Genomic DNA, 72089 nt, shown 5'->3' on the forward strand with positions numbered 1-72089 from the left:
ACTTATAATTGATGCTCAGTATCATATTTATCTTCACTGTTATTTTTTGCAAGGGCCCAGGGATTTCCTGATGGCCCAACATCCCACAGTTCAGTACCAGCACACTGTCAGAGGCTTAGGATCTGCTGATGATTTGTTTTTCTATGTTTCAGAAGAACTGTCATTATACTGTCTACGATCGGTGTAGGACATGCCAAATCCTGTGGTTGAGCCAGAACTTGAGCCAAATTCAAAAGAGCCTGAGGCTTGGGCATAGCCCAATGAGAAACCTGATTGAGATTGGTTGCTTTTGGAAGTGCAAAACATGATGTGCCCATCATGAGACACAGTTACACCCATAATGTCTCTTTTGAATGAGAGCAGTTCTGCCTGGGGCTTGATCACCTGAAGCATCTCCTTTCACTCAAAGAACTGCAGGTGACTTTCATAAGGTCCCAAACAGAGAGAGCTGCAGGTCAGTTGAAGTTCGCTCCTAAACGCTCTGGAGTCATCATGGTGTTATCCTCAGTCCAGCTCTGTAAGAACCTCTCCGAGTCTGGAATTTCCAAAACTGAGGTCGCCTTCACCTCCAGCTCTCTCCTCTCAGACAAATCCATGTCCTTAACTTCTCTCTTCATAAAAACAACTTTGTGCATGTCTATTAGGTGAAAACCACTTCTAACAAATATGCTAACAAGAATGCTACAAGGCTAATGCTAACAGAAGGCTACCTCAGTACTTCTTTTAAACACTCATGCCCCGTTTATGTGAGCTCTAAGGCATGCTATCAAACAATTCAGTCAGGAACACTTAAGTCACAAGAAAAAAACCACTAACCACAAGATAATTAATTGCAACTAATGGTAATACAGTTATGTTTGGTGGATATGGCCCTGATCTAGCAGCTCCCTGCTTACCCAGCAAACATGCTGAAGGTATAGCAGGGTCGCCATGCAAATCCCCCATGCGAGCGGACAGAGCAGAGCCAGAGCAGCAACACTCAGGGGTGTTGACACTTAAGAGCCACCGTGGCACGACTGCATAGACTATACCAGGTGGAGGATGGGGAGGTGGAGGTAAAGCTTTACCGAGCAGCAGAGTGTGCAGCAGTTATGAAGCAGACATCAGTGTAGGAGGAGGAGGCCATGTAAATAGGCCCCCTTGTTATGAGAATGGATTATGATTGGTGTGCGTGGCGATCAGCTGGTAGATGAATAGCAACGCGTGACGTCCGTGCCCTGCCTGAACTAACGCGATGCTTCATGTATGCAAACAAATTCAAACCCACTAACATTCAAGCATGCTACCAAGCTAACGCAAACACAAGGCTACCCCAGTTTAGGGTTGCACGCTATACCGGTACCAACGGTGTACCGCGGTGCCAAAACGTCACGATGCCAACTATACCATATGCTTTACAACGCTACAACCGTGGAATACGCTACTACTGCGGAATGCATTACCAGCGGGACAATGTTTTACCTCTGTTCCCAAATTCACTGGTTTCTGAAGTCACAATATTATATTGACGTTAGCGCACCCTCTTGTGGAAGCAACTAGTAGCGCTGTGACGTGTGAATGTGTGTGTGTGTGTGTGTGTGTGTGTGTCTAATGCTAAAAGTTTGATCTGTAACTACTTCGGCTTTTTACCGAATGAGGAAGGTAAAGCTGTAGATGATGGGCAGCTGATGTGCAGGCGCTGCAATAATCGCATACAGGCAAAAGGAGGCAACACATTTGCTGAAGCATCTCCTATGTCGTCTAAATAAATAAAATTGCAAAGAGCTAATGAGGTTAGCTAGCAGTTTTCTTGGCATTAAAAATGAATGAATAAACTTCTTAAAGCGTGTGCTGTTGCTAGCTAACGTTAGCTAGCTAACAGAGTGCCTGTCATCAGCTAAGGAAATGCTTAACGTTAATAATGTTGTATGTCGGGTTACCGTCACGTTAGTCGCTGACCTTCACTGAGCTGCTGTCGGCTCCTCGTTATTGTTACGTTGCATTGAGTTACATTATGATGTGTTCAAGCTCTACAGTAAAAATTAGTATTGGGCGAAGGTAAATTATAATGTTATCATGATGTGTTCAAATGTAATCTTGTAACATTTTGTTTTTGGTGAGAAACTTGAATAAATACAGTTGTTTGAAGGAGAAATTTGTTGATGTTTTCACAGCAATATAAAATAATAGATATTAGAGAGGGAATTATGACCAGTTTAACTTCCCAACACTAGTTCTAAGCATCTTATAATACACAATTAAAACTGCTAATCCCAAGATTTTTTTTTAATCAAAGCAAATATTTAAATAAAAATACAATAATTTATTTCCTAATCATTTGAAATGTGTGTTTTTATGCAAATAACCACTACAGATGACAATAACAAAGTAAAAGGATAAGCTCCTGTAAGCTCCCACTAAGTCCCTAATAGCTGTGATTGTACAAAAAATAGATTTCTCCGTGGTATTGCGATATCGTGACACTTTGGCTGGTATAGTATCACAGGGTAAAATATTGGTATCGTGACAACCCTGCGTAAAATTATTTTAATTACTTGTAATTATTTGATCACATGCCAATGTAGAGGCAGAGAGTAGACTCAGGACTTGAATCGACCCTCAGGAGGCAGTCAGCTCAGGACCAGGACCAGCAGACTTTAGTCAAAATTGAGGCAAAGAGATGGACAGCAGATCAACAAACACACGTGGGCCTCTGTGGAAGAAAAAATTAACATACGTGTACTAACAGCTGAACTGGGGTCCACTCAGGGAATGTAAGGTTTCATGATGAATGGTCACTTCACTGTAACCCTTGTGCCATAACTTACTGTGCCCGAGGTCTTTGTTATCGGAGTGGCTTCTGGATGTCCCCGAGATGTCTGTGGAAGCCCTAACTTATCTGTTCTAATGTCAGCACATCCTGTACATCCTTGGAAGATACTGTACATAAAGGACTGGTCTTTCTATTCCTCTTTGAAGAAGTGTATGTATGTAGCCTCTGAGCTGTGTGCATCTCTTCCTCTCATGAGACTCCTTTTAATAAATATATACTCAAGTAAGACGAACCTCTGACTCCAGAACTTTTTCCTCAACAGCCTCCAAAGTGAAAGACTATCAGCAGTGACTGATGCTGACAACCTAGGATGGCCATAAATGATGGAGGTAAACAATTTTAAGTCTGTAGGCCTAAATATGTACATACAAGTAGGTGATTGTTTCGCCTATAGCTATATGGCTATATGTCCATTCCTACTTACACAAGAGATTAGTAAAATGTTGGTTTCTCTGGATAAGATTATTTATGTCATGTCAGTACAGTGAGAGCAGTAAGAATAGCTGACAATAATATGACCTTGTCATGACTTGGGCCTCTGAGAAACAGAAAAGAGTACAAAACATGCTCAACTTTTAATCTCTTCACTCAGTTGGATATGCATGTCAGAACATCAATAATATTGTGGCAGTAGGGTGTGGTTAAGGATTCACCTGTAAGCAGAGAGCCAAAGGTGGCTTAGCCGATCAACAGACGCATCTGCAACGAGTCAGGTTGATTAGCAGCCTAACTACATACACAGGCTGTGAACTGTGTGTTTTGTCCTGAAGTGAAACTGGGACCAGCGCCACACACACTGGTACACACACAGAGCCTGGAAAGGCTACGGACTGTGTTCCTGGTGAGGAGCTTCTGGGAAGAAGCCACACACAGCAGCTGATCTGTGTTCATTTTAATGTTGAGTTACTGAATAAATAGAAGGGTGTATGTGCCCCAAATCAGATCTGCTGTCCGTTCTTCCTTACCCTAATAGTAAAGTCTTGCTACAGCTACATTATACAGTAATACAGTAGATAAAGTTCAGTAATAAAATTCAGCAAAATTCAAATCCTAGGAACATTAACTACGGTCGACACGAGGTTCCTGCGACCTCCTGGTTAGTCTAGGGCCTTTCTCATGTCATCCTCTCACTCTCCCATCTTTCCTGTCTCTCTCCACTGTAAACCATCCAACAAAAGCAGGCATTTTTTCTATTTTGTTCTTCATGCCTCAGCGTGTCTAAAGACACACCACTGATGCCACACTGACTTTACCAGTCTGGCAACTTATGCCATAGACTACCCCTCTCTGCTGTGCTATAAATTTAGACCAGCAGACTGAGAACGCTGGATGACAAGCCCAAGGTACAGTATTGAAAAGTCTGACCAGCTCCCTGCTAAGACCAGCTACACATAACTAATTGGTTAACCAGTTTTGACCAGTGTATAACCAGCTATGGTTCCAAGCCAGTCCTAGCTAGATTATACAGTAGTTTTGATTTTCTTGGATCTACAATGGATTTACATTGACACTAATTCAAAAGCATCCTGGTTACCATCAAGAGGTGGTAGCTGGATCTTCCAGCAGGGAAACAATCAACAATAATTATTTTCTACTGTATTTTCTGTTTTTTCACAGATTGTGTCCAGCTCAGAAGAACAACACTCACAATGGCCTCAGCCTTGTCCCTCTCCCCCCATCCTCTGTCCATCCTTTCCCTGCTGTTCCTCATCAACTTGTGTCCTCAACGTGTCCTCTCTACCTGCCGGACGGGGACACCTAGGGAGTGCACCTCCGCCCCCTTCGTTCCGGGCCACAGCCTGTCAGGCAAGGGGTTTGACCTGGTCAAGATGCAGCGTGCAGTGGGCCTGGTACTGGACTCCCAGAAATTTCTCGGTCCCAACCACGACTGTAACGTGTGTGAAAACCCTCTGATGGGGAACAAACTCCAGAAGCTGCCGTTGACCATGAGCACCTGGAGTGCTGAGAGCAGCTGTGATCCCCTCTCCAGTTCTGTGCACACTTCTGTAGGCTCCTTGGTAGGAGGAGTGACGTCCCCTGTCGTAGGCAGTGCATGGGGAAAGGATCTGGGACTGTCAGGGTCCACCAGTCACCAGCTGGAGGGCAGCAAGTCAGCAGTGGCCAGTTATGCCTCAGCCAAGGCAGGATCAGACAAGACTCTCTTCACATTGCACCAGCTGAGCTGCTCACAGTACAGGTAAGATCATGCACAGTGAATGAAATGTTTAACACTTGAAAGGTACAGTAGATGGATGGGGGTGCAAGAGGGCCAACAAGCTGTAAATTGAAAGGAGTAAATACAAATATAACTGCTGTTTCCTTGGGTAATAATTTTAAAAAAAATCTAACAACTCGGCCTACTGGTTTGTACAGAAAATGAGTTGAATGTCATGGAGGGACATTTTCAATGCTGAGATATTTCAATTCTAAGATTCAAAACAGCATTCAGATAATGTTGGACTTTCTAGTGTTAATGGTATGGTGTGATGTATTGTATTTTCACCTGCTATTTTGACCTGCTTGTCCACATTGAATATTCTTTCCTGTTTCAAATGTGTCTTTTTAGGTGAGTCTTTAAAATCTAAAAAAGTCTAAAAAAAAATAGAGAATCAGACTATTTTGTGGCATGAGTATGTCTGACTTAAAGGCCAGGAGTCCAATCTTGTAAACTATAAACTGTACAGTATCTTTCTGCTTGGTCTAAACTTGCAGAGATTGTATCTGAAATACTTTACACAATTTTAGATTTTCAGTTTCTGTATTACCCCTCTCTCCCTTGTTTTTCCTCCCAGTTACAGTCTCTATGATCAGCCTCTCCTCCACCCTGACTTCAACCAGCAAATGCTCTCTCTTCCCAAAAGCCTCACCTCTGCCACGCTGCCTACCTACCGCCGCTTCATCAGCATCTATGGAACCCACTACATCAGTCAGGCAAAGCTGGGTGGTAGGCTGACCAGGATCACCTCAGTCCGCCAGTGTCTGGCCTCGTTGAACAAGGTCTCGGTGTATACAGTCAGAGACTGTGTAAATTCTGGGCTGTCTGTCGGTCTGGGTCTGCTGAGGCCCTCAGCGTTAAGCAGCACATGTAGGACTGTCCTCAGTAACCGAGACACAGTGACAGGTTACTCCCAGGGCTTCCTAGATTATGGGGTAATGGTCACCGGTGGCAACGGTTGGGAGGGCAAGATTTCAGTGACAACCAACGACTCTCAGGGCTTCCATCTCTGGCAGGACAGCCTCAGATCTAACCCAGATCTCATCTCATACTCCCTGCTACCTCTCCATTCTCTGATACCTGACCCCATCGTTAGCGCCAACCTACGCACAGCTATTAGTGAGTACATCACTCAGAATGGAATAACCAAACAGCCCAAGCAGCCATATTGTAACCGACCCAACCTGTCCAGCCAGTGTTGTCCTTTGCATGTTCGGCGAGGCCGCCTGGAGGTGACTCTGATCAGAGCCTGGGGACTTAGTGGAGACCCTGTAGGACCAACAGATGCTTATGTTAAGATTTGGTATGGCAGCAGCTATAGAAGAAGCGTCTTGATCGAGTCAGACAACCCGCACTGGAATCGTTACTATGATTTTGGCAACGTGGACACAAGTGAACGACTGACACTGGAAGTGTGGGACGAAGATGTTTGGTACGATGACAAACTGTTAGGTTGTTACACGTATCTGGACAATGGAAAGTATGACTGTACCTGTCGGCGGGAAACTAGTGGTTATACATTTTCATTCAAACTCACATGTGATAATCACCTGACCGGCAGTAAATGCCACCAGTACACGCCCTCACTCAGCTAGGAAAATTGAGTCCTGTTCAGTATTTGAAAATAGCAGAGGGTACAACTCTTCAAAGGGAATTTTATTTTTCTTGGATGCTGTTTCTTGTTTAGTGCATTATGTGGAGCTTTATGAGTATTTTATGGGGTAAAGACATGGTGATAAATGGTGATGATAACAATTATTATACAACAGGTAGTTCCGACCAAGCAATCTGATTGGTCAACTAGACATTTAGAACGTGATCAAATCAGCATGACAGCACACCTAGCCGTGCTCGTCACTAAATATTACTCCGTCATATTATCATACAATATATTTAAATATAACGCTACGCTAACTCTGTTCAGCCTTGATGTTACCAGACGCTCTGCATCCTCCATCAGCTGTGCCGGTGAATCGGTGACACGGCGCTACTAGCTTAAAAATACATGTGAAGTTCGCGGACATAGTAGCTAAATCTGTCCATGGAAAAATTATTTTTTTCAGCAGATATCTTAGTTACAACAAGTTTGAGCTAGCAAGGCAGTTTTGTGTTTATATGTGTGGTATTTATTCAGTTTGGGAAATCCCGCGATCGCTAGAAAGCATTAGCTCAAGTTGGCTGGCTGACTAGAAATCGTCTCTGTTGCTAGGTCGTTACTAAGGCTCCGCCTACTTGCTGGAGTAGTAAACTAGGTTCCATTACATAGGAGTCTACTGGCGTGACTGATTGTTTTCCAGTTATTAGTCAGACCCCATGTATTTCCAGGGAAACGGAGACAACACTAGCAAAATGTTTTTTATTTTGAGAGCGAATTGCCCCACAATATGAATACATTTTGTTTATATCTTTTATTTTGTTGGTAACTGTTGTTGGTAACTGTCAGTGATGCTTACGGACCTCGGCGCTGACCGCATCACTGTCGTGCCAATAATGACGGTAACGCACACCCTCTCGTGTAATATTGCTTAATTCTGTCAGCAGTTTAAATATCAAAACACTTAGGCTATGACACATCTTATCTGAGTAAAATACAGGCCAGTAAATGCACTTTATTCAAACATATTTGACAGCAGGATTAATTTTCCACAACGTAACACTGATTAGCAGACCAAAGACACTGACTGCTGAACTTATGGAGTTCTATAGACAGACATGGTAACAAACTGTGGACAACACCGGCCTCTAGTGGTTGATATACAATAACCCATGGATTTTGTGCAAATATACTGTGGTTAAAACTGCTCTATGCTCTTCAGCTGTGCTTACTAACAGAAATAAAAATAAAAATATGATAACTCTTTACAAATCTTGTGTAAGTATTTATTTTTCCTTTCAACGCGCTTATCATGTTGATGATCAGTCGGGTCAGTAAACCCCAGCCCATCATCAGCCCCAAAATGTATTCATTCATCACTCCACCATATGGAAACCTTATTATTGTTGGGTCTTGTGTTAATACTACTCATCTCCTCAACAGTAAGGGTGCAGGATACAGGGAAATAGAAATGTGTCTTCATTAATTTGCAATTGATATATCATATTCAAAGCAAGATCTATTTCAACATTTTAATAGCTTCAGTGTTCAGTTTTTGAGTAGTTTTACCCATCAGCTATGGTTTAGTTATCAGCCCTTGCCTCCCCTGCCTTATATTTTGCACTTTGATGAGTGACCTTTTATTGCTCTATTAACTCCCTGTCTGGCCTTATTGAAAAATTTAGGTTTATATTTTTATTTTCCTATTGTTTTTTTTTAACTACACAATTTGTTTTTCCTGTTTGAAAAACAAATTGCAGGACAAAACTTGTACTGCTGCTTCCTTATTGCTGCGGCATGGGTTTGTATCTTGTCCTTTTGCTGCATGTCATCCCCCTCTCTCTGCCCTCACTTTCCTGTCACTCTACTATTATCAATAAAGGCAAAAAAAGCCACAAAAATATAATAAAACTTGTATTTCACTGAACTGCAATATTTAGCCGATTTTCCAATTATTGCAGTGATGATAGACATAAACCTAAGAATTTATTATAGAGATTCTGAAGCATACCATTGCTTTAGATTTTTACAGCAGTTAGCTCTATTCAAAACCATATAGTTCTATTGTGAAAAGAGAGTAAACTGGTCACATTTAGTGCAGGTCACACTAATGTCAAAATGCAGTTGGAGTCTAAATTGTTCTTCATGCACGAACCTGTCTCAAGACACACCAAAAATGCCACACTAACCTAACCAGTCCGCTAATTTTAGCCACAATCTACTGATGTGCTATTGTGCAATGAGACTAGCACTGGATACAGGCTCAAGGTACTGTATATTTTCTGAAACAGCTGAAAAACCAACTTGTGGTCTGATCAGCTACTGAGATCAATTGGTTAACCAGCTTAGAACAATTTACATCAGGCCATGGTCCAGTGTTAGCTAGATATTACAGTAGTTTAGATTTTCTGGGATCTACAATTGTCATATAATTACACTAATTACAAAGCATCCTGGTCACCATCATGAGGTGGTAGCTGGAATTGAGTAAGAAATGAAATAAAACAACAACAGAGAATGCAGAGAATGCCTTCAGACAGAAGACAGAGATGCAGATGAGATCTGATCATTTCCCCTCAGTCTAATACATCTCAAGTACAACAACCAACCACAAGCACCACACATGATGGTTAGAATTTGATAGAATTTGATTGCATGACCAAGGATATTGTTGTAAGTACTTGATAACCCCCATACACACACATGCCTACTATCTGTGTGGGACATGCCAGAGTATAGAGAAGAGCAAAATTCTGGGTGACCACAAAATTCTAAAATGTCAAATTGGTCAGGGCCACGGGCTTGGGTAGAGCAATATGGCAAAGAGCCAAATGGGCTAACTGATTGAGGCTGGCTGCTTTTGGACGTACAAAACAAATCGCATCAATCATCAGTCACAGTTACACCTGTATCGTCTCTTTTCAGTGACAGCAGTTCTGCCCGGGGCTTGATCACCTGAAGCATCTCCTTCCACACAAAGAACTGCAGGTGACTTTCATAAGGTCCCAGACAGAGAGAGCTGCAGGTCACCTGAAGATCATCTGCTCTGGGCCTGAATAAACTCTCTCGAAGCTCTCGAATCATCATGGTGTTATCCTCAGTCCAGCTCTGTAAGAACCTCTCAGAGTCTGGAATTTCCAGAACTATGGTCACCTTCACCTCCAGCTCTCTCCTCTCAGACAAAGCTGTGTCCATAACATTTAACTTCTCACTCATCTTCTCCACAGCCTCTCTCTCTTTCTCCTGAAGTTCATTCTTTATGTCATCTTCTCTCTTTCTCATGAATTGGTGCATCTCCTCAAACTGGGTGCTGATCTGAGTCATCCACCCTGTCTTTTAAAGATATATGTCACTAAGCTTTTCATTCCACCTTTTGTTAATAGCAAGATGATTACATTAAAATAACACACTGATGTTTCCAGTCATAGTTCACTTCAACAAACTGGAAAAGAAGGATTATAATTGTTTGTCCTACAGCCCTACAGTCTACAGTATGAGACTGAGGAGACAGAAGTAGTGCAGAAGTGTAACATCACACTCTAGTGGAGACAGAGTGGAATTGCTGGCTGGCTAGTTGGTGGCAGGCTTTATTTCTGTTTGGAAATTTTACAACAAAACAGCGAGAAAGGTATGGTATACATGTGAAGAGGCTACTAATTTTGTACTTCACTAAATTTGTTGTTATGTTGTGATTGGTAGTGTTTTACATCACTGTTGCAAAGACGATTCACCACTTGTGCCCCCTCTGCAGACTGCAGAGTGAAGACAAATATGAACACAGAAGTGGTGAGGTGAATTTTTCCTAATGCTAATTGAATAATGGGACTGGAATAAACTTGTATAGGGAGGCGAGTTGTACAGCCTGATTCTGTACATAGGAGCAGATGATTGTCTCATCTATAGCTATATGTCCGCTCCTAGAGAGTAGTAAAATATTGGTGTTCTCTGGATGAGATAATTTATGCTGCATCAGTACTGTGTGTGTGCAGTGATGAGAATAGTAAGAATAGCTGACAACTATATGATCTAGTACTGACTAAAGCCTCTGAGAAACACAAAATAAAACAAAACATACTCAATTTTTAATCCCTTCACTCAACACACAACAGCTGGATATGCATGACACAACATAAATGCTACATTATACAGCAATACAGTGAATACATTAAAACCCTGCAAAATTCAAATCATAGGAGCGTCCTGGTGGCTCAGTTGACTAAGTTACACACCAGGCACCTGTGACGCCCTGGTTGTGAATCCAGTCTAGGACCTTCGCCTCATGTCATCCCCTCTCTCTCCCATCTGTCCTGTCTCTCTCCACTGTAAACCATCCAATAAAACTAGAAATGTCCATCAAATAATGAAAACAAAATAACAACAAAATCATAGTCATCAAAACATTCACACTTTCTAGATTATGAGGGGGAATTCTCAGATTACAATGCAGTTCACGTTCTCACTGAATTTCGGTAATTCTCTCCCATCTGTCTCATGGGGATTTAAAAAAAGTGAATTACCATTTCAACAAAATGCAGTTTAAGTCTAAATTGTTCTTCATGCCTCATCGTGTCTCAAGACACACCAAAGGTATCACACTAATTTAACCAGTCTGGCAACCTCAACCACAATCTACCTCACTCTGCTGTGATATGAGACTAGGAACACTGGATGACTGGAAGTACTTGATAAACATACATGCTTTTGGTGATTGTGATATATGTTTTATAAAATATGTTATAATGTCTTGCTCACCAAATCCACATATTAAACAAAAAATGTGTATATAAATAAAAAGAAATAAAGAAATAAAGTTTTACAGGTGAATATAAAGAAATATGAGAAAAACAACATGTAAACACCTTGCCAATTTGTCACAATACTATTCCTTTATGAATATGGAACATTTTATTAAATCAACATAAGTATTTAGAGGATAAGTAATACTTTGTTTGAATTTATACAGCTGTTTGATTGTATGTTTACATGCTTATCAATGAAATCAAGGTGTTACGGTTAAGAGTCTTTCATGATTATACTGGACATATTGAAAATGATGAAAAGGTAATCTGATACTCATTGCCCCAGTGATATATCCACTCCCTATAGTTTCTACAGTGCATACAGTAGATGCTCAGCCAAATAGCACAAGGGATAATCACATCAGATGCTGTGTGTTGGTTAAAAAAAGAGAGAAAAGAAAAGGATAGTTGAGCTCATACTCAAAATATTACAATTTTGCAAGATGAGTTTCATAGTAACTTTTACTTGTCTTTGTTATTTAATCATTTACATAATTTTAGCAGGTGTCAAGAGTATTTTGTTATTAGATTTTTTGAAGTGGACATTACATTTTGGAACCAAACTATAAGAATATGCAACTTACAATTGATACTCAATATCCCTTTACTGGGATTTTTTTTCAAGGGCCCAAGGATTTCCTGATGGCCCAACATCCCACAGTTCAGTACCAGCACACTGTCAGAGGGTTAGGATCTGCTGCCTCACTGTATCCAACATTAAAGTGTGCTGACACTGGCATTGACATGAAACGTGGGCTCATAGTATGAACATGTTTCATATTGTCTGCATCGTAGAAGGAAAGCTCCTCGGAGGAGCAGTTAAGGTAAATCCCAATCTTTCGAGGTCTGCCTGTAAATGTTAGCTCTGTTACTGAAGATTGACTGCTGACGACATATTTTTGGCTTTCGTACTTCAAGAAATGATCTTTTACCCCAAGTTCCCAATAATCTCTTTTTCCAACATCTATTTCCCAGTAATGCTGCCCTGAGGTGAACCTTTGGAAACTGAATGCATGATTTGTCTTTCTGTTATCAAATTTTCCAAATGAACTGTCATTATATTGCCTACTATCTGTGTGGGACATGCCAAATGCTGGGGCATTGCTACATTTGGAAAAGCTGAAACCCGTGCCAAATGAGGAAGAACCCGTGGCTTGGGTAGAGCCGAATCCCGTGCCAAATGAGGAAGAACCCGTGGCTTGGGTAGAGCCGAATCCCGTGCCAAATGAGGAAGAACCCGTGGCTTGGGTAGAGCCGAATCCCGTGCCAAATGAGGAAGAACCCGTGGCTTGGGTAGAGCCGAATCCCGTGCCAAATGAGGAAGAACCCGTGGCTTGGGTAGAGCCAAATCCCGTGCCAAATGAGGAAGAACCCGTGGTGTCGGTAGAGCCAAATCCCATGCCAAATGAGGAAGAACCCGTGGTGTGGGCAGAGCCAAATCCCGTGCCAAATGAGGGAGAACCCGTGGCTTGGGTAGAGTGAAATGAGAAACCTGGTTGAGATTGGATGCTTTTGGACTTACAAAACAAACTGCGCCCATCATCAGACACAGTTACACCTGTATTGTCTCTGTTCAGGGAGAGCAGTTCTGCCCGGGGCTTGATCACCTGAAGCATCTCCTTCCACACAAAGAACTGCAGGTGACTTTCATAAGGTCCCAGACAGAGAGAGCTGTAGGCCACTTGAAGATCATCTGCTCTGGGCCTGAATAAACGCTCTCGAGTCATCATGGTGTTATCCTCAGTCCAGCTCTGTAAGAACCTCTCCGAGTCTTGAATTTCCAAAACCGAGGTCGCCTTCACCTCCAGCTCTCTCCTCTCAGACAAAGCTGTGTCTATAATGTTTAAGTTCTCACTTATCTTCTCTACAGCCTCTCTCTCTTTCTCCTGAAGTTCTTTCTTTATCTCATCTTCTCTCTTTCTCAGGAATTGATGCATCTCCTCAAACTGGGCGCTAATTTGGCTCATCAGCTGACGGGACGTCTCTTGGGTTTTTGTTATTTCTTCCCTCTGTGTGTTGGCTAAACTCTCTATAGCACGGATATCAGCAGAAAGGTTCTCCATACCCTTCTCCAGCTCCCGCCTCCGAGATGTAGCTGCCTCTTTGATTGGTTTAAACTTGTGTCCATCATGCCTCTCCCCATCTCGGCATACAACGCAAGCTAACTGCTGCTCTGTTTCGCAGAAGAGTTTAAACTTTTCTTCATGTTCAGGGCACAAGCATTCAGCAACCTTAAATATAAATAAATAAATTAATAAATAAATAAAAATAATACAATACAAAGTGTAGAGGAGAAAAAAGAGGAATAGCCTACAATGATAAGGAAATGAGAGAATCCTGTTTAGAATGACTTGGCGTACAAACATAATTGACTGCATTGCATTAAAAATACCCCTAACTCACCTCTGTTTTCTCATTTCCCGGCTCCTTCTTTATCTTCTCAGCTTCTTTAGCTTTTTCAACAAGGCTTTTCAGAATGTGGTTGGTTGTTGGGAAGTATTTCTCTTCAGTTGGAACAGTTGTCCGGCACTGTGGACACTGGTCCTGTGCACTCAGACAAATTGTGATACATTTCCTACAGAAAGAGTGTCCGCAGAGAAGACTCACTGGATCAGTGAAGAGAGTCAGACAAATAGAACAAGTCAAATCCTCTGTGTAAGAAGCAGAAGCCATGGCTCCTTCGTGTTTCCCCTTGCTCTGCCAGACTGACGTAGCAAATTTGGACATCACTTTCACTTTTCTTTCCTAGAAAAGCCACACCCCTGTCTTTTAAAGACATATGTCACTAAGCTTTTCACTCCAACTTTTGTTAATAGGAAGACGATTACATTAAAATAACACACTGATGTCCCCAGTCATAGTTCACTTCGATAAACTGGAAAAGAAACTATGGTTTATAAGTTTTTATCCTTCAGCATAGACTCAGAAGACAGAAGTGGTGCAGAAGTGTAACATCACACTCTAGTGGAGACAGAGTGGAATTGCTGGCTGGAAAGTTGGTGGCAGGCTTTATTTTTGTTTGTAAATTTTATGTTTTAATTTGAATAATGAGACTGGAATAAACTTGTATAAGGAGGCGAGTCGAACAGCCTGATTCTGTACATAGGAGCAGATGATTGTCTCATCTATAGCTATATGTCTGCTCCTACTAACACAAGAGAATAGTAAAATGTTGGTGTTCTCTGGATAAGATCATTTATCTCGTATCAGTACAGTGTGTGCAGTGATGAGAATAGTAAGAATAGCTGACAACTATATGATCTACTCCTGACTAAAGACACAAAAGAATACAAAACATACTCCATTTCAATCCCTTCACTCAATACACTAAAGCTGGATATGCATGACACAACATAAATGCTACATTATACAGCAATACAGTGAATACATTAAAATCCAGCAAAATTCAAATTCCAGGAGCATCCTTTGACTAAGGTGCACACCAGTTTACCCCACTCTGCTACTGTGTGCCTCATGTACAACAACCAAACACTAGCAGAATATAAACCCCCATACACACACATGCCCTCCCTCAACTACACACACACACACACACACACACACACACACACACACACACACGAAGCAATACAACTGAAAGCAAAAAGTAAGTTCAATTCCACAAGTTTATTTGTATTTGTATTGTACTGGTGCTCATTTTCTTCACTCTACTTTGCACCACTAAAGCTAAAGTTACATATTATATATATCCAGACAAAGGCAAGGCTGATTATAGAAATTGCTTGCTTTTGGTGATTGTGAGATCTGCTTTATAAAATACTTTTATAATTTTTTGTTTACCCAAACCACAGATTCAAGAAAATATGCCTAGAAATGATATAATGTTTTACAGGGGTATATACAGATGGAAAAAAAGATGAGAAACACAACATGCAAACATCTTGCCAATGTGTCACAATACTATTACTATACAAATGTGGAACAATTTATTAAACCAACATAACTATTAAGATGATAAGTATTCCTTTGCTGACATGGTATATTTACATTCTTATCATTCAGGTGTTATGGTTAAGAACCTCTCATGATGATGATGATTATTATTATTAATATTATTATGCATGAAATCTATATTGAAAATGATGAAAAGGTAACCTGATACTCATTGCCCCAGTGATACACCCACTCCCTAGTTTCTACAGCACAGGGGATGCTGTGTGTTGGTTAAAAAAATAAAGAGAGGAAAAGGATAGTTAAGTGCATACTCAAATTATTACAGTTTTGCAAGATGAGTTTGATAGTAAGTTCCATGTGTCCTTGCTATTTAATGTTTTATTTGATGTTTTTCTTTAATTTATACATTTTAGCAGGTGTCAAGAGTGTTTTGCTAAATTTTGTTTTTAACTGAATATTGCATTTTGGAACCACGCTAAAAGAATATGCAACTTGCAATTGATGCTATCATATTTATCTGTTATTTTGTGCAACGACCCAAGGATTTGCTGATGGCCCAACATCCCACAGTTCAGTACCAGCACACTGTCAGAGGGTTAGAATCTGCTGCCTCACTGTATCCAACATTAAAGTGTGCTGACACTGGCATGGACATGTGCCTTGAGCTCATAGTATGAACATGTTTCATATTGTCTGCATCATAGAAGGAAAGCTCCTTGGCGGAGTAGTTTAGGTAAATCCCAAACTTTTGCGGTCTGCCTGTAAATGTTAGCTCTGTTACTGAAGAGTGACTGCAGACTAACCCTAACCCTGCCCATCATACTTCAGGAAATTACCTTTTACCCCAAGTTCCCAATAATCCCTTTTTCCAACCTCTGTTTCCCAGTAATGCTGCCCTGAGGCGAACTCACTGGAACTGAATGCATGATTTGTCTTTCTAGGATGAGCAATTGCAGTAGGATAATGATTGTTATAACCGTATAATTTTTTGGTAGAGTGATATGAATGAGATGGGGCAGAGTAAAGTTGGCAAACTGATTGAGATTGGACCCTTTTGGATCTACAAAACAAACTGCGACCATCATCAGACGCAGGTATATCTGTATTATCTGTTTTCAGTGAGAGCAGTTCTGCCCGGGGCTTGATCATCTGAAGCATCTCCTTCCACACAAAGAACTGCAGGTGACTTTCATAAGGTCCCAGACAGAGAGAGCTGCAGGTCACTTGAAGACCTTTTGCTCTGGGCTTGAATAAACGCTCTCGAGTCATCATGGTGTTATCCTCAGTCCAGCTCTGTAAGAATCTCTCAGAGTCTTGAATTTCCAGAACTGAGGTCGCCTTCACCTCCAGCTCTCTACTCTCAGACAAAGCTGTGTTCATAGCGTTTAACTTCTTATTCATCTTCTCCACAGCCTCTCTCTCTTTCTCCTGAAGTTCGCTCTTTATCTCATCTTCTCTCTTTCTCAGGAATTGGTGCATCTCCTCAAACTGGGTGCTGATTTGGCTCATCAGCTGACGGGACGTCTCTTGGGTTTTTGTTATTTCTTCCCTCTGCGTGTTGGCTAAACTCTCTATAGCATGGATATCACCAGGAAGGTTCTCCAAACCCTTCTCCAGGTTCCGCCTCAGAGATGTAGCTGCCTCTTTGATTGGTTTAAACTTGTGTCCATCATGCCTCTCCCCATCTCGGCATATGACGCAAGCTAACTGCTGATCTGTTTCGCAGAACAGTTTAAACTTTTCTTCATGTTCAGGGCACAAGCACTCAGCCACCTTTAAAAAAAAAATCAAATCAATCAATAAATATAATAGTAGTAAAAATGATGATACAGTACAAAAAAAGAAAGGAGAATAAAAGAAAACAAGTGATTAGGGAATGAGAGGACCCTGCTTAGAATTTAAATGCCACTTCATTACATTAAAAATACCACTAACTCACCTCTGTTTTCTCAGCTCCCTGCTCCTTCTTTATCGTCTCAGCTTCTTTAGCTTTTTCAGCAAGGCTTTTCAGAATGTGGCTGGTTGGGAGGTATTTCTCTTCTGTTGGAACAGTTGTCCGGCACTGTGGACACTGGTCCTGTGCGCTCAGACAAATTGTGATACATGTAAAGAGTGTCCGCAGAGAAGACTCACTGGATCAGTAAAGAGAGTCAGACAAATAGAACAAGTCAAATCCTCTGTGTAAGAAGCAGAAGCCATGGCTCCTTCGTGTTCCTCCTTGCTCTGCCAGACTGACTGGCTTTTAGCAACTTTGAACCGTCAATTTCAGGGTGTGGAAAAGCCACACCCTGTCTTTTAGAGATATGTCATCAGGTTTCATTCCACCTTTTCCTAGCAAGTTAACACACTGATGCTTCTGTACATTCACAGATCACTCCAAACTGAAAAATGTATAATTGTTTATCGGTATAAGAATCAGAAGACAGTAGTGCAGAAGTGTAACATCACACTCTAGTGGAGACAGAACTGCTGGCTTGATAGTTGGTGACAGGTTTTATTTCTGTTTGGAAGTTTTATTACAAAACAACAGCGAGAAAAGTATGGTTACCACGTGAAGAAGCTAATTTTATAGATCACTAAATTTGTTGTTATGTTGTGATTGGTAGTGTTTTACATCACTGTTGCAAACATGAGTCACCACTTGTGCCCCCTCTGCAGACTGCAGAGTGAAGACGAATATGTACACAGAGGTGATGAGGTGATTTTTTCCAAATGCTAATTGAATAATGGGACTGGAATAAACTTGTATAAGGAGGCAAGTTGTACAGCCTGATTCTGTACACAGGAGCAGATGATTGTCTCATCTATAGCTACTGTATATGTCCACTCCTACTAACACAAAAGAGTAGTAAAATGTTGGTGTTCTCTGGATAAGATCATTTATGTCGCATCAGTACAGTGTGTGTGCAATGATGACAGTAGTATGAATAGCTGACAACTATATGATCTGCTCCTAACTAAAGCCTCTGAGACACACAAAGAGTACAAAATATACTCAATTTGTAATCCCTTCACTCAATACACTACAACTGACAGAACATAAACACTACATTGTACAGTAACACAGTGAACACATTAAAATCCAGCAACATTCAAATCATAGGAGCGTCCTGGTGGCTCAGTTGACCAGGTCCCTTTGACCTCCTGGTTTTGTCTCATGTCATCCCCTCACTCTCTGTATCTGTCCTGTCTCTCTCCACTGTAAACCATCCAATAAAAGTAGAAATGTCCATAAAATAATGAAAACAAAATAACAATAAAATCAAAGTCAACAAAACATTCACACTTTCTAGATTATGAGCGGACATTCTCAGATTACAATGCAGTTCATTTTCTCACTGAATTTGGGTAATTCTCTCATCTGTCTCATGGGGATTTAAGCAAAGTGAATTACCTTTTAAACAAAATGCAGTTCAAATCTAAATTGTTCTTCACGTCTCATCGTGTCTCAAGACACACCAAAGATACCACACTAACTTAACCAGTCTGGCAACTTTTGCCACAGTCCACCCCACTCTGCTACTGTGATATGAATTTACAACAGGAGACTCCAAAAGCTGGATAACAGGGTCAAGGTACTGTATGTTTTCTGAAACAGCTGGTAGCTGATTAACCAGATCATAGAACAGCTACCAACTCATAGACTGACCAGCTACCTGCTAAAACCAGCTACACAACACTTATTGATTAACCAGTTTAGACCAGTTTCCAACCAGCTGTGGCTCCAAACCAGTTGTAGTTAAATTTTACAGTAGTTTGGATTTTCTACGATCTACAATAGTTTTACAGTGACAGTAATAGCAAAGCATCCTGGTCACCATCAGGAGGTGGTAGCTGGATCTTCCAGCAGGGAAGTGAGTGAGAAATTAAAAAGCAAACACAGAATGCTTTCAGACAGACAAAAGACAGAGATGCAGGTGAGATCTGCTCCTTTCCCTCAATCTATTGTGCCTCATTTACAACCAACCACAAGCAGCACACATTAGGAATGGCTCTCTATCAGTTACACACACACACACACACACACACACACACACACACACACACACACACACACACACACACAAAACAATACTACTGAAAGTCAAAAGTAAGCTAAATTCCAAAAGTTTATTCTTATTTGTATTGCATTGGTGCTCATTTTCTTCTCTCCACTTTGCGCTGATAAAGCTAAGGTTACATATATTCAGACAAGATATATGTCACTAAGCTTTTCATTCCACCTTTTCATTAAACCTTTTTTTATTATAGAAATTACTTGCTTTTGGAGATTATAAGATCTCTTTTATAAAATACCTTAGAATTTCTTACTTACAAAATCTACAGATTATACAAAAATATGTGTAGAAATGAAATAAAGTTTTAGAGGTGAAAATACAGATGAAAAAAGATAAGAAAAAAAACATGCAAACATCTTGCCAATGAGTCACAATACTATTATTTTTTAAATGTGAAACATTTTATTAAACCAACATATTAGAGGTATTTAGAGGATAAGAATTCCTTTGTTGACATGGTATATCAATAAAACAAAGGTATTATGGCCAAGAGTCCTTCATGATTATGCTGAAAATCCATATTGAAAATGATGAAAAAGTAACCAGATACTCATTGTCCCAGTGATACACCACTCCCTAGTTTCTATAGTACATAGGTGCTCACCCATACAGCACAAGGGATAATTATATCAGATGCTGTGTGTTGGTTAGAAAAAGAGAGAAAAGACACAGAGAGTTGTGCATACTCAAAATATTGCAATTTTGCAAGCTATGTTTGATAGTAAGTAAGATAATTTAATGTTATTGATGTTACTGATTCGTTTTAGAGTTGTTACAATTTAAAAAAAAAAAAATGCACATTGTGTTTTGGAACCAAAACCAAGTATGCAACTTACAATAGATGCTCAGTATCATATTTATCTGTTATTTTGTGCAAGGACCCAAGGCATAGGCGGCCCCAGGGAGGGGCTTGGGGGTGCTGTAGCTACCCCTAGGATAGCCATAGCACCCCCCTAGCACCCCCAAGAAATGTCGGTGGTTTATTTAGAAATTTTAATTTTTAATGTGTGAATACTATCATTTATAATTTGAAAAATGAATAAATACATTAATAAAACAAACCAATTATTTTTAGACTAAAAAACATAAAGCCAACACAGGTGATCTGATTCGGCCAATGGGCGCAGCACGCATTGAACTTTTGACCTTCCACTTCCTGTTAGCCAGAGGCCAGAGCGCAATTTTTTGTAGCATTAGCTTACCATTGATCGTTTTTTACTCAATAAACGTCTACGTATGGAGACTCATGAAGGTGTAGACACAACGCTAGTAGTCACTGACCAGGACCAAGAAAAGCCGGAGGATGGAGATGAGGAAGGGGACCTGCACCTGCCCGCGATATTTTGGTTTACCAGAAAATTTAAGACTCTTAGTTGCACTGTAACATTAAATTGCACATAATGGTAAGTGCATGATTTTTTTCCCCTCTGTTGCCTATTATGAATGTAATGCATTTGGTGGTTGAGGCACAAATTCTGACTCCTTATAGTTATCTCTATGCGATGCTCATTCATATAACATTAGGTCTATGGAGGAACGGAATACTGTTGACTCATTAGTCGAGGTGTTGGTAACTGGCAGCATGAGTTTGTGATCTCAGAATCTGAGGCTGAAATGTGCGCAAACCTGTGTCTGTTGTTTGCTGCTTGTGTGCAAGCCCTGTCCGTGGCATAATTGTGTGAAATCTTATATTCAGAGAGGTGTGTTTACGTAGGCAGGCTTGTGAACCTTACATCTATATCCCATGAGCTGAATATCTCACCTTGTGTTTAACACAGAATGACATTGTAACTGTCGCGGAGCGGGTACTGCGTATGTGCGCACTGCGTGTGCGCGCATGTGTGTACGTGTGTTGGGGGTGTTGCAGTAGAAATTAAACTGTGGCGACCGGCACATTAATGGGAAACACTAAATTTCAAAGCACCTTCGCTGAAAAGTCGAGCAACCCCATAGCACCAGCAAAAGAAAATCTCTGGCGCCGCCACTGGCCCAAGGATTTCCTGATGGCCAAAAATCCCACAGTTCAGTACCAGCACACTGTCAGAGGGTTAGGATCTGTGTCCTTGCTGTATCCAACATTAAAGTACGCTGACACTGGCATGGACATGACAGTTTGGCTCATAGTATGAACATGTTTCATATTGTCTGCATCGTAGAAGGAAAGCTCCTTGGAGGAGCAGTTTAGGTATATCCCAAACTTCCGAGGTCTGCCTGTAAATGTTAGCTCTGTTATTGAAGATTGGTTGCAAATGATATATTTTTGGCCATCGTACTTAAGGAAATTGTATTTTACCCCAAGTTCCCAATAATCCCTTTTCCCAACCTCTATCTCCCAATAATGCTGCCCTGAGGTGAACTCATTGAAACTGAATGCATGTTTTGTCTTTCTATCACAGAATGTTCCAGAAGAACTGAAATTATTCTGCATGTGATCTGTGTGGGACATGCCAAATGCTGGGGCAGAGACAAATATGGTAGAGCCTGTGGTAGAGCCAGATCCTGTGGTAGAGCCACATAGGGAAGAGCTTGCGGCTTGGCCAAATAAGGAACCACCAGAGGCTTGGGTAGAGCCAGATCCTGTGGTGGAGCCAAATAGGGAAGAGCTTGCGGCTTGGCCAAATAAGGAACCACCAGTGGCTTGGGTAGAGCCAGATCCTGTGGTGGAGCCAAATAGGGAAGAGCTTGCGGCTTGGCCAAATAAGGAACCACCAGTGGCTTGGGTAGAGCCAGATCCTGGGGTGGAGCCAAATAGGGAAGAGCTTGCGGCTTGGCCAAATAAGGAACCACCAGAGGCTTGGGTAGAGCCAGATCCTGGGGTGGAGCCAAATAGGGAAGAGCTTGCGGTTTGGCCAAATAAGGAACCACCAGTGGCTTGGGTAGAGCCAGATCCTGGGGTGGAGCCAAATAGGGAAGAGCTTGCGGCTTGGCCAAATAAGGAACCACCAGAGGCTTGGGTAGAGCCAGATCCTGGGGTGGAGCCAAATAGGGAAGAGCTTGCGGCTTGGCCAAATGAGAAACCACCAGAGGCTTGGGTAGAGCCAGATCCTGGGGTGGAGCCAAATAGGGAAGAGCTTGCGGCTTGGCCAAATAAGGAACCACCAGTGGCTTGGGTAGAGCCAGATCCTGGGGTGGAGCCAAATAGGGAAGAGCTTGCGGCTTGGCCAAATAAGGAACCACCAGAGGCTTGGGTAGAACCAGATCCTGTGGTGGAGCCAAATAGGGAAGAGCTTGCGGCTTGGCCAAATAAGGAACCACCAGAGGCTTGGGTAGAGCCAGATCCTGGAGTGGAGCCAAATAGGGAAGAGCTTGCGGCTTGGCCAAATAAGGAACCACCAGAGGCTTGGGTAGAGCCAGATCCTGTGGTAGAACCAAATAGGGAAGAGCTTGCGGCTTGGCCAAATAAGGAACCACCAGAGGCTTGGGTAGAGCCAGATCCTGTGGTAGAACCAAATAGGGAAGAGCTTGCGGCTTGGCCACATAAGGAACCACCAGAGGCTTGGGCATAACCAAATGAGTGACCTGATTGAGATTGGATGCTTTGGGGAGTACAAAACAAACTGCGCCCATCATCAGACACAGTTACACCTGTATTGTCTCTTTTCAGTGAGAGCAGTTCTGCCCGGGGTTTGATCATCTGAAGCATCTCCTTCCACACAAAGAACTGCAGGTGACTTTCATAAGGTCCCAAATAGAGAGAGCTGTAGGCCACTTGAAGATCATCTGCTCTGGGCCTGAATAAACGCTCTGGAGTCATCATGGTGTTATCCTCAGTCCAGCTCTGTAAGAACCACTCAGAGTCTTGAATTTCCAGAACTGAGGTCACCTTCACCTCCAACTCTCTCCTCTCAGACAAAGCTGTGTCCATAGCGTTTAACTTCTCACTCATCTTCTCTACAGCCTCTCTCTCTTTCTCCTGAAGTTCTTTCTTTATCTCATCTTCTCTCTTTCTCAGGAATTGGTGCATCTCCTCAAACTGGGTGCTGATTTGGCTCATCAGCTGACAGGACGTCTCTTTGGTTTTTGTTATTTCTTCCCTCTGTGTGTTGGCTAAACTCTCTATAGCATGGATATCACCAGGAAGATTCTCCATACCCATCTCCAGCTCCTGTCTCAGAGATGTAGCTGCCTCTTTGATTGGTTTAAACTTGTGTCCGTCATGCTTCTCCCCATCTCGGCATATGACACAAGCTAACTGCTGGTCTGTCTCACAGAACAGTTTCAACTTTTCTTCATGTTCAGGGCACAAATACTCAGCCACCTTTAAAAAAAATTATAAAACAATCAATAGACAATAATAGTAATACAAATGATGATAATGCAATACAAAAAGGAGAGGAGACATTTTACTGGCACTTGCACTATGAGTATATATAAAATGATTGCTTTGCATTAAAAATACAGTAAAACTTTATATTAAGTGTTAATTAACTAATGTTAACTAATGCATTTACTAACATGAATTAAACATGAATAACAACATTAACAAAGATAAGTTAATGTTAAATGCACAATAAACAACTGCATTAACTAATGTTGTTATCAGTGTATTAGGTCTAATAGGCCCAATCCAAAACCAGCCCCTAACCCCTCGCCCTATCCACTACCCCTCCATCTGTGCGTTCACGTGGAGGGTTCGCCATATTAAGGGCTGTCCCAAACCAATTAGCAGGGAATGTAGGTGGACTGTTAAACCCTCCGATAGCGAGTCTGCATCGATGCAGACTTACGATCATCTAGCAGGAAGCACACCTACAACAGGAGAATGGAGGAAACACCATTCAAATGTTAAGTTCCATCTTTCTACTTTGTCAAGTGTTTTTGATCATGCACACACACCTTTGTTTTTCTCACGCTGACTTTACAGCCTCAAACAAAATCACAGAGGTTAAAAGTAGAAAAGGCAAGGCAAGGCAAGTTTATTTATATTGCACATTTCATACACAACGGCAATTCAAAGTGCTTTACATAAATAAAATAAAAATAAAGACATAGATAAAAAGACAAGTGCAATAAGATTAAAAAGATGAAGAAACGTGAAAGTGCATTAAAATCACATTTAAAAGAAAATATAAAAGATTTAAAAAAAAATGTATAAATAAACATTCCAGTGACACAGTGTGTGCAAATGAGTGTTGCCCTAAATGTCTTAAAAAGCCCTGGGAACAGAAAGGTTTTAAGCCCTGATTTAAAGGATTCTAAGGTGGAGGCAGACCTTAGATTTTCTTAAAGTTTGTTCCAGGCATAAGAAGCATAACAACTAAAAGCTGCTTCTCCTGGCGGGTTCATAACATTGAAGGAGATCAGAAATGTAAAGCTGCACTTTCATGGGAGTGGGGTTACTGATGGCAGGCGGCACTGAGTTGGGTTGAAATGCAATATTTTCTAAAATTCTCCTGCTTCCCATTAAGATGGCTCAAATCTGAGTAAAGATTTGTTTTCTTCCACCCTCAAATACCCCAGTAACATTGTGAATTCCATGTTTACAACGTCCACTATGGGAGAAACAACAACAAAACTACAAAACCCACGCAACAAGGCTTTGAAGTTCTCACAGGAAGTGCCAAACAGTGCAAACTGTAGTTTTTCCGGGTGGAAGGTTGCGGCAAACTACTCAATACTACAAAGATGCAATACAATCTGAACCAACAGGTTGATGTTATAAGATGATGTTTTAAAAAAATACAAAAATGTACTTTTGGTGGTGCTATTTTGCAGCGATTTCATCAGCTATGTTTCATGGGCAGAAAGAGGTATGTTCAATGACAAAACGGATTATGCAACGCTTTGAAACGGAACTCCTGGCTGCGTTCTTTTATTGAAATTATGCTTATTGTAAAGTAGAGGTAACAATACAGTCGTTATAGAGTGCTATCTTTCATGGAGTTTATTGAGATGCCACTGAAATAACTTGCTATATAGGTTATGAGCCAAATTTATTTATTTATTCATTTATCAGATGACATCAAATGGTAAAATGCAAGCGTTTTTTGTTTTTTTTTCCCATTTGGCCTTGAAATTGATCTACAACCATACTAACCAATGTTTTAAAAATCAATATTAGCACCAAAGAGCTCAAGCAAAGAAATGCAGAAAACCGGAATCCCTTATTTGGGTAGAAAATGTAGGCTAGATTATGTTTTCCATGGTCCAGGAGAGAACGCTGTAGGCGTCCAATACTGCCGCGAGAGGTTTTACCATGAAGTCTATGGAACACCTGGTGCGTCCTATACAGACGCGAAAGGGTACCTTTACCTAACCCTAACCCCAGTTGTAGGAAGACAACCTTTTCAATTATTTTACTTAAAAACGGCAGATTTGATATGGGCTTGTAATTATTAATTATTGAAGCATCAAGATTATTCTTTTTCAGAAGAGGCTTGATAACTGCAGTTTTCAAGGCCTAAGGGAAATCACCTGATAAAAGGGAACTGTTGACTATCTGCAGTAAATCTGATGCAATACAATGAAAAACATTCTTAAAAAGGCTTGTCGGTAGACTATCAAGGTGGCAGGTAGAAGACTTTAGATGCAACACAACTTCTTCTAGTGTTTTGTAATCAACTGGATTAAACTGTGACATGTTAGCTAGATTTGTTTTGTGTAAATACAAATGTTACAGAAATTGTACTTGAAATGGAGGTGCTGACTTGTCTAATCTTCTGAATCTTTTCAGTAAAAAAGGAGGCAAAGTCATTACATGATTGGGTGGAGGGCAGTTCAGAGGCTACTTTCACTTGGGGGTTAGTCAGCCTATCAACAGTGGAGAATAAGACACGTGCATTAAAGTTTTTGTTGATGAGGTCAGAAAAAAATGATTGTCTAGCTCTCTTCAATTCTAAAAGATGCGTTGTTTTTCTTTGTAAATGTCATGATGAACACTGAGCTTTGTTTTTTGCAAAGGTGAATAGGAAAATAGGTGAAAAGGAGAATATCACTTTGTCCCTAAGGTCGCTTGAGTTGTGGCAAACCCATAAATGCCTTTATGCATGCATACATAAAATTTAATTTGCATGTCATTCTCATGATTTTGGATGTTATGTGCTTACAGTGACAACCTGTTATTATTGCCTCTCATAACGAGCAGGGCATCTATCGGTTGCCATGGTGATGACTACTTCCAATTCTTCTGGTACAGTGGCAAGGGCGTCCAACAGTTTGTCAATTTATTTCTACCCTCCCCCTTCATTAGAAGTGCCCTCCAGAGCTGCGAGTGTAACTTGACTTGGAGTGACATTTAGGTGAAGTGGTAATGGGTATTGGCTGGTTTGGGATTGAATATAGACTGTAAAAAACAGATGGATGTAGTGAGTGTGATGTCATCCATAGGTTTCTGAAGGGCCGTTTTGAAGCCATAAGATTGGGTTTACGATCGCCGCCATGTTGACATTTTTTGGAGCCAGCGCAGCCAGAGCGAAGCCGAGGGTTGTCTGCAGAGCCGCAGCACCGCCTGCTATTGGCCCGTAATCAACGATCGCCGGTCACTGGACAGGCGACCTGTCAGTCACTAGGAAAACCCCGTTCTATAACTGTTATATCCTGTTAATGACACAATTATTTTGAAAAAAGGACACACATTAGAAGAAGTGAAATTAGCTACTGATACCTCTTGTCGAAAAAATGTACTGACTTTATATTTTCAGTGAGAAGTTGGGTTGTGATCCTATTGACTTGCATGGAGTTGGGCCGGGTTTGGAGTCTTTTTGGAGCATCTAGCGGACGGTAGAGGAATTGCCGCCTGCTGCCACTTCCTTATTGGCTTCAAAATTCACCCCTGGTTTTGGTCGCTTAGTGTTGGGAATAACGTGTTAACACGGTAATTACTTGTTATTTATTTTTTTATTACTTTTTTTTAATTACTATTTATTTTTTATTTATTTATTTTTCCCAGTAATGCAGTAGTGTAACACACTACTGTCAAATTTTCAGTAATCACATTACAGTTACTGGGCTTGTAAAAATTGTGTTACTTTCGTTGCACATAGAATTTCAAAAGAATTATGCCACAATTCATTGAATTAAAACAATCAATATTGAATATATTGAATTAATATTGAATGCCAATTTTGCCTGTGGCTTTCCCCTTTCCGCTGATATGCACATGCGTGCACAGACTGCAACACCTGCTGTACTGTAGTGGGATGTAAACAAAATAGAGGCGCAATGGCTTGAATTTACGTCACGTAAAGATAAGAATATCACCGTGAAATGTGTGTCCTGTTATGTCCAGGACAGAGACACCTATCCAGAGCTGCAAACTCAACAAGCAACCTGTCCAAGCACTTGATCAAGCAAGATCGCCACATGAAACTCATAGCAAAAGATCCTCCATCCCGTCCCCCAGAGACAGGCTGGCCATCTGGAAGTTCTGGAGAAGTCCAGAACAGCCGCTTATTCCAGGACAGCCGCCGGCCACTGGCCTGGCCCATTCGGCCGTGCACACATTGCTAAGATCTAAATGGCGGTTCTTATTATTTCTGCGTCAGAATTATATCGACAGTCGCCACAAAGAGCGCTAATGCAACCATTTGGTTCCTGAGCCTCATAACACCTGAAGAAGTACACGACTGGAAGTCAGATCGTGAGCTACAGTCAGACGGTTAGCATACAGAAAAAGGTATGCATGGAGTCAAGACAAGTCAAATTTACTGCACGTCATTCTCATGGTTTTGGATGTTATGTGTTTACAGGACAGTTGCAACCTGTTATCCTTGCCTCTCGTAAAATTTGACATGGCAAAACAGCGGCGCGAGCAGGGTGTCTATCAGTTGCCATGGTGACGACTGCTTCCAATTCATCCGGAGTGGCGAGGGCATCCCACAGTTGTATTTCTACCCTCCCCCTTCATCATAAGGCCCTCCACAGCTGCGAGTGTAACTTGATTTCGAGTGACACTTGGTGGTGAAGTGGTGGTGGGTGAAAAAATATGTGATAAAAAGCATAAGTCATTGGAGAGTGCCCTTGTGTCGTCCATCTCTCAGTGAGTATTCTAGTTAAGCTGTGCTGAACAAAAATATGAATGCAATATGTAAAGTTTTGGTCCCATGTTTCCTGAGTTAAAATATCCCATTAATTTTCCATAAAAAGCTTATTTTTCTCTAATCTTCTATACAAGTTTGTTTACATCCCAGTTACTGAGCATTTCTCCTGCCCAGAATTTCTCTCAGATGATTTTCTCTTAAGTAAAATCTTGAAAATTGTTGCATGTTGCTTTTATATTTTTGTTCAGTTTAGAATAATATCATATTATTATGATACCACTTTGTATCATGATACTTTGGCTGGTATAATATCATGAGGTAAGATTAAGGTGTCACCAGGGACTGCGAAGTATCCACGTGCCGGTTCTGGTGGGCTGGTCTGGGTCAAAGTCCAGGGCTGTTTTTTTTTACACCAGTCCATCCCTGCCGTCCCCTGACAGATGATGGTGAGAATGCCTCAACCCCTCCTAAACAGCCAGGAGCCAAGATTGAATTTCTCATCCATTTCCATAGCCTCTATTATCAAATAATTTCTCTCATTGAAATATTTTACCTTGAGGCAGCTTTTGAAGTAAGTATATAAACAAGCACAGACCCTGTACAGACCCACGGCACGTATGTTCAATTCTATGCACTGAAGCACTGCGGCACAGTTAAATGACCTAATTCCAAAGCCGAGTTACTGTCTGCAAATCCCCGTTACTGACTGTGGAATGTTAAGTTTCACTTTTCTTTTCACACCGGGAGACTCTGTGGATTGAGTTCAGTGCTGCTGGTCTGCTGTCTATACATCTCCAAATTACAGACATGACATTATGCATTAGAGATCGATTTAGATCCATTTATATACAGTGACCAACTTTTGATTTTGTGCCTCTGTATGGGAAACACTGCATCTCACATTCAAAGACGCCCACTAGAGGCCATCTGAGGAAGTGCATCATCTCACTAAGCGTTACCTGACTGACTGACTGCCTGACTGCCTGACCTGAATTTGCCTTGTGATGCCCTCGGCTGCGGCGTGGGAAAAATAGACTTGAATACGCTTCTTTTGGCCTATTCAATAGACTTGTTGTTTCAATCCAGACCTTGCCTTGCCCTTGGACAGTAATGTCTTAATGTTTACTTACTTTGCATTACATTATTACTTGTTTGATAAAGCGCAAAAAAAAATATAATTTGTGTCTGTCAATGTACTCTCCATTGTAGTAAGGAATAGATGATTAGTATCTTTTAGGAAGTAATGAGTAATGTGATTACTTTCCTCACAGAGTAATGAGTAAAGACCTTCCTTTTTACTCGAGCATTTTCTTAAATGAACACACTGTATTTGTACATTATGTTTGCTTGTATGTGTGTATGTATATGTGTTTTTATGTGTATGTATGCATGGATGCTTCTGTTTATTTGCACATTTTTGCTGTTTTATTCTGTTTTTATGTAAAGCACCTTGAACTGCTTTTGTATGAGATGGTGCTATACAAATACATTAGAACTGAATTGAATTGAATTAATGTCATTACAATTTAGAGAAAGTAATGAGTAACTGGTAATGGATTACTTTTTCTGGGTAACTTGGTAATGCTAATGTATTGTCTAAATTGAACCCTCAACTCTTCATGTATTACTTAAACCTATCTTGGCATTAACTAAAGTGAGTACGTCATAACAAACAATACCTAAAATGAATAGTGTGTTATTCGTGTAATTTGGTATACCTGTTGTAAACCGTAAACTCTTCATGTATTACATCCTGGCATTAACTAAAGTGATTAGGTCACAACAAGCATTACCTAATGTGGATAGTGTTAGTCATTTCAAATTAACTAATCTTTGTTAATTTCATGTTTAATTCATGTTAGTAAATGCATTAGTTAACATTAGTTAATGAACACTTAATGTAAAGTGTTACCAAAAATACCACTAACTCACCTCTGTTTTCTTATTTCCGTTTCCTGCTTTATCTTCTCAGCTTCTTTAGCTTTTTCAGCAAGGCTTTTCAGAATGTGGCTGGTTGTTGGGAAGTATTTCTCTTCAGTCGGAACAGTTGTCCGGCACTGTGGACACTGGTCCTGTGTGCTCAGAGAACTTGTGATACATTTCCTACAGAAAGCGTGACCGCAGAGAAGACTCACTGGATCAGTGAAGAGAGTCAGACAAATAGAACAAGTCAAATCCTCTGTGTAAGAAGCAGAAGCCATGGCACCTTCGTGTTTCCCCTTGCTCTTTCACACTGACTGACTTAGCAAATTTGGACATCACTTTCACTTTCCTTTCCTGGAAAAGCCACACCCTGTCTTTTAAAGAAATGTGTCACTAAGCTTTTCATTCCACCTTTTGTTAATAGCAAGATGATTACATTAAAATAACACACTGATGTCCCCAGTCATAGTTCACTTCAACAAACTGGAAAAGAAACTATGGTTTATAAGTGTTTATCCTTCAGCATAGACTCAGAAGGCAGAAGTGGTGCAGAAGTGTAACATCACACTCTAGTGGAGACAGAGTGGAATTGCTGGCTGGATAGTTGGTGGCAGGCTTTATTTCTGTTTGGAATTTTTACATTTTAATTTGAATAATGGGACTGGAATAAACTTGTATAAGGAGGCGAGTTGTCCAGCCTGATTCTGTACCTAGGATCAGATGATTGTCTCATCTATTGCTTAATGTCCGCTCCTACTAACACAAGAGAGTAGTAAAATGTTGGTGTTCTCTGGGTAATATCATTTATGTCGTATAAGTACAGTGTGTGTGTGTGTGTGTGTGCAGTGCTGAGAATAGTAAGAATAGCTGACAACTATGTGATCTATAGTCCTGACTAAAGCCTCTGAGACACACAAAATAATACAAAACATACTACATTTTTAATCCCTTCACTCAATACACTACAGCTGGACATGCATGACACAACATTAACACTACATTATACAGCAGTACAGAGAATATATAAATTCAGCATAATTCAAATCCTAGGACTGTCCTTTGACTAAGGTGCACACCAGGTTCCTGTGACTGCACTGTAAACTAAAGAAATGTCCATAAAATAATGAAAACAAAATAACAATGAAATCAAAGTCAACAAAACATTCACAATTTCTAGATTATGAGGGGAAATTCTCAGATTACAATGTAGTTCATTTTCTCACTGAATTTGTCTCATCTGTCTCATGGGGATTACTGTTGGATTACCTTTAAAACAAATTGTTCTTCATGCCTCATCGTGTCTGAAGACACACCAAAGATGCCACACTAATTTAACCAGTCTGGCAACTTCAACCACAATCTACCTCACTCTGCTGTGATATGAATTTCGACAAGGAGACTAGGAACAGGCAAGTACTTGATTACACAAATGCTTTTGGTGATTGTGAGATATGTTATAATTTCTTTCTTATCAAAACCACAGATTAAACAAAAAATGTGTATAGAAATAAAGAAATAAAGTTTTACAGGTGAATATACATATTAAAAAAAATATGAGAAAAACAACATGCAAACATCTTGTCAATGTGTCCCAATACTATTCCTTTTTAAATGTGTAACATTTTATCAAACCGCCATAAGTATTTAGAGAATAAGCATTCCTTTGTTGACATGGTATATTTATATGCAATGAGGTGTTATGATTAAGAGCCTCTCATGATTGTATTATACATGACATCCATATTGAAAATGATGAAAAGGTAACCTGATACTCATTGCCCCAGTGATACACCCACTGCCTAGTTTCTACAGTACATAGATGCTCACCCATACAGCACAAGGGATAATTACATCAGATGCTGTGGATAAACAAGGCTAGAGTCTAACAGCCCTGCAACGTTGAATTTTGTGGAAGTGTCTCTGCCGGGAATTGAACTCAGGTCTCCCACTTGAGAGTCTGCAGTCTAACTCCCTGCGGGCCACGTGACCCATAAAGTGATGAACACGGCAACTGACTGAAGCACCGACAATGCCAAAAAAAGCGAGAAGAAAAGGATACAGTCGTTGAGTGCATACTCAACTGCAAAGTGAGTTTGATAGTAAGTATCACTTGTGTTTATCTATTTTTTTTTATTTAATTTCATTAATTTTACTCATTGCTTTTTGCAGGTGTCAAGGGTATTTGGCTACATTGTTTTTTACTTTTGGATAATGAATTAAGGAACCAAACTAATTTTGCAAGATGAGTTTGATAATAAATGAGCTAGTAGTTGTTCTTTTTATTCATTTGTTTCAGCAGGTGTTACCACAGCTCATACTCAAAATATTAAAATGAGTTTGATAGTAAGTAGTAAGTAAGTCACTTGTATTTGTTATCCATTTAATTTAAATCATTTTACTCATTCATTTTAGCAGTTGCAATAGGTCAATTTTTCTTTAAAAAATTGGACATTACATTTTGGAAACAAAACCAAGTATGCAACTTACAATAGATGCTCAGTATCATATTTATCTGTTATTTTGTGCAAGGGCCCAAAGATTTCCTGATGGCCCAACATCCCACAGTTCAGTACCAGCACACTGTCAGAGGGTTAGGATCTGTGTGCTGACTGTATCCAACGTTAAAATAAGCTGACACTGGCATGGACATGAGACTTGAGCTCATAGTATGAACATGTTTCATATTGTCTGCATCGTAGATGGAAAGCTCGTTGGAGGAGCAGTTTAGGTAAATCCCAAACTTTTGAGGTCTGCCTGTAAATGTTAGCTCTGTTACTGAAGAGTGACTGCAGACGACATATTTTTGCCCATCATACTTCAGGAAATGATCTTTTACCCCAAGTTCCCAATAATCCCTTTTTCCAACCTCTGTTTCCCAGTAATGCTGCCCTGAGGTGAACTCACTGGAACTGAATGCATGATTTGACTTTCTAGGACAAGCAATTGCAGTAGGATAACGATTGGCAAAACCATAGGATGAGTGAAAAGAGTGAAAAGCTGGGGCAGTGTTAGGTTGGCAAACTGATTGAGATTGGACCCTTTTGGACGTACAAAACAAACTGCGCCTATCACAAGACACAGGTATATCTGTATTATCTGTTTTCAGTGAGAGCAGTTCTGCCTGGGGCTTGATCACCTGAAGCATCTCCTTCCACACAAAGAACTGCAGGTGACTTTCATAAGGTCCCAGACAGAGAGAGCTGCAGGTCACTTGAAGATCATCTGCTCTGGGCCTGAATAAACGCTCTGGAGTCACCATGGTGTTATCCTCAGTCCAGCTCTGTAAGAACCTCTCAGAGTTTTGAATTTCCAGAACTGAGGTCGCCTTCACCTCCAGCTCTCTACTCTCAGACAAAGCTGTGTTCATAGCATTTAACTTCTCACTCATCTTCTCTACAGCCTCTCTCTCTTTCTCCTGAAGTTCGCTCTTTATCTCATCTTCTCTCTTTCTCAGGAATTGGTGCATCTCCTCAAACTGGGTGCTGATTTGGCTCATCAGCTGACGGGACGTCTCTTGGGTTTTTGTTATTTCTTCCCTCTGTGTGTTGGCTAAACTCTCTATAGCATGGATATCACCAGGAAGGTTCTCCAAACCCTTCTCCAGGTTCCGCCTCAGAGATGTAGCTGCCTCTTTGATTGGTTTAAACTTGTGTCCATCATGCCTCTCCCCATCTCGGCATATGACGCAAGCTAACTGCTGATCTGTTTCGCAGAAGAGTTTCAGATTTTCTTCATGTTCAGGGCACAAGCACTCAGCCACCTTTAAAACAAATGAAATCAATCAATAAATATAATAGTAATAGAAGAAGATGATGATGATACAATACAAAAGGAGAGGAGACAAAGAAGAATACAATCATTAGGGAATGAGTGGACCCTGTTTAGAAATGATTGGCACTTGCAGCACTATGAGCACATACAAAATGATTGCTTTAAAAGAAAACACTAACTCACCTCTGTTTTCTCATTTCCCGGCTCCTTCTTTATCTTCTCAGCTTCTTTAGCTTTTTCAGCAAGGCTTTTCAGAATGTGGTTGGTTGTTGGGAAGTATTTCTCTTCTGTTGGAACAGTTGTCCGGCACTGTGGACACTGGTCCTGTGCGCTCAGAAAACTTGTGATACATTTCCTACAGAAAGAGTGTCCGCAGAGAAGACTCACTGGATCAGTGAAGAGAGTCAGACAAATAGAACAAGTCAAATCCTCTGTGTAAGAAGCAGAAGCCATGGCTCCTTCGTGTTTCCCCTTGCTCTGCCAGAGTGACTTAGCAAATTTGCCACATCACTTTCACTTTCCTGGAAAAGCCACACCCAGTCTTTGAAAGATATTTGTCACTAAGCTTTTCATTCCAACTTTTCTTAATAGTAAGATGATTACATTAAAATAACACACTGATGTTTCCAGTAATAGTTCAATTCAGCAAACTGGAAAAGAAGGTTATAATTGTTTATACTATAGTATATGACTCATGAGATAGAGGTAGTGCAGAAGTGTAACATCACACTCTAGTGGACACAGATTGGAACTGCTAGCTGGATAGTTGCGGGCAGGCTTTATTTCTGTGTGGAAGTTTTTACTACAAAACAACAGTGAGAAGGTTATGGTATACATGTGAAGAGGCTACTAATTTTGTAGTTCACTAAATTTGTTGTTAAGTTGTGATTGGTAGTGTTTTATGTCACTGTTGCAAAGACGACTCGCCACTTGTTTCCCCCCTCTGACTGCAGAGTAAAGACAAATGTGTACAGAAGAGGTGAGGTGAAGTTTTCCTAATGCTAATTGAAAAATAAGTTTAAGTTATGTTTATTTATATCGCTTTATAAACAAAGCAATGTTTGTGACAAAGTGCTTTACAAAGCAACATACTGAATAAACAGTAGAATGTACTAAGGTGCTTTACAGAGATACAGAATACATTTCTGTATACATGCGCAAAAACACAACAATAATACAGAGGAACAGATAAAAAGGAGCAAAACGCACACACACATAATCACTAGAAGGCATACATACAGGCATAAAAACAAAATGTGACAAAGAGATCAATTGGAATTAAAAGTAAGGAAATAAAAATAGGCACTGGAATAATGGGACTGGAATAAATTTTGGTGTTCTCTGGATAAGATCATTTATGTTGTATCAGTAGGCTACTGTGTGTGTGTGTGTGTGTGTGTGTGTGTGTGTGTGTGTGTGTGTGCAGTGCTGAGAACAATAGTAAGAATACCTGACAACTATATGATCTAGTCCTGACTAAAGCCTCTGAGACACAAAATAATACAAAACATACTCAATTTTTAATCTCTTCACTCAACACACTATAGCTGGATATGCATGACAGGACATAAATGCTACATTATACAGTAACACAGTGAATATATTAAAATCCTGCAAAATTAAAACCCTAGGAGCGTCGTGGTGTCTCAGGTGACTAAGTTACACACCAGGCACCTGTGATGTCCTGGTTGTGAATCCAGTCTAGGACCTTTGTCTCATGTCACCCACTCACTCTCTCCCATCTTTCCTTCTCTTTCCACTGTAAACCATCCAATAAAAGTAGAAATGTCCATAAAATAATGAAAACAAAATAACAATAAAATCATAGTCACCAAAACATTCACACTTTCTACATTATGAGGGGGAATTCTCAGATTACAAGGCAGTTCACGTTCTCTCTCATCTGTCTCATGGGGATTTAAGAAAAGTGAATTACCTTTTAAACTGCAGTTTAAGTCTAAATTGTTCTTCATGCCTCATCGTGTCTCAAGACACACCAAAGGTATCACACTGTTTTAACAAGTCTGGCAACCTCAGCCACAATCTACCTCACTCTGCTGTGATATGAATTTAGACAAGGAGACTAGGAACACTGGATGACAGGCAAGTACTTGATAAACACACGTTTTTGGTGATTGTGAGATCTGTTTTTATAAAATATGTCATAATGTCTTGCTCACCAAAACCACAGATTAAACAAAAAGATTGTATAGAAATAAAAAAAAACATAAATAAATAATATTTTACAGGTGAATATACATATGAAGAAATATGAGAAGAAAAACAACATGCAAACATCTTGCCAATGTGTCACAATACTATTCCTTTATAATTATTATTATTATTATTATTATTATTTTATTAAACCAACATCAGTGTTTAGGATGAGTATTCCTTTGTTGACATTGTATGTTTACATGCTTATCAATGAAATCAAGGTTTTATGGTTAAGAGTCTTTCATGATTATACTGGACATATTGAAAATGATGAAAAGGTAATCTGATACTCATTGCCCCAGTGATATATCCACTCCCTATAGTTTCTACAGTGCATACAGTAGATGCTCAGCCAAATAGCACAAGGGATAATCACATCAGATGCTGTGTGTTGGTTAAATAAAGAGAGAAGAAAAGGATAGTTGAGCTCATACTCAAAATATTACAATTTTGCAAGATGAGTTTCATAGTAACTTTTACTTGTCTTTGTTATTTAATCATTTACGTAATGTTAGCAATGTTTTTGAAGATTGGCTGCAGATGACATATTTTTGCCCATCATACTTCAGGAAATGATCTTTTACACCCAGTTCCCAATAATCTCTTTTTCCAACCTCTGTTTCCCAGTAATGCTGCCCTGAGGTGAACCTTTGGAAACTGAATGCATGATTTGTCTTTCTGTCATCAAATTTTCCAAACAAACTGTCATTATATTGCCTACTATCCATGTGGGACATGCCAAATACTGGGGCATTGCTACATTTGGAAAAGCCTGCGGTAGAGCCAAATATGGTAGAACCTGTTGCTTGGGTAGAGCCAAGTCCTGTGAAAAATGAGAAAGACTTAGCAAATTTGCCACATCACTTTCACTTTCCTGGAAAAGCCACACCCTGTCTTTTAAAGATGTATGTCACTAAGCTTTTCATTCCACCTTTTGTTAATAGCAAGATGATTACATTAAAATAACACACTGATGTCCCCAGTCATAGTTCACTTCAACAAACTGGAAAAAAAACTATGGTTTATAAGTGTTTATCCTTCAGCATAGACTCAGAAGACAGAAGTGGTGCAGAAGTGTAACATCACACTCTAGTGGAGACAGAGTGGAATTGCTGGCCGGATAGTTGGTGGCAGGCTTTATTTTTGTTTGTAAATTTTACATTTTAATTTGAATAATAGGACTGGAATAAACTTGTATAAGGAGGCGAGTTGAACAGCCTGATTCTGTAGCAGATGATTGTCTCATCTATAGATATATGTCCGTTCCTACTAACACAAGAAGAATAGTAAAATGTTGGTGTTCTCTGGATAAGATCATTTATGTCGTATCAGTACAGTGTGTGTGTGTGCAGTGATGAGAATAGTAAGAATAGCTGACAACTATATGATCTACTCCTGACTAAAGCCTCTGAGACACAAAAGATGCAATCCCTTCACTCAATAAACTACAGCTGGATATCCATGCCACAACATAAACGCTACAGCAATACAGTGAATACATTAAAATTCAGCACAATTCAAATCCTAGGACTGTCCTTTGACTAAAGTGAACACCAGGTACATGTGACTCCACTGTAAACTATCAAAGAAATGTCCATAAAATTATGAAAACCAAATAACAATAAAATCACCAAAACATTCACACTTTCTAGATTATGAGCGTACTCTCTCAGATTACAAGGCAGTTCATTTTCTCGCTGAATTTGGGTAATTCTCTCTCATCTGTCTCATGGGGATTTAAGCAAAGTGAATTACCTTCTAAACAAAATGCAGTTTAAGTCTAAATTGTTCTTCATGTCTCATTGTGTCTCAAGACACACCAAAGATACCACACTAACTTAACCAGTCTGGCAACTTTTGCCACAGTCCACCCCACTCTGCTACTGTGATATGAATTTAGACCAGGAGACTAGGAACGCTGGATAACACTCCTGCAGAGCTTTCACTCTCTGCCCCCTAGGTCATAGCAGGTCAAAATCAGCCAAATTAAGCCACTGTCACCACTCATGTTTGTAAATGAATGCATGAAATGAATTGTAAATAATGCAGTTGGGCTGTGTGGCCAAGCTCTTAGCTACTTGAGCTAGATGGGTGTGTCTGCATGTGTTTAGGTGGAGTCATTGATTTGATAATTGGACATGTAAATGTTCATGAATGTATAAATACCAGCCTTTGCCTAGCTGTGATTAAATAGACTCTGCTAAAATCAGTTTATCAAACTTGTACTTTGTGATTGTAGAATTTACGCACATTTTCAAGTTAATATGGAGGTATGAAATAAAAACAAGCATGATATACACCATATTAAGTGGAGTAGCACTGTATGTAGCAGTAGATCCGTACTGTATAATGACTTAGAGCAACAAGTTGCTCTTCTACCTCATCTTGTCTCATCAAGAACCTAACTCAAGAGGACTTTGATCATGTATTGAAAGGTAGATGGCTGAATGACAGCACAATTGAAGAGTATAATAACCTCTTGCTCTCAAATGTTAAAGACAAGCCTGCACATATTTGTTATCCCACTTTTGTGAGCCAAAAGTTGAGGAGCCTTTGGTGTGATGACATTAGTGTTCTTCCTGAAGTTCCCGAACCACCAGAAAATTGGTGGAACTTTGAGCTGGTGATATTGCCAGTTATTGTTAAATCCCATTGGGGAAGCATAGTTGTAGATTTCACCAAGAAAAGAGAGTATGGTAACAGCATAGTATTAGATGCTGAAATTATGGATTCACTGTTGCAGTATGAGAAGCAGCTAGTAAAGGTGTTTCATCCACTACAAAGATTCCTAACATTGCAGTACTTTGCACTGCATGGCAAAGGTGTTTTTCATTTTGAACGTTATCATCACTGTCCCAGCTTCCTAAAACAAACTGATGGAGCAGTTGTGGTATTTTCCCTTGTTTGTACTCCAAAGCTGTTCTGTTTGGTGTGAGCCTGAACAGCTGCACTCAGAGTGAAAGTGAAGGTGTGTCATGTATGAGTTGTCAGAGTGAAAGTTACTTCTGTGATTACATAGTGGAAACTCATTACTCTTGGACAAACTGACTAAAAGCATCTTGTGGAGGAGAATATTGTCAAGCGAGGATGCAGAGGGACCGCAGCTGATATGTTCAACCAGGACCAAGACACATCTACACTTTTTTTTGCCACTTTGCAACTTTGCTACTGTAAGTATTAAATGCTTTATTTATTATGTATCTATATTTCATATCTGATTTGTCACATTTCTTTTTCAGTCATACCTGCCATTGAAACCAGTAAATAAGAATTGTATAGTGTGAAAAAGACTTGAGACTATTGTGTGTGTTTCGAATATGTGTCTTAGATACTTTATTCTACATATGTCACAGTGGTAGTCTGGCTGACTTTGAGGGCCTGTCATGACTTTTTTTTTTTAAATAGCCTGGACCTAAATGTTAGTGTGTAGTGAAAGTACAGGTCTGTAGGAGTGTTTTGACATAGAACTTGTCCACTTACAATGAAAAATAAACTGTACAGTGTCCAATTTAGTCAGAAAGTGTCACAGTTTTACAGTATGGCTGACTTTGAGGGCCTGCCATGACTTTTCTAAAACAGCTTGGGCCTAAATGTTAGTGTGTAGTGAAAGTACAGGTCTGCAGGAGTGTTTTGACATAGAAGTTGTGAACTTACAATGAAAGGTGACCTGTGTAATGTTTAATCTGTGTAGCCTACGTAGTCCAAAAAGGCCAAATCTCTGTTTAAATGTAGAGGGGAACCTTCAACTAAACAATTTTTATCTTGGAAAAACATTGTGCATATTGTAGTTGCATTTTGTTGCTTAATTATTTGTTTTTTTGTGCAAAAGGACGTTTTTTTAGTCAACATTTGAGTGTTGTGGATTTCTAGAAATGACGCTCTTATTCTGAAAAAATCGGACCGGAAGTCTTATTCTTATTTCAGCTGGTGGAAGACAGCCACTAATGTAAGACGCTATAGTTTTTTTCCCTTCTGTGCCCCCACTCTCTGTCGGCAGCCAGCTATGTACCGACACGTGAAGCTAACTTTCTAGGTTAGATTACATAGCTTAGTAGCTGTACATGTAGCTGACTACATAAATAAACTAACGTTATGCCATTGCTCATAACCGCAGATATAAACCACTCTGGTCCTAAAAAAAAAAGTTGAAAGCTTCGGTAACACAATTTGAGACCCTTATTGGTATTTCACTTGTGTAGGAGGAAGAAAGGCCTTAAACCTCTTCGGCTGAGTGAACAGCGACGCCCGGCCGAGGTCGGTCTGACGCTGTGCTTTGTCACGCTCCTTCGTAGCTCTTTTAGCCTCTTATATAACTAGTGTTGGACGCCGATGGGTCCGTTGGGCTCCCGGGGTTTGGTGACCGGATTCTCCGGTCTGCCGTGTTGCAGGGGGGCCGGGGAACGGCTACTTCAAGCCGATCGATCCGTGAGGCTACCGGGAGCTCCGGGTCTCACGCTGCCCTCCCTCTCCCTCTTAGCTGTTTTAGCCTTGTCTGTTATCAGCTTCTTGTTTTGTTTTGTTGCAGAGGGTCCAGCAGTTACAGTCCTGTCTTCCATGTTACCACTATCTGCCATATTGATTAGCTTCACGCTGTTCAATCTAAGCAACTAGTCTGCGTCGTTAATATAGAACATCCTTGGTCAGTACGGCCAGTTGCTGTGGTCCGGGGACACAGAGAATGAACAGACTGAAAGCAACACAAACTAAACTCTTTTTTTTTTTTTAGTTTAGCTTAACTGTTGGCCTTTATGCCCTTATGTCCTTGGCTGGACTCCATAGTGCAGTGGCTTTACTGTGTTATTTACAAATGTGTTGCGGTTTCCATCGCCCTCTAGTGGCCAGAAGATTTTGCTTATTTAATTTAATTGTGTTTAATTGCTTTAATTGTATAAAATTTGACATATTTGCTTGGCATATTTGCTTAAACCACACTTAAATCAAACAAATGAAGGCTTGCCAAGTGCTGGACTGTGAGAAAAAATAACTTAACAATCCAGATGCAGTTGCCATGTTGTCTTTCCTATCATTAAAAACAGTAATCAGTGTAATTTGACTCGATTCAAATACAGTTTTTGACAGTTAGAATAGGGTGTTGGACTAGTTATCCTCAAACAGGGCAGACAGGACTAGTTGTTGGTTGCTTCAACCTCCACACCAGCCCTGAGGGTGCCCATGTACACATATATACACATCACAGTCTGACCTTCCCAAACAATTGACTCTTAGTTAGGGAGATTTTACATTATTCTGTAAGAGATCTGATGGGAGCAGAGGACTCAAGTTTGGTATTATTGAGGCAAACTAGGCTAGGACCTAAAGTTTTGAAAACAAAATGGTCATCAATCTAAAAGGTTTGAGACAGATGACAATAGGTCAAAGCTTATATAGAGCACACACACACACACACACTGAGGCTTGAAATTAATTAAACAGTTACGTTCTCTGTGTGTTAAAATAATATGGTTAAGTAGGGTCTAACCTTTTCTATTGCTATCCCCACAAAATTATAAATAATAATAAAATAATGTATATAACTGTAAATCAAATTGGTTACATGGTGACATACATTTGAATCCCACATTATGAACTCTGTAAGGTCATGGCCAAGCCACACAGCTACTCACTAGTCATAGTGATAACCTGTCTGTCGACCGGCAGTTCCTCTTCAGCACAACAATTGGTCCAGAGCTGATAGCGCCACGGGAGTTGAACATCATTGGACAACGGGCTCTCCTCTGAAATCACCGAATCACTTAAGTATGAGGGGTGATTAATGCCCAAGACAAGCAGCACGAGCAGAAGCATTAACTATATCGCCTCTCTTTTGAATGGATTTAAAGGAAAATCCCACTCTCCGATACTCTTACATTGCTATATAGCATCAGCCAATGCAGTGCAGGAGTTACTTTGTGATGAAGTGTTGTAATGCGTCTTGTTGTACCCACTTCCCTGCAACCTGCCTTGTTGTTTTCAGTAATTTATTTCCTACATTTTTCAGATTTACTTTTGACAAACCCCCAAGAAAATGGGCATAAAAATCTTTCCATTTAGCTGTGGGTTGCACTGCCTGTAGTAATTGGATATTGGATATTGAATACTCTGTGGAAATATATATTTTTTTTGCTTTCCATTTTTAACTTTTAACTTCCACTAACTAAATATATTCATCAGTGTGTTTTTACTTGTTTGCTTGGCAAGATGTTGAAGGTGGAACACCAAATATCCATTGAAAATCCAACATCCAATATCAAGCCAACTTTACTCCAGTCTTTGCCACGGCCGGATTATCCAATGGGCATTCTGGGCCCAGGGGTCCATGCGCACTTGGGGGCCCAAGCAGCACAAAAAAAAAAAAAAATACAGGGGCCTCATGTAGACTGCGTAGATTTCATACTGAAAGATGGCGTAGTCACAAAACTTGAAAAGTATGTACGCACAGAAATTTTCAGCTGTATAAGGTCCTGGCACGCCAGGTCCTGCGCACCTTTCCTTTATACATCCCAATCAACGTGAAATTTTCTACACTATTTTTTTTGTTTAAGTTTTACGCACGGGTGGCCTTTCCTTTCTTACCATTCAGTCCCGCAGTCAATGTACAACTTCGGTGGTTTGTGTGAGCAGGTACTACACAAATCGTTGGACATCACACAGTTGTTCCAGGACTTATTCCGAGTGCATCTGCCCACCTGACACTGCGTTTTCTTCCCAGGAGAGATGGATCTGTGCGCCTCACCTCCTGTGCGCCATGGATCTCTGTGCGCCTCGGCAACTGTACAGTCCCCGACATGCCTTAACATCTCCATGTCACATAAACAAAGAAAACTGTCCAGTTTACTGGCGATCTTGGTTTGGCATTGTGAGTATGTGTGTGTGTGTGTGTGTGTGTGAGGACAACCTACATTAAACATAGTATTATCATTATCATACCAAACCAAGTTGGCTAAGGGCCCATCAAACATTTGTGCCCAGGGGTCTCTAACTTGATGATTCGGGCCTGGTGTTTGCGCAGCTGGCAGTCTTTGTCAGTTGAGAAAAAGTGAGAGTGACCACTCTTATGCAAAATACAACATGTCTTGAGGCTACTGTTGGTGGATAAATTGATATCTCTGCCTCTTCCATGATGGATTTCTCTCTGTAATTAGGGGTGTGAGGAGATGCTACTATTTGTATGTGTATCTGTATTGGTTAAAAGTGAAAGTGGGTGTGGTTTAGGATGAAAATAAAAAATCTCCCCCATTTTGTCCCCGTTGTAATCATTGCCATTGCTATTGTTGACATATTAAAGCATTTAAATTCTTGTTTTACAATGACCTATCAACAATAATGAAGTATAAATTCTGATTGTTTTGCTTTTCAAAGCTGTATTTAAAAAAACAACAACCTAGATGCTATGCATCCATAAACATAGGCTTTTATGTACACAGCCATAAACAACCATAGCCAAAACCAATAATAAACAGGAAGAAAATCTCCATCCTGATCTTACTGTATGCTAGTATGAACTGCATGAACACTGGGGGACACTAAACAGTCAATTATAAACTGAACAAATGCTATGACTCAAAATATATTTTTCACAGAACTACTCTATGCAACTGGAACCCCACCACCAATCCCCACTCCTAACTGGGCAACGCTAACAGTAACAGTAAATTATATATGCCACCCACAATATACCTCTTAAATCTTCATGTGCCCCCACTGGTATGGGGTGTAAATAAACAAACAATACAAATCTGCAGTGAGTAAACACAAATTTGTATGTGACGTCATTTTTGACTATGTTTCATTATTTTTTATTATTTCAACTTGAAAATGCCACCTCTCCACCTCCTTGCCTGCTGACTGAAATATGAAATCAGATCACAATGTGGACAGGATGCACACAATGTGTACACTTAGGCCTATAAATACCAGGTGCAAATGCAAAGGGCCTGATCGGATTGGTCATATCTGGATAGCATATCTGGATACAGATTGCATTTTAATACCAGGTGTAAATGGGGCATTATATTCCACAATCTTGTGTAACGGTGGCACTTTTTCTCTCTATTTAATTTGCTTTAATTTAATTTACTAATTTTATTTTTTACTCACCGGATACAGTTGTTATGGGTAGCTTATTTCATATCCAAATTACTAGAGCTAGCCTACTTAAATAACTGTTCAATTTCTATTTCCATATCTGCTGAATTTTCAAACTAAATTGCTATATATTTTTTCAAAATGGCTATTCCTGTAATTATCTAAGGTCTTTTTTTTTTTTTTACTTTACCCTTTCTGAGGCTAGTAGCTTAGTTTCCCCAACAACATGCTTCTCCCACTGGCATTAATCACCCCCCATACAGCGCTTAGCTACCGGTTACAACCGTTCGCGGTCCCATAAGAGGGACGGCTAACCAGCAGCGTTGACTTATTTATTTATGCCTTCCTTAATACCTTCTTTCGCTAGAGAGACGACATGGATGACAGAACAGTATGTTAGACGTACATACCGGGACCTATGAACGTGTATCTTAAGGTAAGCCTGTTTATCTGTCACAGTAATAGTGGTGATTTTGAAGGATAGCGTACACTCCTCGGTGCTGCTGCTCAGCATCAGCAGCGTGGATATCCGTGCATCCACATGTTTAAAACCGAAAGAATTGCATAAAATACATGTGTTCTGCTTTCTACCTCATCTATACCGATGAATATGACAATATGATCACAGAGACCGTGACTGCCCTGTTCATCGTTTACAGCTGTCTTGATCCCAGTTGATAAATGAACAAAAGGCTGGTTGTCCAGCATCAGCATCTGGTTGTATTAATCCTTCACATACAAACGCGGAGACACAGCAAAGCTTTCTGTTATCCGCGGGGCGTGTGCTACCATACAATGGCATTTTGTCATTATAGGCTACAGCGCTATTTCACAGCCTGAACATTTTAGGATACAGCGCCGATGGAGCCAGCAGTGTCTAGTATGAGACAATATTTGCGACAATATTTCAATTTCACAATTATTATTTATTTAGCCTATACGACCTGTCCGTTCAATGCAGTTATATTTTTGAATTATTGTTTCGTTGCCAAGCAGGAGGTATTTGCCCATAACTGACCATAATTTACCCATCATAAGGGTGTGCCTCTGCCAAGGAGGGATGATATTCTCAATGATACAGCGCCCCTGCCACGTGTCTTTGATTTGTTAAAACGTGTGTAATTATTCTCCTAAAACCATGTTTTAATCAACGATCATTTACAATACTACATCATTTCTCGCTCTACACCAGTGGCGGGGTCCGGGGATCCCCAGCGGTCCTTGAGGGGTTTCCATGGGAAGGGGTTCCCCTGCAAAATCAGGAATAGTTGAATTTAACAATAATTCACATGAAATGATCCCTTATGAGAGGATGCATTGGAATGACTACTAATCATAGGTGTTGGTCTCACCACTAGTATCTACACTGTATACAGTCATGCAATTCAATACTGAATCAACAAAAATCTCCCTAAATGGGGTCGCGGGACCAAAATCTTATCAAATGGGGGTCTGTGGACTAATTTGTCTATTTGGGATCTATATCCTGAAACCGTTTGAGAACCCCTGTGCTCTGTAGGCCTACACAACCACTATCAAGACTTGGAGTGTGATCCCCATGCATGTAGCCCACTATATTGCACCCTTTGTTTCCGCAGGTAATGTAACAAAGCCATGCGTAAGACACACTCCCATGCATGGTGATTGTGCGCCGTTAAGGTTACAGACCCACACCTGAGGCCCAGCTGGGAGCTCCAACATGCATCAGTTTCCTCTGTGGTTCGGTGAATGTGATATGGAGCGCCACTGAATGCTCATCGGGGGTTTCCCACGGTTTTGACCGTTGAAAGGCGGTCTTTCTGTGTTTAAAATTAGTTGAATAGACTAGAGAGAACAGCACTAGAATAGTGACATGATAGAGGACTTATAGTGTGTCTGTGGTACTCTATAGTGAGTTTAAAGTGACCTTATGCACGTTATGGTATTTTTTTTAAAATCCCCAATAGTGTTTCTATAGGATTTATTCTTATATTTTGTCTAGTATAAATTTGACCAGAAGTAGCTGCATTATATTTACACCTGACCTTTGAAATGTTAACATTGCCTTAGTTGGGTTTAGCCAGTTAAAACATTTAGCTAACTACTACAGTTACCCTAAATAAAAAGCACTGTAATATCAAAATAATACTCCTAAAAAGACGTGTAGTATGATATTGCTGTGATATTTGTATAGTATCTTTCTAAAATGCATTATACGGTTCCTATGGCTCTTTTTCTTAGTTGTCAAACAGAATTATACCTTGTTTCTTAAATCTTCTAAAACAGGCTACATACTGGAGATGAGCAGTTTGGAATTGCCTAATTTAGAGAGAGAAGGGAGGCACGTTATCCCATTTTATTTCCCTCATGGGAGAAAGGATGTGATATGTTTGTTTCTTTCTAACTGGCAGGCACCTTGTAATGTCGTGTAGTGTTACTGTTTCCATGAATTTGCATTGTAATACAACAGCGTGTGTGGCTAGTGTATTAGAATGAGGAGGACACTTTACCATTCTGCCGGTTTTGTCACCTTGGGACTTGTGTGATTCCCAGTGAGTGTTGATCTCTTGTCCCTTTTACATAATTTATAAGAGGTTCCCATCAAGTGAACAGTGAACAGACACACTAGAGGACTCATAACGACTGTGACAGTTAAGGTTTACTGCAGTTACAGCAAGCTGTGTGTGTGTGTGTGTGTGTTATTACTGTTCATTGTTTGCTTTCTTTTATCCATCAAGAACACCCTGCCAGTTGAAACAGAGTTAATCACTCTGCAGACACTACATCTTTTTTTAAGAACAGCGAGTGAATGTACTGGGCTCTGCTTACGCTGGCACATCGCTAAACAAGTGCTCAGAGTATCATGCATTTCCTTTTATGACATTATTCTTTTATCAGATAATATAGAGTAGTGTCAGTGGAAAGACGGAAGGTGAAGGGAATGATGCGCGAGAATTTAAACACACACCTTCAGAAGTAGGTGGTATGCTGCTTAGCCCAGTGAGCAAGCAGGACACTCCAAGAAGTGAACATGTAATTGCATCATTTAATTTCATCTTTGCAACCATCTTTGAAAACAGGTAACTGCTGCTGAGCACTGCAGTGACTCCATATGACTGTGGAGAAAACGACAATAACAAGATTCCCAAGGTCATACATTTTTATTTTGGCACAGTATGAATGCAAGTTCATAAGCAGACCATTAATGCACTCCCATAAAACTACTGCAGTTAAAAACAGTTAACAGTTTCAGTTAAGTAAGGTGACACTTGTCCTGCACACGATTAAAGGGAGGGGGAGGCAGAAGAGAACATTTTAAACTCAAATGTAACACCACCGGTCCGATTTTGGCGAAACTGATGCATTTTGGCGCTGTGTTCTCATGTTTACAAAAAAACATTACACTGATTGGCCTGATGAGGGCGCTGTAATTAAGGTTTGAAAAGCCCTCGCTCCTGCACTGTGAATCCGATTAATATGGCACTTGCTACATACATCCAGCTTTCCTTACAAATTACTCTGGCCTGATGGGGACACTATAATTACAGGTCAAAATTGTAAACTTTGAAAGGCCAGAACTGCTACACCACCGGTCCGATTTTGATGGAACATGGAGGGGTGATGCATCTTGTTCCTGATTGGCCCAAGGGGAGCCTGCATCATTCATGGGGGATGACATCTTTACTTGTTATAATAGTATGTTCTACCCCTTTCTACCCATTTTTTACAGCAAAGCTCTAACAGCGCAGTTTATGGGTATAAATCCACTGCATTAGTCAATCATTATGGCGGGATGTACAACTGAAGAGGCATAGGTCTAACATGTTGTTGGCATAAAGATGCTTTTGGAAAACCCAGTCCGCAAGAGTCACACTGGCAGCCTGGTTCTGATTTGGGGACAAAGGCACTGTCCCATTCCTTCCACCTGTTCTTCATTTCTGGCCTAGCAAACGGATATTACCTGGGTGAGGTCCAGTTGGCACACAGTAGTGGTGATAAAGGGTACCACGCCACACCACACTAATGACTACTTATCATCTGGCTGCTGTCTGTAAGTGTGAGTGTGTGGAGAGTGGGTTGCTAAGATTGTGTGTGAATGTGAAAGAGAGTGAACGAGTCTGATGACGTGCTTGACGATGTGTAACCTGTAGGTTATTGAATCTAAATCTTGACTGATGGGGCCACAAACAGAACAAGCCTAGTCAGTTTGAAACAGGAAGTTTCAATGCTGCTCTACTTCTTGCACGTGACAACCAGCGGCTACACAATGTTCACTCATAAGGTTAAGGTGAAAGACTTTTCTATGAGACCATTATTCATCTTTACTTCTGTTTCACACTCTTCGTTTTCATTTTGTGTCGTAAAACTAAGACACAGTACACTTACAGTATTTGCATATGTTTATGCAGGCTCATATCGCAAATGGCTTTGTCTGTGTCTATATGCAACACTGCTATGCGGATGTGCATGCTAGCCTAGTTTGCATCCACATGTGTTTTCATGCATAAAGCCAGAGTGCATCTCTGTGTGTGGGTTGTCAGAGCAGTGACTCAGCATTTCCTGTGTCAAAGAGCGAGAGACCGACTCAGTCTATCAGTTTTCTTCATCAAAGTTTCAACCTCCTCTTCATTATTCTACACCTTACAACCGGCTTCTACAAGCTGTACACTGATTTTCTCATCAATGATCTTGATTGTCTGTGAACAAAGGTGTATTATATGAAATTGAACTCAATCATGGTCCTGCATGTGCATGTGTAATAGGAAAAGACTTTCACAACATTTACCAAATACTGAACCATTTTAGTGACAGCACAATGATTTGAGATGGATCTCTTTTGCCATTATCATAGTTGTTATTCTGTCGCTGTGATGATAAGCATATTGCAGAACTAATGCAGTTTAATGTGAAGAGATCATCTGACCCACTTCACACAAACAGATGGGGCCATATCAGACCAGATCTGGAGGAAGGACTCAACAATGCTGCATACACCATGTTATTCAGTCTTCCCAAGTGTTACTTGAGTCATACAACTTTTAAACCCGAAGGTCTTCATCTGGTACCCCATGGCACCTATCATGAGTTTCCATACTAGCCTCTTCTTGGTATTGTTTGAGTAGGGTATCTTACCAAGACAACTATCTCTGCCTATTGCAGTACAGCCAGTTGTGTTCAAAGCCATTTCACCAGCTTCCTTCTGAGGTGCTGAAATGATTTGACAAACCTATTATCACAGTCTGGTTGAGATTGTTTCCACAAAGGCATTTGACCTGAGCTCATCTAGCAGACTATCAGACAAAACACTGTCATCTTTGTGTGAAATGATCTGCAAGGGACTGCGAGTTCCTGTAAAGTGAGTGATTTATAGGGCACAGTGGTCATCTCTCCTCCCTTTGAGCCTCAGCCTACACTTAACCAGAAGAACCATGACCTTCTGAGCTCAGGGTTTCTAGGTGTATTTCTTCATGTCCCCCCACTTCATATTAGGGCTGGGCAATATATCAATATTATATCGATATCGTGATATGAGACTAGATATCGTCTTAGATTTTGGATATCGTAATATTGTGATATGGCATAAGTGTTGTCTTTTCCTGGTTTTAAAGGCTGCATTACAGTAAAGTGATGTCATTTTCTGAACTTACCAGACTGTTCTAGCTGTTCTATTATCTGCCTTTACCCACTTAGTCATTATATCCACATTACTGATGATTATTTATCAAAAATCTCATTGTGTAAATATTTTGTGAAAGCACCAAGTCATCCCTACAATATTGTCACAATATCGATATTGAGGTATTTGGTCAAAAATATTGTGATATTTGATTTTGTCCATATCGCCCAGCCCTACTTACAACTGAACATTTAGCCCACTTCTTAGAAAATACAGAGATATATATCGTGTATCGTCATTCAGCCTAAAAATACAGAGATATGATTTTTGGTCCATATCGCCCAGCCCTACTTCATATTCATTCAAGGTTTTCTTGAGGTGTTCAAGTTTTCAAGGACAACTCCTTCCCTCTTCTTCCATGTAACTGATGTTTTGTGTTCCTGGTCACATCCTAGCATTCATCATTCCTCTGATTATCTTTTTAGCTACCATGTCTAACTCCTGCATCTTCCCCTCCATCTTTCCTTGAAAGGCAGAGGGTTGCTGAGGCTAAGTGCAGCTTAAGGCTCTGAGCTCTGCCAGCAGCTTTCTAGTTCTCAGGCCTCCTCTTGACCATCTCGCCTTAAGACACTTATTCTACTATGCTAGCATGTCTGGAATCTAAGCCTCCAATTGGCTGGCTCTCTAGGTCATTTTTTCCAGTTGGTTTCACCTGCAAGCCAACAGGAGGCAGCAAGACAACGAGCGCTGGCATGTCTGCAAGATGTAGAGCAGGGGGTGATGCTTGTGTCTGTGTCTGCCACTGGTAGTGAAGGTAGATGCATGCAAAATGTCAAAAGGTTATCCAACACAGTACATATGCCACATTACACAACAGTGTTTGAAGGAAGTTGGCCTTTATGCAAGTAATGCCAAAGAGAGCCTGTTTCTTAAGAGTTCTTTTCAAGTGCTGTATAACATCCATTTCCTTCACCACATCAAGCTCCTCAGGTAGCATACAGCAGACTAACCATTGTTGCGCACCAGACAGAAGATGCAAGATGGACGAGATTGTTACGGCAGTGTCAGGATTTCCTGAATTATATGACCCATCTCTGTTAGTTTACAACATGCGGCTAGCAAGCCTACCTACTCCACTACATCCAAATGTGTGAAACGCATACAGGTAATGACTTTTGATTGAGAGAAGAGACACAAAGTGAAGTGGTCTTGCTGGTCTACATGTAACGTCAGCCTGTAACTCTCATCACAGTGTCAGTGACTACATGCTACGTCCAGTCTCGTCTCACTTCATTGCCAGACACTGTGCACTGTTGTTCATTGTGATCGGTTTAAACTAGCTATTGATCTTATCATTGGTCCCTCCCATGCCCCTTCCGCCATCATCTCTAGTACACTAATGGCCCTGGCATTGACCAAAATCCCTATCATCATGTTCCTTTTTCTTTGAAAGGTTGTGATAGGCGTTGTCATTGCATTAGCATTCTCATGATGAATATTTTCAAATACAGAAGTGTAACATCCTGGAAAAGTAGTCATACTTGCAAAATTTGCATACCCATTCTTTATTTGCATACCCAACAACCCATATTCGGTGTGTCTTAGCTTACTGCACTAGTAGGAGTATTTGTTCCACCAGAGCATCTGTACCCCCCCTCTCTGTTGTTCCTTCCCCCTCAGCTTGTGTGAGTGCATGAGAGAGAAAAAGGGGGGGATAGAAAGAGAGGGAATGAACAGTACAGCAGACAGTGGAGATGCTGCACTTCCATATACGTGAGGGGTAAATGAGCAGTCCTGTCTGCCTATGGGGTTAGTTGATGTTTGCTCTCTGAGCTGCAGCCAAGCAGAAGACCATTATTGGGTCAGTGCCTGCTTTGTCCCATCCCATTAATTCCCCATAGTGACAGTGGGGCCCTGGAGGGCCGGATTACCCTGCCCACTGTAAGATGGGCCACTACTGTACTGGGAGGCGTGACTGAAACTGGCCTGCTATTGGGGGAGTGGAGGTAGGTTGCACTAATAGGAGCTCGCCTGGGCTTCTAGTTTATTGGCAGTCTATTGCAGTAGTTTCCATATGTGTATTGATGTATTGGAGGACTTTGAGGGCATCCCAAATGGGGTCAACAAAATCACAAATTGTTTGATGTTATCATCAACCTATTTCAGTTAACACACAATGCAACATGAGATGGAGTGGGAGGGACAACCTCTTGTGTTGTGCCATTTCCTAGAGGAACTTCTGTGTGGGGACAAGAGCATACTGTATGCTATTGATTTTATAAAATTTGATTAGATTAATTTCATAGAACTCAAATATGGCGATTTTCACCTGCTTTGTCAAGTTGTTGAAGTTAAAGTTTTGATACTGCTGAAAACATTGTATGTTCAACTTACAAAGCTCACTAGGCTTTTAGTCATAAACAAATAGATCAGATCAATGGGGTGGTAATTACAAGCGGTTAGCTTTGTTGTTGAGATGCAGTATCTGCTGCATGTTGAATGTTATAGACATCCTGTACCTGTTTGACCTGAGTTGCCTGTAGCCCAGAATCCAATCTAGGTTCCTTAAAGCATTACTAGCAGCTTTAGGGTCATAACACCGGCTGAGACAAAACTCAGAATCTAACCAGGATGCACAAAAAAGACTAGTGTTTTTATATCAACACAGTAGCCAATCGCTAGGTTACACTGTTGTGGAAACTTTGTGCAGAAAATTCTAGGGATTTTTTTCTGAGGTCATGAAGGCACCGCCAATATATTTGACACATGATCATATGATAGAAATTGACTCATATGCTGGACGAAAATAGAGACTAGACGAAAAACTAGTTTTGAATACATTAAGGAGACACTGTGGAAGGAAATCACAAATATTTCCGGAATAAGTAAAACAAGGCCAAAGTGGTATGTACAATACTGTATATAATGGCATGTACTCTAATGTGAAGTCTTTGTGTCACAGCATAGCTTTGATACTCTCAGTTTGACTCTGTGTAATAAGTCATCATGAGTTTTATTACCTTGTGGTTGGAGAGAGCCTGACTCGTAATGAAGGAAGGCCTTTACATGCCCTAATAAAGCAAAAGATTGGGCAGAAATAGCTGCTAGGTGGAGAGTAGCACTGTACAGGGCTCTAGCTGTAAAGCACTCTTAATCGGTTTCTCCACTCTTTATAATTTTATCACTTGTTGTTTCCTGATCACTGAGCCAGTTAGCTCAGGGCATACAGTCTCTTCCATCTATCCACTTTGTATATTTGCCTAGATAGATCTTTTTCTCTACCATGTGTCTATTAACTTTGCAGTCAAAGGTGTTTATCAGCAATTAAGTGGGACTGTGCACCATCCGAAATGGATATAACGAGTATAAGAATTGTACTGTATGGCAGCATAAAACAAAAACGTTGTGTGACTTGATCAAGGCATTTTTGTCTGGGGACATTCGGTCCCCCCAGAGGCATAATCTCAGAACCACAAGTCAAAATTGACCCTCCTCTTTGGCCCAACAGGCATCGGTCCAGAGAAAATACGGCACCAGGAACCAAAGCCCTAAAACAGATGAACCAAGCCCATGAGCCGCATTGTAAGCGTGGCCTGTATCGAGCCTAGGGGCAGTTAGGGGCAAGATAGAGCCACTACCGTGAAAAGAGCAGATGTGCATTTGAGTGTATGAGAGATTTGGGAGGGAAGCGCAGGGTAGACTGTGGAAATGCAATGGAGATGTTGCGTGTTTGACACAGCACTGTCGGCTAACCCAGAGACGCTATGCAGTCATGGAGATAGGCAGTGCAATATTGTATATTTACAGTGAATTTCCAGTTCACATATACTGTAGATGGAGATGGTGTAAAACTGTGGAATTCAGGTAAAATTGAAGGAAAACAACAAATTACTTCTCCACTGCCCCCTTGTTAAATATGAACAAATGGAAAAACTGTCGATATTACATGCAGTTTACAGTAGGAGAGAATATATCACAGGGAAGTAATTATACAGCCTTCAGACAGATTGACTGCAAGACATAAACAGCAGGAGGCAGACAGATACACAGCCGAACTTTGGGGGTCTCAGCCATCTTTCTTGTTCGAGCGAGGTCAACCGCTTCACTGCCTGAGAGATGCAGCATACAGTAGCGGTCTGACGCCCACCCATTGAGGACCAGTCTGTCTGTCTGCTCGTCCTTCTGTCACTGTTTTTCCTTGCTTCACCAGAATTTTGATAGTGAATCTAGTTTCCAAAGAAAAGAGCCGCACCTACAGGAAGTCAATTAACAGAAAATACAGGGGAAAAGTACTGGTGACACCATTTAATTTCCAAGTGATCTCAGAAAGTGCAGTGCAGGAACGGCAGCAATGACCGCTAAAGACTAAAGATGTCGCCAAAATACAAAAAAAAAAAAAGATCTTGAGGATTACTGCTTTAACTAAAATGCAGTTTCTTTCTTTCATCTAGTCTTCATTGATGTCATGTTACCATTTTCCTCAAGAGCAACTCCTAGGTGGCCCCACAGGCTGTAATAGACCCTACACTCACTGTAATTGGTATTGTGTCATCTTCTCAAAATGTTAAAAGATCTCTCTCCTCAGTTTTGATGTGGAAACAGATAGCCAAAGAAAACGGAACTGTCCAAAGAAAGACAGCATGAGTCACAAAGCCATATTTACAAGCCCAAATAGAGATGAATGAAACTCTTGTCTCTGATGTGTACAGAATGACTCTAAAAGCTCTCAGGTTGGCATCAGGGAATAAGATTATTTCCTCTCCTGTAAGTAGCGGCCAAATGTATGTTACCTCAGCCTCCCAGCATGCATGGGATCAACAAGTTCCAAACAGACAAGCTGAATTTAGGCAAGTATGCTTTGCTAATGTGAGGTTCAAAGAACTGGTTCCAGGAAATACATTACATCAGTGCTTCAAACAGTTCAAACAGAGTTGCTTGTTGTCACAGTAAACTCAATGCATCACAGTTCCACTCATCGTTTGTCCTGTACTGTGGTTTACTGGAGGGAAATGTTGCAAAATATTGCTTCAGCATTGCTGTTTCCTTTCCAGTAAAGACAACGATTGCAGTTAAACATAGCAACATGTAAAGGCAGTGCGTGCTGACACTGCCGTTTCCCAATAAGATTCGGTTTGAGACTTAATTTGAGTCTGTGTTCTGTTTCTTAGATGTGCAACAGCCACGTGAGAGCCTCCCTCTTGATACTTCAAAAGCCTTTGTTTACCAAAGAGGAGGAAAGACTCCCCGGGCCAAAGCAAACAGGTTTCTGCTGTGAAGAATAAGGAGCCGGAAGGTAGGGGCAGAAGACTTTGCGTATTAATATCACAACTCCTCACTCTGATCTCACTATGAAAACAGAAATGAAAAGGCGCGATAGAGGATTTGATAGGAATGAAACAAAAAAAGCTCCAGTGAGAACTTTTGCCAGTTCTGCCTTCTAAGCGGCCGGGGGACAGACAAACAAACAGTAGCCCGGGACAGCATCACCCCACCGTGGCGCATTGTTAAACAGGGTGCCCCGGTTCAACTCTCAGCACTCTCTCACCCCCGGCTCTCTCATCATCACCTGATCATGATCCACTCTCACCCTGACCTCTCACATCCTGCTGCCCTAAACAACCTACTCCCATCCCCTCAGCTCATACATTCCTCTAACTTTCTAACACCATATTGAACACCCCCCACCCCCACCCCCGCGCCTCAGACCAGCGAGGACAGACTGAGGGGAACGAGGCCTAGCTTCACTTGGCCATCCATCAACCTGTCAATTAGATTTAATTAGATTTTAATTGGATTTTATGCTCTGGCTTCCCTCCCAAACCTTATTATCCCCACTTATCATGAGCGATCAGCTGAGCAGACAACAGCAGACAACACTGTGGATGGCTAGCACAATTCATTTTGTGCTGTCCAGCGAACACTGCTTGGGACAGCTTTGCTTGTCAGGCGTTTCTAGTATTCTGTACTCCACTCAGTGACGTTCATGCGGCATAATGAGGGGGGTAGCTTGCAACTACCAGCTTTACAGGCTATGTTTTAGTTTCAGCGAAACTAAAACTAAAAACTAAATGAAAAATGTACACACAGTGCTGGCTATGGCGTTACTGAGAGCTGGGATTTGCTTCTGTGCTTGCTGGGGCAGTTTGCTTTTCTGTTTGATCACCTGCGTGTGTGGGATTTGAGGCAGAATGTTTGTGTGTGTGTTTGTGCGTGCGCAGACCCTTAATGATCATTTCGATACATATTGTATGTGACCATGTATCTTTGTTCGCCATAGGCATTGGCTATGGACAGAGGTATAGCAGCCTGTTTCTCACACTGCACCGAGAAACCGCTCCACCTTTGCTGTGCACTAAGACTGACAGCAGTGACTCATGTCTTTAATGGATGGCTGTAAAGGCCGCATTGTGTGACGCAGCTTCTGAAGAGGCTCTCAGAGCCCGGAGACTGTCAGGAACACCTGAGAGTCACTGTGGGATTAACATAGTGATCAAGAGATAGGGAGGAAACAGAGAAATAGGTGTGTCCTTTTTTGTTATCTTCAAACTGCTGTGTGTGTGTGTGTGTGTGTGTGTGTGTGGGAAAATGAGGGTGTAAGTGAACCCAGGCTTGTTTAAATTTACAGGAGACTCATTTTAGTCCATAAAAACGTGATCAAAATACACTTTTTTTGATTAAATTATCAATTATTATTCAAACAAACAAATGTGAGCGCTGTTATGAAATATACTATTGTAATACAAAGATCAACAATCTATGAAAAAAACGACAACAATGTACCTCATTGTCCATGTTGGGCCACATGTTTGTGTATAGGCACTGTGCACATACGCGTGCCAATGAATGCATGTATTTATGAACGTATGTGTTTGTGTGTGTGTGTGTGTGTGTGTGTTCAGCACAGTTTGCCTTCAGTGGGAGGGAGCAGAGGTACAATGCGGTCTCCTCCAGGTGGATTATCCGGGCTGGGGGCAGTCCCTTCCCTCCAGGCTGCCTCCAGGACCCCACTGACGGGGCGTGTGAATGTGCCGATGTGCTGCCTCAGCGCGAGACTATAAGAAGCTTTGAGAGACGGGCTTAGGACCTGGCATGGATACCTCTCTCTGCCTCTCCGTCTTTATCTCACCCTCTCTCTCCCACTTCCTCTATCGCCGTCTCCTCTTTTCGTCTCTCTTGTCGTCTCTCTCTCACCCTGGACGGTCTCTGTAGCATGTCAGCCGACCTGTTGATCCTCATGAGGGGGAATGGAGGTAGGGTAGAGTATATTTATAATATGATTTATCATGTGTAGGGCTTCTTTTTTTTCACAATAATAGGGACGATGTATTCCCCTTTATTGCCACAGCCTTAATGCTATTGTATATTTATTTACTGGACTTATTTAGTCAAAATAAATTCTATTCTCGTATACCGTAGAGCAGAGAAAACTGTCTTATGTACTGTAGAGAGAAGTGTGTAGCACAATAGACTAGAACTGTCTTGTTTGAAGACTTTGTCGGCGGTGGTTTTAAATATTGTCTTTAGGGCTGGATGTAGGTTGTGGTTGCAGTTACGTGCAGATGTAAGAATCTTCCAAAGCCGTCATAGAGTTCAGCAATGAAATTCTCTTTGAAAATGGAATAATGTCTCTACTCCAGCCAGGAAAGCACTTACATTACAACATGCTAAGGTGCTGTGCTTCAGCTTGAGCTGTGTTTATCAGCTAGCTGATATGAGAGAGGTCCACAGTAGTTATGAGGTCATTCTTTTTATTAGGAAATGGGCCAAGGAAAACTTTATTTTCATCAGTGTTGGGGCTCATTAACTTATGTTTGTCCAAGGTTATTTACTGACTGTTAATAAGTTTCTAACTGGTAGCCCACTAATTATGTGGGTAGCTGTTTATGTTGTTTCTGTTTCAACCTTGAGAGAGTTCACATTGTTAGATAAGGTTATGTGAGGACAGAGGCAAACCTTTACACACACAGTCCTTCTCTCTCTCTCTTACACACATACACACATATGCACACAGACCACACATCATATCATCATCAGCTTAGCGGACATATTTACAAGTTCAGGATGATTCAGAGTTTATCTAGTCAGCTTCTGTATCTGCGTCGATTTAAATAATGTAAGCAGATGGCAGTAACATACTGTACCATTGTTTTAACGGAGCCGATGTCCAAACTGCTCAACTGTCAGCAGAACACAATCTGCCAGGACATCGGAGGTTAGTTAGCACAGTTAGTGTAGTTTGTGTCACCACACAATAAAACGTCATCTACTATATTTGTATCATATCATACATTAACGTAAGCATTAGATCACACATTTAACTATATAAAAGAGTGTCATCTGAAGTAGTGATCATGCTTTAAGCTACACTCATGAGTCAAAGTAAGGAACATATAATGTGCTAGATGTGTATTCTTTAAAGTGGTGCTAGTGGATTATTTCATTGCAGTAGTAATGTGGATATGTTTTAAGTTGCACTAACGAGTCAAATGGAAAATCTGTTATACAACGGCTTGATCTGCACTGTTTTTATGGTAGTGTTAATGAAAGCTGTGATCTGTCCCCGTGCTTGTTGGAGCATTGAGAGCTTTTTATGGTTCATTACCAGCGTGTGTGATTTGAGGTAGGTGGAAATGTGTGTGTGTGTGTGTCTGTGTGTGTGTGTATGTGTGGACTCCTGAGGATGATTTAATTTTAAATTGTGTTGGTAATTAGAACAGCATGATGCTACCATGAGAATAGCTCCAGCAAGAGGCTGAACCTGTCCACAGCTCATCTTCTCTCAGCGTCACTATGGTTCTGTAAACGGGGGATGATGGGACTGATTTAATACCCTGTGCTGTCTGTGTGTATGTGTGTGTGTGCCTGTGTGTATGAAGTGTCCTGGCAGCCACATACGCAGCAACGAGGGTAAATGACAGTTGCATCCCAGTTTTTAGCTTGTCCTTTCTGGGCTCTGCTCCGGTTCCGTGTGCCTTTTTAATACTCTGAGCCTTGGCAAGGAACCATCATGGGCAGCAGCCAGGACAATGGCAGGCCACAAGGTTGGGATGTACTGGTCCGCACCAGTGACAGAAATCACACTGTTTTTGCAGACATTGAAATAGAGGAGTAGGCCAAGAGGACAATTCTTTGTTTCGAGCATTCTACTTTTTTTTCAGCCGTGGCACTGAATAATGTGTTTATATTTCTGTTGTATATTCCTGTTTCATTTATATAACTATTGAAAGCTTTGATGCATTTCTCAGGCTCGTGCGTTGCTTTTGCCATTTTCCTGTTTTGAAGTGATTAGTTCACCCTTTATTCATTTCATCTCTCTCTGTCCCTCTTCTCTCCATAGGATGCCGTTACTCAGCAACAACATCAGTATGAAGCAAACATTCCCACCTCTTTTATAGAGAGGTAGAGAGGACCACCTGAAGAGCCTTAGCAGACATTGTTCAGCACTGTGGATACATGGAGTCAACAGTTCAATCTGGCATTAGATAGGAGACTAGCCCAGCAAATACACAACATCTCTGACCAGACCAAGCTTGTATTGAAGATAAGCCTCAACTGACTTTGTTAAATTCCTTACATTCTGGTTCAAAAATATCACTCCATTATTCCCTCAGTCCAAACTCCTCCCACCTTCACCCTCCTTTGTCACAGGACCCTCCCTTCCCCCTCACAGCGCCCCTCAGAGGGGCGATGCCAGTCTTGCTTAATGCCGACGCCTCCTTCAGCTCCAAGCAGGAGCTCCTGGACCTCCAGGACTGCCCTCTCAGCCTGGGTCCCTCTCTGGACACCCCCAGCCCCGTGGACTCTCAGCCAGGCAGCCCCGTAGGCTCGGGCCCCAGAAGCCCTGGCAGCCCCGGGGTCGACGGCCCTATCCGGCCCCGCATTTTCACCGGGGCCTCCTCGCTCCCGGGGCAGCTGTATGGGGTGGAAAAGACGGCCCACGCAGAGAGTCCCATGGGGTTAAAGTTGATCTCCGCAGACTCAGATCAGCTGTGCGGCTGGGGGGCCCTGACGCCCAAAGCCATCCAGGTGTTCAACACCCCTCGCTGGGTGCTGTTCTTCCTCTGCGTGGCCTCGTTCCTCCAGGGCATGATCATCAACGGCTTCATAAACACGGTGGTCACCTCCATCGAGAGGCGCTTCGACCTGCGCAGCTACCAGGCCGGCCTCATCGCCAGCTCCTACGACATCGCCGCCTGCGTCTGCCTGGCGTTCGTCAGCTACTTCGGCGGGACGGGGCACAAGCCCCGCTGGCTGGGCTGGGGGGTGCTGATCATGGCGCTGGGATCTCTGGTGTTCGCCTTGCCTCACTTCACCACACCCCCTTACCAGGTCAGTCTGCTCGAGCGCACAGGAATGTGCTCTGCCAACCGTACCAGTCCGTGCCAAGACAAGGAGGGCGGAGGACTGTCCAGCTATCGTTTCGTGTTCATGCTGGGCCAGTTTCTGCACGGTGTGGGTGCTACGCCTCTCTACACACTAGGGGTCACATACTTGGATGAGAACGTCAAGTCCAGCTATGCGCCTGTTTATATAGGTGAGTCATACACAGTACAGCATATCTCTATTGGCTTTTGCCCTTTATAAAAGACTTAATGAAATAATGACTTTACTATTATCATTATCACTGTAATAGCCAACTCATTTGTGTGGGGTTTTTTTTGTCTGTCACAAATTGTGAGCCTGAGACTGAGTTGACACATCGACCACATTGCTCCCAGAACAGTGGCATTGCTCCCAGAACACAATTTTTAGCTGTGAGGTTCGTTGGTTGGTTGGTTGGTCCACAAAAATGTCCCCACGCGTGTATGCATGCGCGTATGTGGGCGCAGTTATAGCGAATTCGCGCTTGTTCTTCAAAGAGTCCTGGCCACATTGCCTCATTGACCCATGACCAACGAGATTGAGTCAGTATTACTTCACTTTGTACCTTTCTCACCATACTGTTGATGCACCAACAACCGGTTTAGGTCATAGCAAGGCCCCGGGCACCAGCTGCTGGTTTTAAGATTCTGTAGTCTAGGCTGTGTGTGTACACAAGTTAAAGGTGAAGGCCTTGATATGATGGGTCTGGGAGGAGAGCCAAGCACCTGGCAAGATTTGGCAGCTGGGCAGTGTGACGGAGGCACTGCTTTTTCTATCTCCGAATGCTAATTGTTTTGTATGTGCTGGCTATGATTGCAAAGGAGAATATGAGAATACAGTATGTATGCAAATTGCAGATCTTGGATAAATTCCCAGCTGCATCTTTATAATTGATGTATGTCTTCCACTGATGCAGGCTTAAATAAATGATTCAGATCTTTGCGTTGGGTAAGCATGTGATCGCTTGTGTGGTTGCATCAGTGTGTATGTGCACTCCGGTGTGAGTAGGTGAATGCTTACTCACACTGCTACAATGTCTGTCCCGAAGTGTGAGTCAATGAGTCGACACATTGACCGCATACTGGCACTGTTACCACAATGGTGTTTTTTGTCACTGACTTAACCATTGCAATCAACAAAGAGCCATCTTAGAGTCTTCAGAGAAAAAGCTCTTTGGTGAAGTTGTGTCTATTAGGTTGAGCGATTATACAGGGGGCCAAATATAGCAATTTTATTTATTTATTTTTTCTTAGCTTAATTAGTGTTTTGTTACATAGTGTATTGGGTAGCAGAAGCTCAAGTGTGTACTGCTGCTGTGATTTCCTCCAATTAAATTTCCTTCCAGGATCAAATGAAGCACCTGTTATTCTACCTAATGATTCTACCTAATGACACAACCTAGTGACAGCAACCACCCACAATACAGTCACAGAACTGCTGTCGCTTCTTTTACTGAGAATTTGATGTTAGATGAAAGACCAGGTCAATCAGGTAGAAATAAGAGCACACACATGAACACACACACTCACAGCCATCCTGCCATCTCTGATCCTCATTGTAGTGCAGCCATCAACCGAGATCAATGCCTATTTCCCTGTCTGCCCTGTAAGTTTGACCCTCTCAGGGTCCCTTTCAGCTCCCATCTTTGCCATTCAGCACTGCTTTTCCCCATTTCAAAAAGCAGCACAGATAATCATACGGCTTCCAACTCATTCACCTTACAGTGCAACCCAATGAACGTGCTCTCACCCACCAAACACACACACACACACACACACACACACACTCAATCTCTCAGTCCAAGCTCCTTTTTTTCTCATTGAAACATCGACTTTGTGGAAGCAGTGAAGAACAATGGAAGCCTTTTAACCTGAGGACAGGAAGAGGTAAGTAGGAAACGGGAAGTAGACGGTCACTGTACTGACACGCCTCTCTGTCTGTGTCTGTGCTCTCTCTCTCCCCAGGGATTTTCTACACAGCAGCCATTGTGGGTCCAGCCGCAGGCTACCTGCTGGGAGGACACTTCCTCAACATTTACACTGAGATCCACCTGACGTGAGTCTGCTGCGGATGGTGCAGTAGAATAGAATAGAATAGAGTTGAGTTGAGTAGAGTATAGAATACAATACAACAGATTAGAATAAAACAATACAATAGAATAGAACAGAGTGAAATATAATAGATCAGAACAGAGTAGAGTAGAACAGAATATAACAGAGTAGAATAGAATAGGGTGGGACAGAACTGAGTAAAATACAATAGAACAAAGTAGAATAGAATGCAATAATATCCAATATAGTAGAGCAGTAGAATACAATACAATACAATTACTCATACCACAGAGATGGAGTGGACTGGTACTCATGAGTCATTCATGTTCAGCAACTCATACCTGTGTGTGTGTGTGTGTGTGTGTGTGTGTGTGTGTTCACAGGACAGAGCTAACTCCAGAGAACCCTCTGTGGGTCGGGGCCTGGTGGGTCGGCTTCCTGGCAGGAGGGGCAGCGGCCTTGCTCATCGCTCTCCCCATCCTGGGCTACCCACGACAACTACCAGGTACCGCTGTCCACCACTCACACACACACACACACACGTACACACCTTTCTTGGGAAAAATCATCTGGTGCACAGGAATGTTTTTTTTTTTAGAAATAGAAGAAGATAGTGGTGCAAGACTCCCTTTCTGCAATCGATAGGAATTGTGGGAATTGCTGTAATCAAGAAATTGAGACACCGATAGTGAGGGAGCGATAGTATACACAGATCATTTCTCCAGCAGACCTGTGAATAAGCACTAAATTACACACGCAATGCCTGCTCCCTTTTCAAGTAACCAAATCAGTCAGCTCTGTTAGGTTTCGACGCCCAGAGTCAGTGGCTGATAGCCAAGTCAAACTCTCCAGCTTGTTGGAGTTGAGGAATTAACTCTTTTGGGGTCGACACGCAACCACTAGAAGAAGAACTGGGTAGTTAGCATGAGCAGCGATAGCCACCATGGCTGAACAGACAGAGACCAGAGCGCCACCTGCAGAAACTCAAACTGCATCAACAGAAAATCCAAGGAAAAAGACGTCACAGGTGATCTCTGGGAAGAGCAGTGCAGAAACACCACAGCAATGAGCGCTGAGCACCGAAGATGTGGCCAAAATTATAATAATTAAAAAAAAATAGCATTTCACAGACGACCACTTTAACCTAACATTAGGTCACATCACATCTCACTTTGCAGGCTCTCAGAAGTATGTGGCCATGCGTGTGTCAGAGGCCCACCAGCTCAAAGATGGCAGCCACACCACAGCCTCAGACCCTCAGTTTGGCAAATCAGTCAAGGACATGCCCAGGTGAGGGACACACACACACACACACGCACACACACACACACACACGCACACACTGTTTAATTCTGATGCCTTCGTAACCACAATTCCTTACATCAACAGGACTGCACATAAAAGATGATAGATCTCACGTTCACAGACAAACTGTACTTAACTATTTTATGACTGCAGTGTTTCACAGTTGAGTGACAGGCCTATCAGTGTTTACAACTGTGTGTTTACTATGAGCCCAGTAAACACAGTTGACAGCCATCTCCATGGCAATGGAGGATTACCAAGAGGGAGTAAGGCAGTAATCACATCACATTATGTAACATGACTATATAACTTTGGATCTAGTGCAGTGTTGATCTGTAGTGTATTAGGAACATCTCCCAGGGGTTGAGATTACAGTGGCCTGCTTTAATTAAAAAGGAAGCTAAAGATCATTAAATTATGGCCATACACTCTCTGCTCTCCTCTGATCCTCTTGCTTTTATTTCCAGTGTCAACTCTCCATCTTTCTCTGTTGTCGCTCTGTTCTTTCTCTCTCTCTGTCTCTGTCACTCTCTCTCTCTCAATTCAATTCAACATGCTTTATTGGCATGAATGTCATTAGAACAATATTGCCAAAGCATCTAAGGACAATGAACTAAAAAAAGATACACTCGATCTAACAAAAGAGTAAACAGTGAGTACATTACTAAATAAAATCAATTCTAATAGTAAAATAAATACTCTCTCTCTCATATTTCAATTTTTTTCATTTGCAGAAAGGTTTTCACAACTGCTACTTTTTTTTAAAATTAGGAAGATAGGTTTCTCTTATTTCTTCATAGTTACTACAATGCAATAGGAAGTGCTGCTCTGTGTCAACCAGTCTTTGGAAGCAGAACATTGATAACAATATATGTTGATAACCTCTCTTTCTCTCTCTCTCTCTCTCTCTCTCTCTCCCTCTCTCTCTCTCTCTCCAGATCTGTGCTGCTCCTCCTAAAGAACCCCACCTTCCTGTTCCTCTGCCTGGCTGGGGCGACAGAGGCCACCCTGATCGCTGGCATGTCCACCTTCGGTCCCAAGTTCCTGGAGTCACAGTTCAGCCTCAGTGCATCAGAGGCTGCCACATGGTTTGGTGAGTGACCAGTAAAAACCTAAAAACCCACCAATACACATTCAAATGCAAAGCTCAGTGCAAATCTTTTTTCCTCACATGATTCAGACTTTCTTTCCCTCAACCTGCCTCATCTACTCCAGTTAGTGATTTCAACAACCTCCAGAGAACAGGACAGCCTGCAGCCCCTGATGCATATCTCTCGGTGCATTTTATAGCCTGATCAAGTAAATCATTTAATGCACGAACACTGCCAGTTAACATACTTTATGTAAGCTGGTATTCTGCTTTTTTCCCATTTTTGAGAGAGAAAGGGAGAGACAGGTGGTTCTCTTTTTTTGTTCAGATATGTCATTTTTCACCCAGAGTTCAAGAGGAAGGGGAAGTAAAAAGAAATGTGACATTCAAGCTGTAAAAAGGACCTTGTGGTCAGAGTAACTTCTTCTAAAAGACACATTTTTTTGTTTTTGTATCCAAAGATATCCAAAGATATCGGTATCATTATCGGCCTTTAAAAGCCCATATCAGTCAAACCCTAACCTCTTCCACAATGGATTTCTCCCTGTATGATTGTTGGACTTTGGTGCAAAATAGTGATTTTAGAAAGAAGCCAAAATGCCAAAACCTGACTGTTACGGTTGATGTTTTAGATAGTAGAAAATGTTTCTGCTATGAAAATGCCATTGCAGCTGCACTGGAAATATCTCTAAGTGACCAAACAAGATGTCCTGTCATCTATGTGAAAATAGTAACTGTTTAAGTATTTTAGGGTGGATTTAAGGGCCCAGAGACACTTTAAGGGCCTTAAAGTGGGATTGGTGCTGTTTAGGCCATCAAACCTTTACGCCATGCTCCCCCTCCCCCACCCCCTAGGCTACATGGTGGTGCCGGCAGGCGGCGGCGGCACCTTCCTGGGCGGCTACATCGTGAAGCGTCTGAACCTGCGCTGTCGAGGCATCATCCGCTTCTGCATGCTGTGCGCGATGGTCAGCCTGCTGGCCATCTTCATCTTCCTCATCCACTGCCCCAACGTGCCCATGGCCGGGGTCACAGCGCCATACCAGTCCAGTCTGATGCAGAACCAGCAACTGGACCGGTACGCCAGCAACAGAGACCAGTCCAGCAACCAGCGCCTCAGGAACAGGTGTGTACTGTTGTGCATCCTATATGATCCTGAATACTAGCAGGTTATTGTATCAGCATGTTCCGCTATGTTAGTTCCTTTATAATCAAGAAACAGTTTTTTACTCATTACGAGAAAATGCCATTTTGTCCGCAAAGAAACATTTAAATCCACTATAGTTGTTTAGAATAGTATTGATTTTCTAGCAGGAGAAAAAGCAGGCAGCCATTAGTGGTCAATAGGGAACCAGCAGACATTAATGATTAGTTTAGTGCAGGGTGTGTGCCTACAGGCTCAGTTAGGCCACTGGGGCAGAAAGGAAACAGGGGGGTTTCATTTTTTCTTTTCAAGATTTATTTATTCATGGACGGTTTGTGCACGCATGCACTTTTTCAGCAATATCCTTTTCACATTCATACAGTACAGTTACGTACACTGACATCTGCTGCTGGGCACTGTTTGTACCGCTGGCCTCGCTGTGCATATCCATCCTCGCACATTCCTCTGTTTATTTCCTCCAACATTTCCCAGACTGTCATTAGGGTAGCTGATAGTTTGCCTTGTGTACACAACCAGCCGCTGGTATTAGCTCTCTGAACGGCAGTAAATGGGAAGGAACACCTGTGAGCTCAAGACAGAGAGGGAACCGCGTACAGTAATGAGACCGCTCCTTCTTACAGACCTTAAAAACCCACTCTAGCACTCTGCGGTGTCCTTATGAGATATTATATCATCATCATCCAAGCTTCTCACTAAGGAAAAATCTATAAAATCACCAACCCAGTTCCCTAGCGTCCTACAATATCACCCCCATCATGACCTGGATAATGATAACATATGAGGATAATATTCATTACCACAGATTAGTGCGAGAGAAATAATGAGCCTGCATTTCATGCTGGATAATAACCTTTAAACCACTTCAATTACAGATTCATCATTGTTTCTCCTTCTTCCTCACCCCACTATTGTATTCTTTATGTTTGAGCTTCTCTCTCTCTCTCTTCTCTCCTCTTCTATGCCTCCCTCCCCTCTTCCATTCCTTCCTCCCTCCTTCCCTTCTCTCCCTCTCCTCGTACCTCCAGCTCCTCGTTGGAGGAGAACCTGATAGTGGGCTGTAACGCAGGCTGCAGCTGTGTGAGAGAGTTGTACAACCCGGTGTGTGGGGCGGACGGTGTGATGTATTACTCCCCCTGCCACGCCGGCTGCAGCTCCATCAACCACACCGAGCGCTCCACAGGCCGACAGGTACAGGACTTGAAACAGTTGAGATATCCACCATTTGAAACAAGTGGCACCTACTCTTACAAAATTATGAATAACACAAAATTAAAACACTCACTCACCTACTTTTTAAAAGGCAGTAGGTGACTTTAAAAGTCCTGGGGTGACAAAATGATAACACTTTTATGGACTGGGTCTTCTATATTTTAGAGATATTGCATGAACAACTCCAGGTAATGATTTTGTTTTTTTCCCCAAAATGGATATACAACATTTTGGAAATATTTTTTCTGTCCTGCCACCATGGTTTATTGGAGGCAGGACACATTCTTAACAATAACTCAAGAACAATACATGATAGAAACTTCATACTTACACCACAGGTATTCCCTATAGATTATATGATCTGATTAGATTTTGGAGCACCTTGCTGCATAAATTTGCATATTAATGAGGGGGGAAAAAATTCTACTACTATATTTTCTACTACTAACTATAACTCCTTAATGCTTTAAGACACGGGGTTCATATTAATACCACCCCTGTGTTATGTGAAGACAAGTATGTTGACATAAAAATATTTGCTAATTAATGGATTCATTAGCTCAATTAATGACCTCATTAGCATACTTGATACGACTGATGACCAAGTAAATACAGTACAGCACAGTCAGTGTAACAGTGTTTGCATGCGGATCTGTGCTCATCATGGAAATGTGCAGTATATTTGTTTGGTTTATGTATTGGAAAGTGTATTCTATTGATTTCTGGATGTGTTCAGTGTGTGTGTGTGTGTGTGTGTGTGTGTGTGTGTGTGTGTGTGTGATTAGCTATCCACGTGCACTGAGCTCACATGCACAGTTCTCTCTCTGTGTATTTTTAGGTGTACTCTGGATGTAGCTGTGTGGTGGGCAATGTGTCCTCGGGTGAGGAGGGCTCGGCGGTGGCGGGGAAGTGCGGCAGCTCCTGCCACCACATGCCGGCCTTCCTCTCCTTCCTCTTCGTCATCATCTCCTTCACCTTCCTCTGCAGCATCCCTGCGCTCACCGCCACACTCAGGTGGGTGGGGACAGTGAAAATATGAAGTCTGAAAGCCAAAAGCTGGTAGATTCTGGTTGTAGCTGCCATTGTTGAGCTTGTTACTTAAAAAAAGTACATTAGTCACTACTTGTTACTCATTTTATTACATGTTAGTCGTCCCTGGGAGCAGTGATTCTTTACACTGCTTGTTTCATTATGCTTCAAAAATTAACTGGATAATAACTGGATAACTCAGTTGCCTTACCTGTGAATGATCAGAGAAACCAAATGTTCTTGTCATCCTTTTGCTCAATACAATTTAAAGTAGTGGGAATACTTCCACTCAGAGAAAGTAAAGATTTCTTCCATTTTTAGAGGGTGTGATAACTAAAGAAATGACTAACTGTAGTGTTAGTACTAAAATTGTCATTTCCCAGTAAAAGTCATAATCCCAGTACTCATTATTGGGAAAATTTTACATTAATATTGCTAGTAAAAGTAACGTCTTACTGAGTCTAACTGATCTACTGTACGCTGCCAGCCACTTAATCAAGTCATCAGTCATCATTTTTGGGGTAATTTTTGCTTGTGCCATTTTCATCATTTCACCATTGTAAAAGGTTACAATGGCGAAATGATGAAAATGTCAAGTGAACTCTGGGATCCTCATTTCCTGCTCTAAAAGAGGGGTGCATCATTTACCAGAAATGAAGTCATCATCACCTTATTTGCTTTTTATAGTCCTGAGCCATATAGTGATCATAGGAGATGGCAGGGGGGCTGTGACAGCTAGAGACAGAGGGCTTCATTATAGCACCGTCAGGGCAGACTGTGAAGCTGAGTAATAGTCAAAAAAACAAGTCCCCAGGAGCTGAGAGAATAGTCTGTTAGATTGTTGTAATAAGGTTTGAGATCCAGTGTGTCTGTGCATCTGATCGGTGGTGTCACTGCTGCTCCCTGTAGGTGTGTGCCAGACAGCCAGAGATCCTTTGGACTCGGCATCCAGTGGATTGTGGTGCGCACACTTGGTAGGCCTACTATTTTCTTTCCTCAGTTACTTTGAAGTATTTGAAGTTTTAGTTTCAGTTTTAGTCTCAGAGTTACAACCAAAGTAAATCTGACCGAAATGATGCCATGACCCTGTCCAATCTGTGCTGTTGTTCCCCTGCAGGTGGTATCCCAGGGCCCATAGCGTTTGGCTCTGTGATTGACATCTCCTGCTTACTGTGGCAGGATCAGTGCGGTGAGCAGGGCTCCTGCTACCTCTATCAGAACTCAGCCATGAGCCAGTACACACTAGTAGCTGGCATCATATATAAGGTAATACTCACACGCTTTAGTAGCTCACATCACATGCAACACTGCAAACAAATTCTTAAAACAAGTTGATTTGCATTAGAAACAAGTGAACTTGTTTCACCCCATTGGCAGATATTTTAATTTGTTTTGAGAAAAATAAGATTTTAAGACTAGATTAAATGACTTGTTAAGATAGATAAGATAGATACTTAACATATGCCATGAAATATCTTTCGGTGAAGGGATTCTGTTGCAACTGGACCTGGATTTTGTTCCTATATGTTATACCATCTCAATGAATATTCTTCCTGTCCAAGTTAAATGTACACAAATTGTTCAGATTTGCAAAAAAGCACCAGAAATGTCATACATGTACAGTTCAATGCCCTGAACTGAACTTTTTCAGAGTTGGACTATCACAAAAAGTGACACTGATAGTTTACAATGGCCATTTTTCTTTCTGCCATTGCCAGCCAATGGATTTCCCTCCATATCTGCTGAACTGACGATTATAGGATTGAAAGAAAAAAAATGTCTACGCCTATGTTTTGATGGCCAAGGAATGCAGCTGTGCTAGTGCAATCAGCATCATTGAATTGAATTTGCCAATTCATGATGATCTGAACAGTTCATGATGTTTTTCTTAGCACTATTGTATTCCTTGGCCGTGCCATTTTTCCGATGGCTCCAATTCAGAAAATGCTCAGGGCATCAAACAATTTGGCCTGTTTCTGGACTTGTGGACTACCAGCCTGGACTATCAGGTTTCCCTCCTATAGCCACCGCTCCTCTCTCGTCCCGTCTGTCAGGTTTTGGGGACAATCTTCTTCCTGCTAGCCAGCATCATGTACCAGCCGCCTCCGGAGTCGCCTCAGAGCAGCTGCGAGAGCACCGACCACGGGGCAGGAGACACGGGCGACCTGCCCGTCAAAGACCTGCCTCAGGACGGCGTCATCGCCAACCTGCACGCCAGCTGATGACCTCAGAGACACACCGACCGCTGACTCTGTGTGTGTGTGTGTGTGTGTGTGTGGAGGCGTGCCTACTGCTTGATACAGAGTGTGTGATTCAGTGTCTGTGTGTGTGTGTGTGTGGTGATTGCGGTGGTGGGGATGGAGGGGTGGGGTGGGGGGGGTTGCTTTCTTTATACCAACAGCCTGTCTCAGCCATATTGACCCCCCCCCTCCTCAACACACACACACACACACATGCATGCAATCACACATGCATTTACACACGGACAATTTAAATACAGGCATACAAACCACAAACTCAACTCAACACCCTCAAGACATGCATGCTTTAACGCGTACACACACACACACACACACACACACACACACAACTGTCTACAGTACATGACTTCTTCTACTAACACGCTGCCCCTCCTGAAAAACACCCTGCCGTGTGTGTGTGTGTGTGTGTGTGTGTGAATGACAGGACAGTGCGACACAACTTTCTATGTAGCTAGGAAGTGTTTCTACATCTGGGAACCACGCGAAACAAATCATTTTCAAATGACTTTTTGGAATGTAAGTCTGGAACGGAACGAGAAGAGTCCGACGGTCATTTCGTTTTATCTTTCCTGTCCTCTCGCTGTCAAGAGACGACGAAACCACTGAGGTCTTGTGTGTTGTATAGTATATGCCATGTGTATGAAGCATTTACAATGTGGAAAAAAAAGGCATTTATATCCGTCTGCTCCTTCTGTTCTTTCCCCATCACTGGTAGATGGTTGCACTCCTTCATTTTCTGTCCACAGATAAAGCCGGGGTCTTCTATACCAGGTTCTCCATGCCACTAATAGAGATCATTTTCATATCATATGTCATATTTTAAGCATAAGCCAAGAGTATCTAAAGGCACTTATATGAATATAACGCGAACGTAAACTATTGATGACAGTACAGCAGCACAAGTATATTTTAACAATGGAAGAGCACATGTGTATTTTTTGATAGCCACTTGGACACATGTACAAAAGATTTATGACCAATCATCAGCTGGTATTTAATAGTAATGAGCTAAGGAAAGAGAAAAGATATGGGGGAAATCTCACATGAAATAGATCAGTATATATATATAGATTGGTTTGATTGCCAGAGGCTGGTCGTAAGAGCTTTGTTGCTTCTTCTTCATAGAAACCGCATAGCTGCACTTTAAACGCTATAGCACTGAGCCTAGAAAATATAGGTGTTAACACGATGAGAGAGATATTCCGGGAAGCAGCATGTAAGTTGGACCTGCCAAGGACAACGCACAATTGGCATGACATGCAGTATAACAAAGCAGCACTGTTATTCGGACCTAATAATCATAGTACTGTAAGTCAGTGAGTGTGCCAAAGCAGCTTTTATTTTGTATACTTATTTATACGAATAATTTATTTATAACCAGATTAACAGCACTCGTATTTGTTTTTCCGCATTCACTCAATACGTCTTCAAGTACCGTGCGGATTCAGTCGGTGATGTCTGACTGGCTCTCCCGCCGCGGTCCTTGCTCCAAAATAAAAGACCCCCCGTCACCCTCATTGTTTATGTGATAGTGAAACACAATTTGACAACCTCCTGTATGTTGCCTGTGTTGTTGTCATGTAACTCCTTTCTTCTATGACTCCCCCCCCCCTCGTCCATTGGCTCAAATGTTTGTTCATCAGTTATCCTTGAG

General features: G+C 41.5%; 4 protein-coding genes and 1 pseudogene across 6 annotated transcripts; 2 read left to right on the forward strand and 3 right to left on the reverse strand.

The window, feature by feature from the left end:
* Positions 1-4461: 4461 nt before the first annotated feature.
* Positions 4462-6622, forward strand: LOC139657369 (perforin-1-like). Its single transcript, XM_071535179.1, has 2 exons — positions 4462-5009; positions 5605-6622. Exons 1-2 carry the CDS (start codon positions 4462-4464, stop codon positions 6620-6622), a joined length of 1566 nt encoding a protein of 521 aa, XP_071391280.1.
* Positions 6623-10247: 3625 nt separating this feature from the next.
* On the reverse strand, positions 10248-34534 carry LOC139657358 (nuclear factor 7, ovary-like). 2 transcript variants are annotated; one of them, XM_071535161.1, is made up of 2 exons: positions 34249-34534; positions 10248-13651 (listed from the first exon to the last, which is right to left on the reverse strand). In XM_071535161.1, the coding sequence occupies exons 1-2, from the start codon at positions 34516-34518 to the stop codon at positions 12083-12085; spliced, it is 1839 nt and encodes a 612-aa protein (XP_071391262.1). In that variant the 5' UTR covers positions 34519-34534; the 3' UTR covers positions 10248-12082. The 2 variants fall into 2 exon arrangements, with proteins under 2 accessions (XP_071391262.1, XP_071391261.1); XM_071535160.1 differs by lacking the exon at positions 34249-34534 and adding an exon at positions 13824-14111.
* On the reverse strand, positions 16026-17896 carry LOC139657374 (nuclear factor 7, brain-like; annotated as a pseudogene).
* On the reverse strand, positions 19042-30584 carry LOC139657379 (nuclear factor 7, ovary-like). The gene is made up of 4 exons (XM_071535189.1): positions 30331-30584; positions 24230-24239; positions 22863-23651; positions 19042-21815 (listed from the first exon to the last, which is right to left on the reverse strand). The coding sequence occupies exons 1-4, from the start codon at positions 30570-30572 to the stop codon at positions 21417-21419; spliced, it is 1440 nt and encodes a 479-aa protein (XP_071391290.1). The 5' UTR covers positions 30573-30584; the 3' UTR covers positions 19042-21416.
* A 10138-nt stretch (positions 34535-44672) lies between the features above and the next one.
* On the forward strand, positions 44673-70488 carry slco4a1 (solute carrier organic anion transporter family, member 4A1). 2 transcript variants are annotated; one of them, XM_071535184.1, is made up of 12 exons: positions 44673-44803; positions 59301-60497; positions 62290-62380; positions 62760-62881; positions 63555-63666; positions 64620-64774; positions 65627-65897; positions 66962-67124; positions 67984-68159; positions 69084-69148; positions 69292-69440; positions 70229-70488. In XM_071535184.1, the coding sequence occupies exons 2-12, from the start codon at positions 59651-59653 to the stop codon at positions 70394-70396; spliced, it is 2319 nt and encodes a 772-aa protein (XP_071391285.1). In that variant the 5' UTR covers positions 44673-44803; positions 59301-59650; the 3' UTR covers positions 70397-70488. The 2 variants fall into 2 exon arrangements, with proteins under 2 accessions (XP_071391285.1, XP_071391284.1); XM_071535183.1 differs by lacking the exon at positions 44673-44803 and adding an exon at positions 57099-57213.
* Positions 70489-72089: the final 1601 nt, after the last annotated feature.

The sequence above is a fragment of the Centroberyx affinis genome, unplaced genomic scaffold (assembly GCF_046629955.1).
Source record: "Centroberyx affinis isolate AG114_WGS23_722 - 3 ecotype Tasmania unplaced genomic scaffold, CSIRO-AGI_Caff_v1 ptg002675l_1, whole genome shotgun sequence".
Classification (NCBI taxonomy): domain Eukaryota; kingdom Metazoa; phylum Chordata; class Actinopteri; order Beryciformes; family Berycidae; genus Centroberyx; species Centroberyx affinis.

Coding starts and splice junctions, on each gene's coding strand:
- LOC139657369 (XM_071535179.1), top strand. CDS start 4,462: ATGGCCTCAGCCTTGTCCCTCTCCCCCCATCCTCTGTCCATCCTTTCC. Junction 5,010..5,604: donor CTGAGCTGCTCACAGTACAG/GTAAGATCATGC, acceptor TTTTCCTCCCAG/TTACAGTCTCTATGATCAGC.
- LOC139657379 (XM_071535189.1), bottom strand. CDS start 30,572: ATGGCTTCTGCTTCTTACACAGAGGATTTGACTTGTTCTATTTGTCTG. Junction 21,816..22,862: donor GTGGTTCCTTATGTGGCCAA/GCCGCAAGCTCT, acceptor GATCACATGCAG/AATAATTTCAGTTCTTCTGG.
- slco4a1 (XM_071535184.1), top strand. CDS start 59,651: ATGCCAGTCTTGCTTAATGCCGACGCCTCCTTCAGCTCCAAGCAGGAG. Junction 63,667..64,619: donor TCAGTCAAGGACATGCCCAG/GTGAGGGACACA, acceptor CTCTCTCTCCAG/ATCTGTGCTGCTCCTCCTAA. Junction 69,149..69,291: donor GATTGTGGTGCGCACACTTG/GTAGGCCTACTA, acceptor GTTCCCCTGCAG/GTGGTATCCCAGGGCCCATA.
- LOC139657358 (XM_071535161.1), bottom strand. CDS start 34,518: ATGGCTTCTGCTTCTTACACAGAGGATTTGACTTGTTCTATTTGTCTG. Junction 13,652..34,248: donor CGGGAAATGAGAAAACAGAG/GTGAGTTAGTGT, acceptor TTTATATTTAAG/GTTGCTGAATGCTTGTGCCC.